Source organism: Perissodus microlepis, chromosome 15 (assembly GCF_051167445.1).
Source record: "Perissodus microlepis isolate ML-2025 ecotype Zambia chromosome 15, ASM5116744v1, whole genome shotgun sequence".
Classification (NCBI taxonomy): domain Eukaryota; kingdom Metazoa; phylum Chordata; class Actinopteri; order Cichliformes; family Cichlidae; genus Perissodus; species Perissodus microlepis.
Genome location: NC_140475.1, coordinates 21,419,944 through 21,492,032, shown reverse-complemented (window position 1 = coordinate 21,492,032; position 72,089 = coordinate 21,419,944).

Genomic DNA, 72,089 nt, shown 5'->3' with positions numbered 1-72,089 from the left:
GACTCAGGAAGTATACTTCTAAAATGTCTTTGTTTGTTGAGTGAGGTCATGCACTGAGGTCAAGACACACATAAGTCTGCCTGTGCACACATACACAGTATATAGACTTGTTTTGCTTGTAAACGGCATGTTCATGTTCTGTTCTGAAGTGCAGTAAGTGAAATAACAGGAAGCATCTGGCGGTGGCGGAGGAACAGAGGAAGGAACTGTTCTTTTTTGAATGTGTCCAAGCTTGGGATTACTGGAACTGATGCACGTTATCTATCTGCTTTGACGCATGACGTCCGTCATCAACTACGTTATAAATACGACTGCTCGTTTATTGTTCTGGGGAGATCGAGACTGATGTTTTGCAGAGCTCATCTCCACCACACGCGTGTGTAAATAAAATCATTGTTTTGACGCACAATGGATCTGCAGTCGTTTGTCTCTTACCTCAAATACGAAATCAGGACAATTGTTTTAACCTTTTTAACTGAACGTTAATGTTACTCTGTCAAAAGCCTATTGTCTAAATTACCGAGCTAACACAGCTACGTAAACAGAGCAAACATGAGAGGCCCCGACTGTAGATGCCAATAATGCAGTGCAATGGAATAAACTCCCGATCGAACTCCGCTTCACGAAAGTTATAAACTGCCTCCAGAACCCAGTTAAGGTACAAAAATCTATTCAACAAAAGTAGCGATGCAGCGAAGTCTTTTGTCGCTCAGCCGAGCTGTCTTCGTTGCTGTGTGGAGCAGCCTGTGTCAGTCACCTCTTTACACATCACTCACTCACCCGGGCATGCACTGCGGGCTCATGAGGAAACGCAGCTTTTGGCAAACCACGTTATTTGCACCTTTCCGAATACCGTATTCGGTTCTGCTCCACCGCGAGTAGAAAGGTATGATATCATTTATTTTAAGAAATCAAAGCATTATTCTGATTATTAAGCTTAAACATTACAAGGGTTAAAAACAAGCAAAAGATATTTACAATAAGCAGACCTCAGTAGAAGAAAGTGACTTACCAAAAATGCAAGACAGAAAGGCCAAGTCAAACATTACAAGATGTAAAAAACTAATCAAAAATATTGTCACGGTTTGCCAGGGAAAGCCGTGGGGATGTTGGAGAAAGGACCCAAATGCTGGACTTAGTGCAGTGAACAGTGTTTATTTACAGTGAAGTAAATGTAACACACAATAAATCTCCAGCGCGCTCCCTTAACTCCTGTGTCGTGCCTTCTCCCAAGTGTCTGTGCTCCATGCTCTCTGCTCTCGTGTCTCTGCACACGCCCTGCGTCCTGCCGTCCTGTGTTCCGCTCTCCTCCCGAGGAAAAACAACAGACGCAGCCGTCAGGACACCAAACTCCAGCAGGCATACACTTAACAACACTAGAAACAGTAACATGGAGTCAACTCAATACCGCGCCGGTGGGAGCTTCCCCATGCTCTTAAATAGCTCCCCTGACGAGCTTCAACAGCAGCAGGTGCGTGGCATAGTCTTCAGGTGTGACCAGTTCCCTAGCAGGGCCACTACCAACAGGCCTGAAGGTGCCCATCAGGATCCAACCGCAAGCACAAGCAGACACCTGCCGATACATACAAACGTGGCAACAGACAGCAACACAGTGCAGCAAAAACACATAATAATTGAGTCCACACTGCTCAAAGAGTCAAGAAAGTGACATACCAACACTGCAAGACAGAAAGGACAACTTAAACATTACAGGGTGTAAAAACAAGTCAAAGATATTCACAATAAGCAGACCTCAGTGCAAGAAAATACCTTAACAACACTGCAAGACAGAAAGGACAACTTAAACACTACAAGGTGTAAAAACAAGTCAAAGATATTCACAATAAGCAGACCTCAGTGCAAGAAAATACCTTAACAACACTGCAAGACAGAAAGGACAACTTAAACACTACAAGGTGTAAAAACAAGTCAAAGATATTCACAATAAGCAGACCTCAGTGCAAGAAAATACCTTAACAACACTGTAATAAATAAAGGACAACTTAAACACTACAGGGTGTATAGACAAGCATATGATATTCACAATAAGCAGACCTCAGAGCAAGAAAATACCTTGCAAACACTGCAAGACAGAAAGGAAAACTTAAACACTACAGGGTGTAAAAACAAGCATATGATATTCACAATAAGCAGACCTCAGTGCAAGAAAATACCTTAACAACACTGCAAGACAGAAAGGAAAACTTAAACACTACAGGGTGCAAAAACAAGCATATGATATTCACAATAAGCAGACCTCAGTGCAAGAAAATACCTTACGAACACTGCAAGACAGAAAGGACAACTTAAACACTACAGGGTGTAAAAACAAGCATATGATATTCACAATAAGCAGACCTCAGTGCAACAAAATTCCTTACCAACACTGTAATAAATAAAGGACAACTTAAACATTACAGGGTGTAAAAACAAGCATATGATATTCACAATAAGCAGACCTCAGTGCAAGAAAATACCTTAACAACACTGCAAGACAGAAAGGAAAACTTAAACACTACAGGGTGCAAAAACAAGTCAAAGATATTCACAATAAACAGACCTCAGTGTAAGAAAATACCTTACCAATACTGTAATAAATAAAGGACAACTTAAACACTACGGGGTGTAAAAACAAGCATATGATATTCACAATAAACAGACCTCAGTGCAAGAAAATACCTTACCAACAATGAAATAAATAAAGGACAACTTAAACATTACAGGGTGTAAAAACAAGCACATGATATTCACAATAAGCAGACCAGAGTGCAAGAAAATACCTTACCAACACTGTAATAAATAAAGGACAAGTTAAACACTACAGGCTGTAAAACCAAGCATATAATATTCACAATAAGCAGTCACAAGACCTCAAGGACCTACTAGGGGCATAGGGCTGTAAAAGTTCAATGATGTACGCTGGTGCTTGTTCTTGAAGAGCCTTAAATGTCAGAACCAGAATCTTAAAGTGGACTCTGAATTCAATGGGGAGCCAGTGTAGCTGTATAAGCAATGGTGTTACATGAGAGTATTTCGATGTTTTTGTCAGAAGCCTTGCTGCGGCATTTTGGACAATCTGCAGACGCTCCAAGGAGTTTTTGTTTAGACATGTAAACAGTGAATTACAGTAGTCCAATCGTGATGAAATGAATGCATGAATAACAATCTCCAGTTCAGTATGAGATACTATGGGGCTCAATTTAGAAATGTTTCTTAAATGATAGAAACAGGACCGAACCAGAGATTTGACGTGGACATCCAGGGTAAGAGCAGAATCAAAGGTTACCCCTAGGTTCCTGATAGACGATTTCACAAATGTTGAAAGAGGACCAAGAGCATTCATTATGTTAGGTACATGTCTGTCTGGAGCACATAGAAGGACTTCAGTCTTTTCTTCATTAAGTTGGAGGAAGTTGTCAGCCATCCAACCTTTGATGGTTTCTAAGCACACAATTAGAATCTGCAGCTTAGAAACATCTTCAGGTTTAAAAGATATATATAGCTGGATGTCGTCTGCGTAGCAGTGGTAGCAAATGTCCTCAAAGGGGCTCAAGATATGCTGGAGAGGAAGTAGATATATTAAAAACAATAAGGGCCCCAGCACAGAACCTTGTTGCATTGATTATTTTTTCCAGCTCTGATAGTGAGACGGGTAAAAAGCTTTCTAAAACGACAGGCCGAGCTGGCGTAGGAACTGACAATGCAGATGCTGATGGGGACAATTTTTTCCTTACATTACTAATTTTTTCTAGAAAAAAAAGAAAGAAATGTTTCGCAGTCTTCATTAGAAGAAATAATGGCAGCAGGTGGAGCAGGAGTAATAATATCAGTAATAGTGTCAAATAATACCATAGGATAGGACAACTTAAACACTACAAGGTGTAAAAACAAGCATATGATATTCACAATAAGCAGACCAGAGTGCAAGAAAATACCTTACCAACACTGTAATAAATAAAGGACAACTTAAACATTAGAGGGTGTAAAAACAAGAATATGATATTCACAATAAGCAGACCTCAGTGCAACAAAATAACTTAACAACACTGTAATAAATAAAGGACAACTTAAACATTACAGGGTGTAAAAAGAAGGATATGATATTCACAATAAGCAGACCTCAGTGCAAGAAAATACCTTAACAACACTGCAAGACAGAAAGGACAACTTAAACACTACAAGGTGTAAAAACAACTCAAAGATATTCACAATAAGCAGACCTCAGTGCAAGAAAATACCTTAACAACACTGCAAGACAGAAAGGACAACTTAAACACTACAAGGTGTAAAAACAAGTCAAAGATATTCACAATAAGCAGACCTCAGTGCAAGAAAATACCTTAACAACACTGCAAGACAGAAAGGACAACTTAAACACTACAAGGTGTAAAAACAAGTCAAAGATATTCACAATAAGCAGACCTCAGTGCAACAAAATACCTTAACAACACTGTAATAAATAAAGGACAACTTAAACATTACAGGGTGTAAAAACAAGCATATGATATTCACAATAAGCAGACCCCAGTGCAAAAAAATACGTTACCAACACTGCAAGACAGAAAGGACAACTTAAACACTACAGGGTGTAAAAACAAGAATATGATATTCACAATAAGCAGACCCCAGTGCAAGAAAAAACCTTACCAACACTGCAAGACAGAAAGGACAACTTAAACACTACAAGGTGTAAAAACAAGTCAAAGATATTCACAATAAGCAGACCTCAGTGCAAGAAAATACCTTAACAACACTGCAAGACAGAAAGGACAACTTAAACACTACAAGGTGTAAAAACAAGTCAAAGATATTCACAATAAGCAGACCTCAGTGCAAGAAAATACCTTAACAACACTGCAAGACAGAAAGGACAACTTAAACACTACAAGGTGTAAAAAAAAGTCAAAGATATTCACAATAAGCAGACCTCAGTGCAAGAAAATACCTTGCAAACACTGCAAGACAGAAAGGACAACTTAAACACTACAGTGTGCAAAAAAAAGCATATGATATTCACAATAAGAAGACCTCAGTGCAAGAAAATACCTGACCAACACTGTAATAAATAAAGGACAACTTAAACATTATAAGGTGTAAAAACAAGCACATGATATTCACAATAAGCAGACCAGAGTGCAAGAAAATACCTTACCAACACTGTAATAAATAAAGGACAACTTAAACACTACAGGCTGTAAAAACAAGCATATGATATTCACAATAAGCAGACGTCAGTGCAAGAAAATACCTTACCAACACTGCAAGACAGAAAGGACAACTTAAACACTACAAGGTGTAAAAACAAGTCAAAGATATTCACAATAAGCAGACCTCAGTGCAAGAAAATACCTTACCAACACTGCAAGACAGAAAGGACAACTTAAACACTACAAGGTGTAAAAACAAGTCAAAGATATTCACAATAAGCAGACCTCAGTGCAAGAAAATACCTTAACAACACTGCAAGACAGAAAGGACAACTTAAACACTACAAGGTGTAAAAACAAGTCAAAGATATTCACAATAAGCAGACCTCAGTGCAAGAAAATACCTTAACAACACTGTAATAAATAAAGGACAACTTAAACACTACAGGGTGTATAGACAAGCATATGATATTCACAATAAGCAGACCTCAGAGCAAGAAAATACCTTGCAAACACTGCAAGACAGAAAGGAAAACTTAAACACTACAGGGTGTAAAGACAAGCATATGATATTCACAATAAGCAGACCTCAGTGCAAGAAAATACCTTGCAAACACTGCAAGACAGAAAGGAAAACTTAAACACTACAGTGTGCAAAAACAAGCATATGATATTCACAATAAGCAGACCTCAGTGAAAGAAAATACCTGACCAACACTGTAATAAATAAAGGACAACTTAAACACTACAAGGTGTAAAAACAAGAATATGATATTCACAATAAGCAGACCTCAGTGAAAGAAAATACCTGACCAACACTGTAATAAATCAAGGACATCTTAAACATTATAGGGTGTTAAAACAAGCATATGATATTCACAATAAGCAGACCTCAGTGCAAGAAAATTCCTTACCAACAATGAAATAAATAAAGGACAACTTAAACATTATAAGGTGTAAAAACAAGCACATGATATTCACAATAAGTAGACCAGAGTTCAAGAAAATACCTTACCAACACTGCAAGAGAGAAAGGACAACTTAAACATTACAAGGTGTAAAAACAAGTCAAAGATATTCACAATAAGCAGACCTCAGTGCAAGAAAATACCATGCCATCATTGCAAGACAGAAAGGAAAAGTTAAACACTACAGGGTGCAAAAACAAGCATATGATATTCACAATAAGCAGACCTCAATGCAAGAAAAAACCTTAACAACACTGCAAGACAGAAAGGAAAAGTTAAACACTACAGGGTGCAAAAACAAGCACATGATATTCACAATAAGGAGACCTCAGTGCAAGAAAATACCTTAACAACACTGCAAGAGAGAAAGGACAACTTAAACATTAAAAGGTGTAAAAACAAGTCAAAGATATTCACAATAAGCAGACCTCAGTGCAAGAAAATACCTTAACAACACTGCAAGAGAGAAAGGAAAAGTTAAACACTACAGGGTGAAAAAACAAGCATATGATATTCACAATAAGCAGACCTCAGTGCAAGAAAATACCTTAACAACACTGCAAGACAGAAAGGAAAACTTAAACACTACAGGGTGTAAAAACAAGCATATGATATTCACAATAAGCAGACCTCAGTGCAAGAAAATACCTTAACAACACTGCAAGACAGAAAGGAAAACTTAAACACTACAGTGTGCAAAAACAAGCATATGATATTCACAATAAGTAGACCTCAGTGCAAGAAAATTCCTTACAAACACTGTAATAAATAAAGGACAACTTAAACACTACAGGGTGTAAAAACAAGCATATGATATTCACAATAAGCAGACCTCAGTGCAAGAAAATACCTTAACAACACTGCAAGACAGAAAGGAAAAGTTAAACACTACAGGGTGCAAAAACAAGCATATGATATTCACAATAAGCAGACCTCAGTGCAAGAAAATTCCTTACCAACACTGTAATAAATAAAGGACAACTTAAACACTACAGGGTGTAAAAACAAGCATATGATATTCACAATAAGCAGACCTCAGTGCAAGAAAATACCTTAACAACACTGCAAGACAGAAAGGAAAAGTTAAACACTACAGGGTGTAAAGACAAGCATATGATATTCACAATAAGCAGACCTCAGTGCAAGAAAATACCTTAACAACACTGTAATAAATAAAGGACAACTTAAACACTACAGGGTGTAAAAACAAGCATATGATATTCTCAATAAGCAGACCTCAGTGCAAGAAAATACCTTAACAACACTGCAAGACAGAAAGGAAAACTTAAACACTACAGGGTGTAAAGACAAGCATATGATATTCACAATAAGCAGATCCTCAGTGTAAGAAAATACCTTGCCAACACTGCAAGACAGAAAGGAAAACTTAAACACTACAGGGTGTAAAGACAAGCATATGATATTCACAATAAGCAGATCCTCAGTGCAAGAAAATTCCTTACCAACACTGTAATAAATAAAGGACAACTTAAACACTACAGGGTGTAAAAATAAGCATATGATATTCACAATAAGCAGACCTCAGTGCAACAAAATACCTTGCCAACACTGCAAGACAGAAAGGAAAACTTAAACACTACAGGGGGTAAAGACAAGCATATGATATTCACAATAAGCAGATCTCAGTACAAGAAAAAACCTTAACAACACTGCAAGACAGAAAGGAAAAGGTAAACACTACAGTGTGCAAAAACAAGCATATGATATTCACAATAAGCAGACCTCAGTGCAAGAAAATACCTTAACAACACTGCAAGACAGAAAGGAAAAGTTAAACACTACAGGGTGCAAAAACAAGCATATGATATTCACAATAAGCAGACCTCAGTGCAAGAAAATACCTTAACAACACTGCAAGACAGAAAGGACAACTTAAACATTATAAGGTGTAAAAACAAGTCAAAGACATTCACAATAAGCAGACCTCAGTGCAAGAAAATTCCTTACCAACACTGTAATAAATAAAGGACAACTTAAACACTACAGGGTGTAAAAACAAGCATATGATATTCACAATAAGCAGACCTCAGTGCAAGAAAATACCTTAACAACACTGCAAGAGAGAAAGGAAAATTTAAACACTACAGGGTGCAAAAACAAGCATATGATATTCACAATAAGCATACCTCAGTGCAAAAAAAAAACCTTGCCAAAACTGCAAGACAGAAAGGAAAAGTTAAACACTACAGGGTGCAAAAACAAGCATATGATATTCACAATAAGCAGACCTCAGTGCAAGAAAATACCTTAACAACACTGCAAGACAGAAAGGACAACTTAAACATTATAAGGTGTAAAAACAAGTCAAAGACATTCACAATAAGCAGACCTCAGTGCAAGAAAATTCCTTACCAACACTGTAATAAATAAAGGACAACTTAAACACTACAGGGTGTAAAAACAAGCATATGATATTCACAATAAGCAGACCTCAGTGCAAGAAAATACCTTAACAACACTGCAAGAGAGAAAGGAAAATTTAAACACTACAGGGTGCAAAAACAAGCATATGATATTCACAATAAGCATACCTCAGTGCAAAAAAAAAACCTTGCCAAAACTGCAAGACAGAAAGGAAAAGTTAAACACTACAGGGTGCAAAAACAAGCATATGATATTCACAATAAGCAGACCTCAGTGCAAGAAAATACCTTAACAACACTGCAAGACAGAAAGGAAAAGTTAAACACTACAGGGTGTAAAAACAAGCATATGATATTCACAATAAGCAGACCTCAGTGCAAGAAAATACCTTGCAAACACTGCAAGACAGAAAGGAAAACTTAAACACTACAGTGTGCAAAAACAAGCAAATGATATTCACAATAAGCAGACCTCAGTGCAAGAAAATACCTTAACAACACTGCAAGACAGAAAGGAAAACTTAAACACTAAAGGGTGCAAAAACAAGGATATGATATTCACAATAAGATGACCTCAGTGCAAGAAAATACCTTAACAACACTGCAAGACAGAAAGGACAACTTAAACATTACAAGGTGTAAAAACAAGTCAAAGATATTCAGAATAAGCAGACCTCAGTGCAAGAAAATACCTTAACAACACTGCAAGACAGAAAGGAAAAGTTAAACACTACAGTGTGCAAAAACAAGCATATGATATTCACAATAAGCAGACCTCAGTGCAAGAAAATACCTTAACAACACTGCAAGAGAGAAAGGAAAAGTTAAACACTACAGGGTGTAAAAACAAGCATATGATATTCACAATAAGCAGACCTCAGTGCAAGAAAATACCTTAACAACACTGCAAGACAGAAAGGAAAACTTAAACACTACAGGGTGTAAAGACAAGCATATGATATTCACAATAAGCAGACCTCAGTGCAAGAAAATACCTTAACAACACTGCAAGAGAGAAAGGAAAAGTTAAACACTACAGGGTGTAAAAACAAGCATATGATATTCACAATAAGCAGACCTCAGTGCAAGAAAATACCTTACCAACAATGAAATAAATAAAGGACAACTTAAACAGTATAAGGTGTAAAAACAAGCACATGATATTCACAATAAGCAGACCAGAGTGCAAGAAAATACCTTACCAACACTGTAATAAATAAAGGACAACTTAAACACTACAGGGGGTAAAGACAAGCATATGATATTCACAATAAGCAGATCTCAGTGCAAGAAAATACCTTAACAACACTGCAAGACAGAAAGGAAAAGGTAAACACTACAGTGTGCAAAAACAAGCATATGATATTCACAATAAGCAGACCTCAGTGCAAGAAAATACCTTAACAACACTGCAAGACAGAAAGGACAACTTAAACATTATAAGGTGTAAAAACAAGTCAAAGACATTCACAATAAGCAGACCTCAGTGCAAGAAAATTCCTTACCAACACTGTAATAAATAAAGGACAACTTAAACACTACAGGCTGTAAAAACAAGCATATGATATTCACAATAAGCAGACCTCAGTGCAAGAAAATACCTTAACAACACTGCAAGAGAGAAAGGAAAATTTAAACACTACAGGGTGCAAAAACAAGCATATGATATTCACAATAAGCATACCTCAGTGCAAAAAAAAAACCTTGCCAAAACTGCAAGACAGAAAGGAAAAGTTAAACACTACAGGGTGCAAAAACAAGCATATGATATTCACAATAAGCAGACCTCAGTGCAAGAAAATACCTTAACAACACTGCAAGACAGAAAGGAAAAGTTAAACACTACAGGGTGCAAAAACAAGCATATGATATTCACAATAAGCAGACCTCAGTGCAAGAAAATTCCTTACCAACACTGTAATAAATAAAGGACAACTTAAACACTACAGGGTGTAAAAACAAGCATATGATATTCACAATAAGCAGACCTCAGTGCAAGAAAATACCTTGCAAACACTGCAAGACAGAAAGGAAAACTTAAACACTACAGTGTGCAAAAACAAGCAAATGATATTCACAATAAGCAGACCTCAGTGCAAGAAAATACCTTAACAACACTGCAAGACAGAAAGGAAAACTTAAACACTAAAAGGTGCAAAAACAAGGATATGATATTCACAATAAGCAGACCTCAGTGCAAGAAAATACCTTAACAACACTGCAAGACAGAAAGGACAACTTAAACATTACAAGGTGTAAAAACAAGTCAAAGATATTCAGAATAAGCAGACCTCAGTGCAAGAAAATACCTTAACAACACTGCAAGACAGAAAGGAAAAGTTAAACACTACAGTGTGCAAAAACAAGCATATGATATTCACAATAAGCAGACCTCAGTGCAAGAAAATACCTTAACAACACTGCAAGAGAGAAAGGAAAAGTTAAACACTACAGGGTGTAAAAACAAGCATATGATATTCACAATAAGCAGACCTCAGTGCAAGAAAATACCTTAACAACACTGCAAGACAGAAAGGAAAACTTAAACACTACAGGGTGTAAAGACAAGCATATGATATTCACAATAAGCAGACCTCAGTGCAAGAAAATACCTTAACAACACTGCAAGAGAGAAAGGAAAAGTTAAACACTACAGGGTGTAAAAACAAGCATATGATATTCACAATAAGCAGACCTCAGTGCAAGAAAATACCTTACCAACAATGAAATAAATAAAGGACAACTTAAACAGTATAAGGTGTAAAAACAAGCACATGATATTCACAATAAGCAGACCAGAGTGCAAGAAAATACCTTACCAACACTGTAATAAATAAAGGATAACTTAAACACTACAGGGTGTAAAAACAAGCATATGATATTCACAATAAGCAGACCTCAGTGCAAGAAAATACCTTAACAACACTGCAAGAGAGAAAGGAAAATTTAAACACTACAGGGTGCAAAAACAAGCATATGCTATTCACAATAAGCATACCTCAGTGCAAGAAAATACCTTAGCAACACTGCAAGAGAGAAAGGAAAATTTAAACACTACAGGGTGTAAAAACAAGCATATCATATTCTCAATAAGCAGACTTCAGTGCAAGAAAATATCTTGCCAACACTGCAAGGCAGAAAGGAAAACTTAAACACTACAGGGTGTAAAGACAAGCATATGATATTCACAATAAGCAGATCCTCAGTGTAAGAAAATACCTTGCCAACACTGCAAGACAGAAAGGAAAACTTAAACACTACAGGGTGTAAAGACAAGCATATGATATTCACAATAAGCAGATCCTCAGTGCAAGAAAATTCCTTACCAACACTGTAATAAATAAAGGACAACTTAAACACTACAGGGTGTAAAAATAAGCATATGATATTCACAATAAGCAGACCTCAGTGCAACAAAATACCTTGCCAACACTGCAAGACAGAAAGGAAAACTTAAACACTACAGGGGGTAAAGACAAGCATATGATATTCACAATAAGCAGATCTCAGTGCAAGAAAATACCTTAACAACACTGCAAGACAGAAAGGAAAAGGTAAACACTACAGTGTGCAAAAACAAGCATATGATATTCACAATAAGCAGACCTCAGTGCAAGAAAATACCTTAACAACACTGCAAGACAGAAAGGAAAAGTTAAACACTACAGGGTGCAAAAACAAGCATATGATATTCACAATAAGCAGACCTCAGTGCAAGAAAATACCTTAACAACACTGCAAGAGAGAAAGGAAAAGTTAAACATTATAAGGTGTAAAAACAAGTCAAAGACATTCACAATAAGCAGACCTCAGTGCAAGAAAATGCCTTACCAACACTGTAATAAATAAAGGACAACTTAAACACTACAGGGTGTAAAAACAAGCATATGATATTCACAATAAGCAGACCTCAGTGCAAGAAAATACCTTAACAACACTGCAAGACAGAAAGGAAAAGTTAAACACTACAGGGTGCAAAAACAAGCATATGATATTCACAATAAGCAGACCTCAGTGCAAGAAAATACCTTAACAACACTGCAAGACAGAAAGGAAAACTTAAACACTACAGGGTGTAAAAACAAGCATATGATATTCACAATAAGCAGACCTCAGTGCAAGAAAATACCTTAACAACACTGCAAGACAGAAAGGAAAACTTAAACACTACAGTGTGCAAAAACAAGCATATGATATTCACAATAAGCAGACCTCAGTGCAAGAAAATTCCTTACCAACACTGTAATAAATAAAGGACAACTTAAACACTACAGGGTGTAAAAACAAGCATATGATATTCACAATAAGCAGACCTCAGTGCAAGAAAATACCTTAACAACACTGCAAGACAGAAAGGAAAAGTTAAACACTACAGGGTGCAAAAACAAGCATATGATATTCACAATAAGCAGACCTCAGTGAGAGAAAATTCCTTACCAACACTGTAATAAATAAAGGACAACTTAAACACTACAGGGCGTAAAAACAAGCATATGATATTCACAATAAGCAGACCTCAGTGCAAGAAAATACCTTAACAACACTGCAAGACAGAAAGGAAAACTTAAACACTAAAGGGTGCAAAAACAAGGATATGATATTCACAATAAGCAGACCTCAGTGCAAGAAAATACCTTAACAACACTGCAAGACAGAAAGGACAACTTAAACATTACAAGGTGTAAAAACAAGTCAAAGATATTCAGAATAAGCAGACCTCAGTGCAAGAAAGTACCTTAACAACACTGCAAGACAGAAAGGAAAAGTTAAACACTACAGTGTGCAAAAACAAGCATATGATATTCACAATAAGCAGACCTCAGTGCAAGAAAATACCTTAACAACACTGCAAGACAGAAAGGAAAAGTTAAACACTACAGTGTGCAAAAACAAGCATATGATATTCACAATAAGCAGACCTCAGTGCAAGAAAATACCTTAACAACACTGCAAGACAGAAAGGAAAACTTAAAAGCTACAGGGTGTAAAGACAAGCATATGATATTCACAATAAGCAGACCTCAGTGCAAGAAAATACCTTAACAACACTGCAAGAGAGAAAGGAAAAGTTAAACACTACAGGGTGTAAAAACAAGCATATGATATTCACAATAAGCAGACCTCAGTGCAAGAAAATACCTTAACAACACTGCAAGACAGAAAGGACAACTTAAACATTACAAGGTGTAAAAACAAGTCAAAGATATTTAGAATAAGCAGACCTCAGTGCAAGAAAATACCTTAACAACACTGCAAGACAGAAAGGAAAAGTTAAAAACTACAGGGTGTAAAGACAAGCATATGATATTCACAATAAGCAGACCTCAGTGCAAGAAAATACCTTAACAACACTGCAAGACAGAAAGGAAAAGTTAAAGACTACAGGGTGTAAAGACAAGCATATGATATTCACAATAAGCAGACCTCAGTGCAAGAAAATTCCTTACCAACACTGTAATAAATAAAGGACAACTTAAACACTACAGGGTGTAAAAACAAGCATATGATATTCACAATAAGCAGACCTCAGTGCAAGAAAATACCTTGCAAACACTGCAAGACAGAAAGGCAAACTTAAACACTAAAGGGTGCAAAAACAAGGATATGATATTCACAATAAGCAGACCTCAGTGCAAGAAAATACCTTAACAACACTGCAAGACAGAAAGGACAACTTAAACATTACAAGGTGTAAAAACAAGTCAAAGATATTCAGAATAAGCAGACCTCAGTGCAAGAAAATACCTTAACAACACTGCAAGACAGAAAGGAAAAGTTAAACACTACAGTGTGCAAAAACAAGCATATGATATTCACAATAAGCAGACCTCAGTGCAAGAAAATACCTTAACAACACTGCAAGAGAGAAAGGAAAAGTTAAACACTACAGGGTGTAAAAACAAGCATATGATATTCACAATAAGCAGACCTCAGTGCAAGAAAATACCTTACCAACAATGAAATAAATAAAGGACAACTTAAACAGTATAAGGTGTAAAAACAAGCACATGATATTCACAATAAGCAGACCAGAGTGCAAGAAAATACCTTAACAACACTGTAATAAATAAAGGACAACTTAAACACTACAGGGTGTAAAAACAAGCATATGATATTCACAATAAGCAGACCTCAGTGCAAGAAAATACCTTAACAACACTGCAAGACAGAAAGGAAAACTTAAACACTACAGGGTGTAAAGACAAGCATATGATATTCACAATAAGCAGACCTCAGTGCAAGAAAATACCTTAACAACACTGCAAGACAGAAAGGAAAACTTAAACACTACAGTGTGCAAAAACAAGCATATGATATTCACAATAAGCAGACCTCAGTGCAAGAAAATACCTTAACAACACTGCAAGACAGAAAGGAAAAGTTAAACACTAAAGGGTGCAAAAACAAGGATATGATATTCACAATAAGCAGACCTCAGTGCAAGAAAATACCTTAACAACACTGCAAGACAGAAAGGACAACTTAAACACTACAGGGTGTAAAAACAAGCATATGATATTCACAATAAGCAGACCTCAGTGCAAGAAAATACCTTAACAACACTGCAAGACAGAAAGGACAACTTAAACATTACAAGGTGTAAAAACAAGTCAAAGATATTTAGAATAAGCAGACCTCAGTGCAAGAAAATACCTTAACAACACTGCAAGACAGAAAGGAAAAGTTAAAAACTACAGGGTGTAAAGACAAGCATATGATATTCACAATAAGCAGACCTCAGTGCAAGAAAATACCTTAACAACACTGCAAGACAGAAAGGAAAAGTTAAAGACTACAGGGTGTAAAGACAAGCATATGATATTCACAATAAGCAGACCTCAGTGCAAGAAAATTCCTTACCAACACTGTAATAAATAAAGGACAACTTAAACACTACAGGGTGTAAAAACAAGCATATGATATTCACAATAAGCAGACCTCAGTGCAAGAAAATACCTTGCAAACACTGCAAGACAGAAAGGAAAACTTAAACACTAAAGGGTGCAAAAACAAGGATATGATATTCACAATAAGCAGACCTCAGTGCAAGAAAATACCTTAACAACACTGCAAGACAGAAAGGACAACTTAAACATTACAGGGTGTAAAAACAAGTCAAATATATTCAGAATAAGCAGACCTCAGTGCAAGAAAATACCTTAACAACACTGCAAGACAGAAAGGAAAAGTTAAACACTACAGTGTGCAAAAACAAGCATATGATATCCACAATAAGCAGACCTCAGTGCAAGAAAATACCTTAACAACACTGCAAGAGAGAAAGGAAAAGTTAAACACTACAGGGTGTAAAAACAAGCATATGATATTCACAATAAGCAGACCTCAGTGCAAGAAAATACCTTAACAACACTGCAAGACAGAAAGGAAAACTTAAACACTACAGGGTGTAAAGACAAGCATATGATATTCACAATAAGCAGACCTCAGTGCAAGAAAATACCTTAACAACACTGCAAGAGAGAAAGGAAAAGTTAAACACTACAGGGTGTAAAAACAAGCATATGATATTCACAATAAGCAGACCTCAGTGCAAGAAAATACCTTACCAACAATGAAATAAATAAAGGACAACTTAAACAGTATAAGGTGTAAAAACAAGCACATGATATTCACAATAAGCAGACCAGAGTGCAAGAAAATACCTTACCAACACTGTAATAAATAAAGGACAACTTAAACACTACAGGGTGTAAAAACAAGCATATGATATTCACAATAAGAAGACCTCAGTGCAAGAAAATACCTTAACAACACTGCAAGACAGAAAGGACAACTTAAACATTACAAGGTGTAAAAACAAGTCAAAGATATTTAGAATAAGCAGACCCTCAGTGCAAGAAAATACCTTAACAACACTGCAAGACAGAAAGGAAAAGTTAAACACTACAGGGTGTAAAGACAAGCATATGATATTCACAATAAGCAGACCTCAGTGCAAGAAAATACCTTAACAACACTGCAAGACAGAAAGGAAAACTTAAACACTACAGGGTGTAAAGACAAGCATATGATATTCACAATAAGCAGACCTCAGTGCAAGAAAATTCCTTACCAACACTGTAATAAATAAAGGACAACTTAAAAACTACAGGGTGTAAAAACAAGCATATGATATTCACAATAAGCAGACCTCAGTGCAAGAAAATACCTTACCAACAATGAAATAAATAAAGGACAACTTAAACAGTATAAGGTGTAAAAACAAGCATATGATATTCACAATAAGCAGACCTCAGTGCAAGAAAATACCTTAACAACACTGCAAGACAGAAAGGAAAAGTTAAACACTAAAGGGTGCAAAAACAAGGATATGATATTCACAATAAGCAGACCTCAGTGCAAGAAAATACCTTAACAACACTGCAAGACAGAAAGGACAACTTAAACATTACAAGGTGTAAAAACAAGTCAAAGATATTTAGAATAAGCAGACCTCAGTGCAAGAAAATACCTTAACAACACTGCAAGACAGAAAGGAAAAGTTAAACACTACAGTGTGCAAAAACAAGCATATGATATTCACAATAAGCAGACCTCAGTGCAAGAAAATTCCTTAACAACACTGCAAGACAGAAAGGAAAAGTTAAACACTACAGGGTGTAAAGACAAGCATATGATATTCACAATAAGCAGACCTCAGTGCAAGAAAATACCTTAACAACACTGCAAGACAGAAAGGAAAACTTAAACACTACAGTGTGCAAAAACAAGCATATGATATTCACAATAAGCAGACCTCAGTGCAAGAAAATACCTTAACAACACTGCAAGACAGAAAGGAAAAGTTAAACACTAAAGGGTGCAAAAACAAGGATATGATATTCACAATAAGCAGACCTCAGTGCAAGAAAATACCTTAACAACACTGCAAGACAGAAAGGACAACTTAAACATTACAAGGTGTAAAAACAAGTCAAAGATATTTAGAATAAGCAGACCTCAGTGCAAGAAAATACCTTAACAACACTGCAAGACAGAAAGGAAAAGTTAAACACTACAGTGTGCAAAAACAAGCATATGATATTCACAATAAGCAGACCTCAGTGCAAGAAAATACCTTAACAACACTGCAAGACAGAAAGGAAAAGTTAAACACTACAAGGTGTAAAGACAAGCATATGATATTCACAATAAGCAGACCTCAGTGCAAGAAAATACCTTAACAACACTGCAAGACAGAAAGGAAAACTTAAACACTACAGGGTGTAAAGACAAGCATATGATATTCACAATAAGCAGACCTCAGTGCAAGAAAATACCTTAACAACACTGCAAGACAGAAAGGAAAACTTAAACACTACAGGGTGTAAAGACAAGCATATGATATTCACAATAAGCAGACCTCAGTGCAAGAAAATACCGTAACAACACTGCAAGACAGAAAGGAAAACTTAAACACTACAGTGTGCAAAAACAAGCATATGATATTCACAATAAGCAGACCTCAGTGCAAGAAAATACCTTAACAACACTGCAAGACAGAAAGGAAAAGTTAAACACTAAAGGGTGCAAAAACAAGGATATGATATTCACAATAAGCAGACCTCAGTGCAAGAAAATACCTTAACAACACTGCAAGACAGAAAGGACAACTTAAACATTACAAGGTGTAAAAACAAGTCAAAGATATTTAGAATAAGCAGACCTCAGTGCAAGAAAATACCTTAACAACACTGCAAGACAGAAAGGAAAAGTTAAACACTACAGTGTGCAAAAACAAGCATATGATATTCACAATAAGCAGACCTCAGTGCAAGAAAATACCTTAACAACACTGCAAGACAGAAAGGAAAAGTTAAACACTACAGGGTGTAAAGACAAGCATATGATATTCACAATAAGCAGACCTCAGTGCAAGAAAATACCTTGCCAACACTGCAAGACAGAAAGGAAAACTTAAACACTACAGGGTGTAAAGACAAGCATATGATATTCACAATAAGCAGACCTCAGTGCAAGAAAATACCTTAGCAACACTGCAAGACAGAAAGGAAAACTTAAACACTACAGTGTGCAAAAACAAGCATATGATATTCACAATAAGCAGACCTCAGTGCAAGAAAATTCCTTACCAACACTGTAATAAATAAAGGACAACTTAAACACTACAGGGTTTAAAAACAAGCATATGATATTCACAATAAGCAGACCTCAGTGCAAGAAAATACCTTAACAACACTGCAAGACAGAAAGGAAAACTTAAACACTAAAGGGTGCAAAAACAAGGATATGATATTCACAATAAGCAGACCTCAGTGCAAGAAAATACCTTAACAACACTGCAAGACAGAAAGGACAACTTAAACATTACAAGGTGTAAAAACAAGTCAAAGATATTCAGAATAAGCAGACCTCAGTGCAAGAAAGTACCTTAACAACACTGCAAGACAGAAAGGAAAAGTTAAACACTACAGTGTGCAAAAACAAGCATATGATATTCACAATAAGCAGACCTCAGTGCAAGAAAATACCTTAACAACACTGCAAGACAGAAAGGAAAAGTTAAACACTACAGGGTGTAAAGACAAGCATATGATATTCACAATAAGCAGACCTCAGTGCAAGAAAATACCTTAACAACACTGCAAGACAGAAAGGAAAACTTAAACACTACAGGGTGTAAAGACAAGCATATGATATTCACAATAAGCAGACCTCAGTGCAAGAAAATACCTTAACAACACTGCAAGAGAGAAAGGAAAAGTTAAACACTACAGGGTGTAAAAACAAGCATATGATATTCACAATAAGCAGACCTCAGTGCAAGAAAATACCTTACCAACAATGAAATAAATAAAGGACAACTTAAACAGTATAAGGTGTAAAAACAAGCATATGATATTCACAATAAGCAGACCTCAGTGCAAGAAAATACCTTAACAACACTGCAAGACAGAAAGGAAAAGTTAAACACTACAGGGTGTAAAGACAAGCATATGATATTCACAATAAGCAGACCTCAGTGCAAGAAAATTCCTTACCAACACTGTAATAAATAAAGGACAACTTAAACACTACAGGGTGTAAAAACAAGGATATGATATTCACAATAAGCAGACCTCAGTGCAAGAAAATACCTTAACAACACTGCAAGACAGAAAGGACAACTTAAACATTACAAGGTGTAAAAACAAGTCAAAGATATTCAGAATAAGCAGACCTCAGTGCAAGAAAAATACCTTAACAACACTGCAAGACAGAAAGGAAAAGTTAAACACTACAGTGTGCAAAAACAAGCATATGATATTCACAATAAGCAGACCTCAGTGCAAGAAAATACCTTAACAACACTGCAAGAGAGAAAGGAAAAGTTAAACACTACAGGGTGTAAAAACAAGCATATGATATTCACAATAAGCAGACCTCAGTGCAAGAAAATACCTTAACAACACTGCAAGACAGAAAGGAAAACTTAAACACTACAGGGTGTAAAGACAAGCATATGATATTCACAATAAGCAGACCTCAGTGCAAGAAAATACCTTACCAACAATGAAATAAATAAAGGACAACTTAAACAGTATAAGGTGTAAAAACAAGCACATGATATTCACAATAAGCAGACCAGAGTGCAAGAAAATACCTTACCAACACTGTAATAAATAAAGGACAACTTAAACACTACAGGGTGTAAAAACAAGCATATGATATTCAGAATAAGCAGACCCTCAGTGCAAGAAAATACCTTACCAACAATGAAATAAATAAAGGACAACTTAAACAGTATAAGGTGTAAAAACAAGCATATGATATTCACAATAAGCAGACCTCAGTGCAAGAAAATACCTTAACAACACTGCAAGACAGAAAGGACAACTTAAACATTACAAGGTGTAAAAACAAGTCAAAGATATTTAGAATAAGCAGACCCTCAGTGCAAGAAAATACCTTAACAACACTGCAAGACAGAAAGGAAAAGTTAAACACTACAGGGTGTAAAGACAAGCATATGATATTCACAATAAGCAGACCTCAGTGCAAGAAAATACCTTAGCAACACTGCAAGACAGAAAGGAAAAGTTAAACACTACAGGGTGTAAAGACAAGCATATGATATTCACAATAAGCAGACCTCAGTGCAAGAAAATACCTTACCAACAATGAAATAAATAACGGACAACTTAAACAGTATAAGGTGTAAAAACAAGCATATGATATTCACAATAAGCAGACCTCAGTGCAAGAAAATACCTTAACAACACTGCAAGACAGAAAGGAAAAGTTAAACACTAAAGGGTGCAAAAACAAGGATATGATATTCACAATAAGCAGACCTCAGTGCAAGAAAATACCTTACCAACAATGAAATAAATAAAGGACAACTTAAACAGTATAAGGTGTAAAAACAAGCACATGATATTCACAATAAGCAGACCAGAGTGCAAGAAAATACCTTACCAACACTGTAATAAATAAAGGACAACTTAAACACTACAGGGTGTAAAAACAAGCATATGATATTCAGAATAAGCAGACCCTCAGTGCAAGAAAATACCTTACCAACAATGAAATAAATAAAGGACAACTTAAACAGTATAAGGTGTAAAAACAAGCATATGATATTCACAATAAGCAGACCTCAGTGCAAGAAAATACCTTAACAACACTGCAAGACAGAAAGGACAACTTAAACATTACAAGGTGTAAAAACAAGTCAAAGATATTTAGAATAAGCAGACCCTCAGTGCAAGAAAATACCTTAACAACACTGCAAGAGAGAAAGGAAAAGTTAAACACTACAGGGTGTAAAAACAAGCATATGATATTCACAATAAGCAGACCTCAGTGCAAGAAAATACCTTAACAACACTGCAAGACAGAAAGGAAAACTTAAACACTACAGGGTGTAAAGACAAGCATATGATATTCACAATAAGCAGACCTCAGTGCAAGAAAATACCTTACCAACAATGAAATAAATAAAGGACAACTTAAACAGTATAAGGTGTAAAAACAAGCACATGATATTCACAATAAGCAGACCAGAGTGCAAGAAAATACCTTACCAACACTGTAATAAATAAAGGACAACTTAAACACTACAGGGTGTAAAAACAAGCATATGATATTCAGAATAAGCAGACCCTCAGTGCAAGAAAATACCTTACCAACAATGAAATAAATAAAGGACAACTTAAACAGTATAAGGTGTAAAAACAAGCATATGATATTCACAATAAGCAGACCTCAGTGCAAGAAAATACCTTAACAACACTGCAAGAGAGAAAGGAAAAGTTAAACACTACAGGGTGTAAAGACAAGCATATGATATTCACAATAAGCAGACCTCAGTGCAAGAAAATACCTTAACAACACTGCAAGACAGAAAGGAAAAGTTAAACACTACAGGGTGTAAAGACAAGCATATGATATTCACAATAAGCAGACCTCAGTGCAAGAAAATACCTTAGCAACACTGCAAGACAGAAAGGAAAAGTTAAACACTACAGGGTGTAAAGACAAGCATATGATATTCACAATAAGCAGACCTCAGTGCAAGAAAATACCTTACCAACAATGAAATAAATAAAGGACAACTTAAACAGTATAAGGTGTAAAAACAAGCATATGATATTCACAATAAGCAGACCTCAGTGCAAGAAAATACCTTAACAACACTGCAAGAAGGAAAGGAAAAGTTAAACACTAAAGGGTGCAAAAACAAGGATATGATATTCACAATAAGCAGACCTCAGTGCAAGAAAATACCTTACCAACAATGAAATAAATAAAGGACAACTTAAACAGTATAAGGTGTAAAAACAAGCACATGATATTCACAATAAGCAGACCAGAGTGCAAGAAAATACCTTACCAACACTGTAATAAATAAAGGACAACTTAAACACTACAGGGTGTAAAAACAAGCATATGATATTCAGAATAAGCAGACCCTCAGTGCAAGAAAATACCTTACCAACAATGAAATAAATAAAGGACAACTTAAACAGTATAAGGTGTAAAAACAAGCATATGATATTCACAATAAGCAGACCTCAGTGCAAGAAAATACCTTAACAACACTGCAAGACAGAAAGGACAACTTAAACATTACAAGGTGTAAAAACAAGTCAAAGATATTTAGAATAAGCAGACCCTCAGTGCAAGAAAATACCTTAACAACACTGCAAGAGAGAAAGGAAAAGTTAAACACTACAGGGTGTAAAAACAAGCATATGATATTCACAATAAGCAGACCTCAGTGCAAGAAAATACCTTAACAACACTGCAAGACAGAAAGGAAAACTTAAACACTACAGGGTGTAAAGACAAGCATATGATATTCACAATAAGCAGACCTCAGTGCAAGAAAATACCTTACCAACAATGAAATAAATAAAGGACAACTTAAACAGTATAAGGTGTAAAAACAAGCACATGATATTCACAATAAGCAGACCAGAGTGCAAGAAAATACCTTACCAACACTGTAATAAATAAAGGACAACTTAAACACTACAGGGTGTAAAAACAAGCATATGATATTCAGAATAAGCAGACCCTCAGTGCAAGAAAATACCTTAACAACACTGCAAGACAGAAAGGACAACTTAAACATTACAAGGTGTAAAAACAAGTCAAAGATATTCAGAATAAGCAGACCTCAGTGCAAGAAAAATACCTTAACAACACTGCAAGACAGAAAGGAAAAGTTAAACACTACAGTGTGCAAAAACAAGCATATGATATTCACAATAAGCAGACCTCAGTGCAAGAAAATACCTTAACAACACTGCAAGAGAGAAAGGAAAAGTTAAACACTACAGGGTGTAAAAACAAGCATATGATATTCACAATAAGCAGACCTCAGTGCAAGAAAATACCTTAACAACACTGCAAGACAGAAAGGAAAACTTAAACACTACAGGGTGTAAAGACAAGCATATGATATTCACAATAAGCAGACCTCAGTGCAAGAAAATACCTTACCAACAATGAAATAAATAAAGGACAACTTAAACAGTATAAGGTGTAAAAACAAGCACATGATATTCACAATAAGCAGACCAGAGTGCAAGAAAATACCTTACCAACACTGTAATAAATAAAGGACAACTTAAACACTACAGGGTGTAAAAACAAGCATATGATATTCAGAATAAGCAGACCCTCAGTGCAAGAAAATACCTTACCAACAATGAAATAAATAAAGGACAACTTAAACAGTATAAGGTGTAAAAACAAGCATATGATATTCACAATAAGCAGACCTCAGTGCAAGAAAATACCTTAACAACACTGCAAGACAGAAAGGACAACTTAAACATTACAAGGTGTAAAAACAAGTCAAAGATATTTAGAATAAGCAGACCCTCAGTGCAAGAAAATACCTTAACAACACTGCAAGACAGAAAGGAAAAGTTAAACACTACAGGGTGTAAAGACAAGCATATGATATTCACAATAAGCAGACCTCAGTGCAAGAAAATACCTTAGCAACACTGCAAGACAGAAAGGAAAAGTTAAACACTACAGGGTGTAAAGACAAGCATATGATATTCACAATAAGCAGACCTCAGTGCAAGAAAATACCTTACCAACAATGAAATAAATAAAGGACAACTTAAACAGTATAAGGTGTAAAAACAAGCATATGATATTCACAATAAGCAGACCTCAGTGCAAGAAAATACCTTAACAACACTGCAAGACAGAAAGGAAAAGTTAAACACTAAAGGGTGCAAAAACAAGGATATGATATTCACAATAAGCAGACCTCAGTGCAAGAAAATACCTTACCAACAATGAAATAAATAAAGGACAACTTAAACAGTATAAGGTGTAAAAACAAGCACATGATATTCACAATAAGCAGACCAGAGTGCAAGAAAATACCTTACCAACACTGTAATAAATAAAGGACAACTTAAACACTACAGGGTGTAAAAACAAGCATATGATATTCAGAATAAGCAGACCCTCAGTGCAAGAAAATACCTTACCAACAATGAAATAAATAAAGGACAACTTAAACAGTATAAGGTGTAAAAACAAGCATATGATATTCACAATAAGCAGACCTCAGAGCAAGAAAATACCTTAACAACACTGCAAGACAGAAAGGACAACTTAAACATTACAAGGTGTAAAAACAAGTCAAAGATATTTAGAATAAGCAGACCCTCAGTGCAAGAAAATACCTTAACAACACTGCAAGAGAGAAAGGAAAAGTTAAACACTACAGGGTGTAAAAACAAGCATATGATATTCACAATAAGCAGACCTCAGTGCAAGAAAATACCTTAACAACACTGCAAGACAGAAAGGAAAACTTAAACACTACAGGGTGTAAAGACAAGCATATGATATTCACAATAAGCAGACCTCAGTGCAAGAAAATACCTTACCAACAATGAAATAAATAAAGGACAACTTAAACAGTATAAGGTGTAAAAACAAGCACATGATATTCACAATAAGCAGACCAGAGTGCAAGAAAATACCTTACCAACACTGTAATAAATAAAGGACAACTTAAACACTACAGGGTGTAAAAACAAGCATATGATATTCAGAATAAGCAGACCCTCAGTGCAAGAAAATACCTTACCAACAATGAAATAAATAAAGGACAACTTAAACAGTATAAGGTGTAAAAACAAGCATATGATATTCACAATAAGCAGACCTCAGTGCAAGAAAATACCTTAACAACACTGCAAGAGAGAAAGGAAAAGTTAAACACTACAGGGTGTAAAGACAAGCATATGATATTCACAATAAGCAGACCTCAGTGCAAGAAAATACCTTAACAACACTGCAAGACAGAAAGGAAAAGTTAAACACTACAGGGTGTAAAGACAAGCATATGATATTCACAATAAGCAGACCTCAGTGCAAGAAAATACCTTAGCAACACTGCAAGACAGAAAGGAAAAGTTAAACACTACAGGGTGTAAAGACAAGCATATGATATTCACAATAAGCAGACCTCAGTGCAAGAAAATACCTTACCAACAATGAAATAAATAAAGGACAACTTAAACAGTATAAGGTGTAAAAACAAGCATATGATATTCACAATAAGCAGACCTCAGTGCAAGAAAATACCTTAACAACACTGCAAGACAGAAAGGAAAAGTTAAACACTAAAGGGTGCAAAAACAAGGATATGATATTCACAATAAGCAGACCTCAGTGCAAGAAAATACCTTACCAACAATGAAATAAATAAAGGACAACTTAAACAGTATAAGGTGTAAAAACAAGCACATGATATTCACAATAAGCAGACCAGAGTGCAAGAAAATACCTTACCAACACTGTAATAAATAAAGGACAACTTAAACACTACAGGGTGTAAAAACAAGCATATGATATTCAGAATAAGCAGACCCTCAGTGCAAGAAAATACCTTACCAACAATGAAATAAATAAAGGACAACTTAAACAGTATAAGGTGTAAAAACAAGCATATGATATTCACAATAAGCAGACCTCAGTGCAAGAAAATACCTTAACAACACTGCAAGACAGAAAGGACAACTTAAACATTACAAGGTGTAAAAACAAGTCAAAGATATTTAGAATAAGCAGACCCTCAGTGCAAGAAAATACCTTAACAACACTGCAAGAGAGAAAGGAAAAGTTAAACACTACAGGGTGTAAAAACAAGCATATGATATTCACAATAAGCAGACCTCAGTGCAAGAAAATACCTTAACAACACTGCAAGACAGAAAGGAAAACTTAAACACTACAGGGTGTAAAGACAAGCATATGATATTCACAATAAGCAGACCTCAGTGCAAGAAAATACCTTACCAACAATGAAATAAATAAAGGACAACTTAAACAGTATAAGGTGTAAAAACAAGCACATGATATTCACAATAAGCAGACCAGAGTGCAAGAAAATACCTTACCAACACTGTAATAAATAAAGGACAACTTAAACACTACAGGGTGTAAAAACAAGCATATGATATTCAGAATAAGCAGACCCTCAGTGCAAGAAAATACCTTACCAACAATGAAATAAATAAAGGACAACTTAAACAGTATAAGGTGTAAAAACAAGCATATGATATTCACAATAAGCAGACCTCAGTGCAAGAAAATACCTTAACAACACTGCAAGACAGAAAGGACAACTTAAACATTACAAGGTGTAAAAACAAGTCAAAGATATTTAGAATAAGCAGACCCTCAGTGCAAGAAAATACCTTAACAACACTGCAAGACAGAAAGGAAAAGTTAAACACTACAGGGTGTAAAGACAAGCATATGATATTCACAATAAGCAGACCTCAGTGCAAGAAAATACCTTAACAACACTGCAAGACAGAAAGGAAAAGTTAAACACTACAGGGTGTAAAGACAAGCATATGATATTCACAATAAGCAGACCTCAGTGCAAGAAAATACCTTACCAACAATGAAATAAATAAAGGACAACTTAAACAGTATAAGGTGTAAAAACAAGCATATGATATTCACAATAAGCAGACCTCAGTGCAAGAAAATACCTTAACAACACTGCAAGACAGAAAGGAAAAGTTAAACACTAAAGGGTGCAAAAACAAGGATATGATATTCACAATAAGCAGACCTCAGTGCAAGAAAATACCTTACCAACAATGAAATAAATAAAGGACAACTTAAACAGTATAAGGTGTCAAAACAAGCACATGATATTCACAATAAGCAGACCAGAGTGCAAGAAAATACCTTACCAACACTGTAATAAATAAAGGACAACTTAAACACTACAGGGTGTAAAAACAAGCATATGATATTCAGAATAAGCAGACCCTCAGTGCAAGAAAATACCTTACCAACAATGAAATAAATAAAGGACAACTTAAACAGTATAAGGTGTAAAAACAAGCATATGATATTCACAATAAGCAGACCTCAGTGCAAGAAAATACCTTAACAACACTGCAAGACAGAAAGGACAACTTAAACATTACAAGGTGTAAAAACAAGTCAAAGATATTTAGAATAAGCAGACCCTCAGTGCAAGAAAATACCTTAACAACACTGCAAGACAGAAAGGAAAAGTTAAACACTACAGGGTGTAAAGACAAGCATATGATATTCACAATAAGCAGACCTCAGTGCAAGAAAATACCTTAACAACACTGCAAGACAGAAAGGAAAAGTTAAACACTACAGGGTGTAAAGACAAGCATATGATATTCACAATAAGCAGACCTCAGTGCAAGAAAATACCTTACCAACAATGAAATAAATAAAGGACAACTTAAACAGTATAAGGTGTAAAAACAAGCATATGATATTCACAATAAGCAGACCTCAGTGCAAGAAAATACCTTAACAACACTGCAAGACAGAAAGGAAAAGTTAAACACTAAAGGGTGCAAAAACAAGGATATGATATTCACAATAAGCAGACCTCAGTGCAAGAAAATACCTTAACAACACTGCAAGACAGAAAGGACAACTTAAACATTACAAGGTGTAAAAACAAGTCAAAGATATTTAGAATAAGCAGACCTCAGTGCAAGAAAATACCTTAACAACACTGCAAGACAGAAAGGAAAAGTTAAACACTACAGTGTGCAAAAACAAGCATATGATATTCACAATAAGCAGACCTCAGTGCAAGAAAATTCCTTAACAACACTGCAAGACAGAAAGGAAAAGTTAAACACTACAGGGTGTAAAGACAAGCATATGATATTCACAATAAGCAGACCTCAGTGCAAGAAAATACCTTAACAACACTGCAAGACAGAAAGGAAAACTTAAACACTACAGGGTGTAAAGACAAGCATATGATATTCACAATAAGCAGACCTCAGTGCAAGAAAATACCTTAACAACACTGCAAGACAGAAAGGAAAACTTAAACACTACAGTGTGCAAAAACAAGCATATGATATTCACAATAAGCAGACCTCAGTGCAAGAAAATACCTTAACAACACTGCAAGACAGAAAGGAAAAGTTAAACACTAAAGGGTGCAAAAACAAGGATATGATATTCACAATAAGCAGACCTCAGTGCAAGAAAATACCTTAACAACACTGCAAGACAGAAAGGACAACTTAAACATTACAAGGTGTAAAAACAAGTCAAAGATATTTAGAATAAGCAGACCTCAGTGCAAGAAAATACCTTAACAACACTGCAAGACAGAAAGGAAAAGTTAAACACTACAGTGTGCAAAAACAAGCATATGATATTCACAATAAGCAGACCTCAGTGCAAGAAAATACCTTAACAACACTGCAAGACAGAAAGGAAAAGTTAAACACTACAGGGTGTAAAGACAAGCATATGATATTCACAATAAGCAGACCTCAGTGCAAGAAAATACCTTAACAACACTGCAAGACAGAAAGGAAAACTTAAACACTACAGGGTGTAAAGACAAGCATATGATATTCACAATAAGCAGACCTCAGTGCAAGAAAATACCTTAACAACACTGCAAGACAGAAAGGAAAACTTAAACACTACAGGGTGTAAAGACAAGCATATGATATTCACAATAAGCAGACCTCAGTGCAAGAAAATACCGTAACAACACTGCAAGACAGAAAGGAAAACTTAAACACTACAGTGTGCAAAAACAAGCATATGATATTCACAATAAGCAGACCTCAGTGCAAGAAAATACCTTAACAACACTGCAAGACAGAAAGGAAAACTTAAACACTACAGTGTGCAAAAACAAGCATATGATATTCACAATAAGCAGACCTCAGTGCAAGAAAATACCTTAACAACACTGCAAGACAGAAAGGAAAAGTTAAACACTAAAGGGTGCAAAAACAAGGATATGATATTCACAATAAGCAGACCTCAGTGCAAGAAAATACCTTAACAACACTGCAAGACAGAAAGGACAACTTAAACATTACAAGGTGTAAAAACAAGTCAAAGATATTTAGAATAAGCAGACCTCAGTGCAAGAAAATACCTTAACAACACTGCAAGACAGAAAGGAAAAGTTAAACACTACAGTGTGCAAAAACAAGCATATGATATTCACAATAAGCAGACCTCAGTGCAAGAAAATACCTTAACAACACTGCAAGACAGAAAGGAAAAGTTAAACACTACAGGGTGTAAAGACAAGCATATGATATTCACAATAAGCAGACCTCAGTGCAAGAAAATACCTTAACAACACTGCAAGACAGAAAGGAAAACTTAAACACTACAGGGTGTAAAGACAAGCATATGATATTCACAATAAGCAGACCTCAGTGCAAGAAAATACCTTAGCAACACTGCAAGACAGAAAGGAAAACTTAAACACTACAGTGTGCAAAAACAAGCATATGATATTCACAATAAGCAGACCAGAGTGCAAGAAAATACCTTACCAACACTGTAATAAATAAAGGACAACTTAAACACTACAGGGTGTAAAAACAAGCATATGATATTCAGAATAAGCAGACCCTCAGTGCAAGAAAATACCTTAACAACACTGCAAGACAGAAAGGACAACTTAAACATTACAAGGTGTAAAAACAAGTCAAAGATATTCAGAATAAGCAGACCTCAGTGCAAGAAAAATACCTTAACAACACTGCAAGACAGAAAGGAAAAGTTAAACACTACAGTGTGCAAAAACAAGCATATGATATTCACAATAAGCAGACCTCAGTGCAAGAAAATACCTTAACAACACTGCAAGAGAGAAAGGAAAAGTTAAACACTACAGGGTGTAAAAACAAGCATATGATATTCACAATAAGCAGACCTCAGTGCAAGAAAATACCTTAACAACACTGCAAGACAGAAAGGAAAACTTAAACACTACAGGGTGTAAAGACAAGCATATGATATTCACAATAAGCAGACCTCAGTGCAAGAAAATACCTTACCAACAATGAAATAAATAAAGGACAACTTAAACAGTATAAGGTGTAAAAACAAGCACATGATATTCACAATAAGCAGACCAGAGTGCAAGAAAATACCTTACCAACACTGTAATAAATAAAGGACAACTTAAACACTACAGGGTGTAAAAACAAGCATATGATATTCAGAATAAGCAGACCCTCAGTGCAAGAAAATACCTTACCAACAATGAAATAAATAAAGGACAACTTAAACAGTATAAGGTGTAAAAACAAGCATATGATATTCACAATAAGCAGACCTCAGTGCAAGAAAATACCTTAACAACACTGCAAGACAGAAAGGACAACTTAAACATTACAAGGTGTAAAAACAAGTCAAAGATATTTAGAATAAGCAGACCCTCAGTGCAAGAAAATACCTTAACAACACTGCAAGACAGAAAGGAAAAGTTAAACACTACAGGGTGTAAAGACAAGCATATGATATTCACAATAAGCAGACCTCAGTGCAAGAAAATACCTTAGCAACACTGCAAGACAGAAAGGAAAAGTTAAACACTACAGGGTGTAAAGACAAGCATATGATATTCACAATAAGCAGACCTCAGTGCAAGAAAATACCTTACCAACAATGAAATAAATAAAGGACAACTTAAACAGTATAAGGTGTAAAAACAAGCATATGATATTCACAATAAGCAGACCTCAGTGCAAGAAAATACCTTAACAACACTGCAAGACAGAAAGGAAAAGTTAAACACTAAAGGGTGCAAAAACAAGGATATGATATTCACAATAAGCAGACCTCAGTGCAAGAAAATACCTTACCAACAATGAAATAAATAAAGGACAACTTAAACAGTATAAGGTGTAAAAACAAGCACATGATATTCACAATAAGCAGACCAGAGTGCAAGAAAATACCTTACCAACACTGTAATAAATAAAGGACAACTTAAACACTACAGGGTGTAAAAACAAGCATATGATATTCAGAATAAGCAGACCCTCAGTGCAAGAAAATACCTTACCAACAATGAAATAAATAAAGGACAACTTAAACAGTATAAGGTGTAAAAACAAGCATATGATATTCACAATAAGCAGACCTCAGAGCAAGAAAATACCTTAACAACACTGCAAGACAGAAAGGACAACTTAAACATTACAAGGTGTAAAAACAAGTCAAAGATATTTAGAATAAGCAGACCCTCAGTGCAAGAAAATACCTTAACAACACTGCAAGAGAGAAAGGAAAAGTTAAACACTACAGGGTGTAAAAACAAGCATATGATATTCACAATAAGCAGACCTCAGTGCAAGAAAATACCTTAACAACACTGCAAGACAGAAAGGAAAACTTAAACACTACAGGGTGTAAAGACAAGCATATGATATTCACAATAAGCAGACCTCAGTGCAAGAAAATACCTTACCAACAATGAAATAAATAAAGGACAACTTAAACAGTATAAGGTGTAAAAACAAGCACATGATATTCACAATAAGCAGACCAGAGTGCAAGAAAATACCTTACCAACACTGTAATAAATAAAGGACAACTTAAACACTACAGGGTGTAAAAACAAGCATATGATATTCAGAATAAGCAGACCCTCAGTGCAAGAAAATACCTTACCAACAATGAAATAAATAAAGGACAACTTAAACAGTATAAGGTGTAAAAACAAGCATATGATATTCACAATAAGCAGACCTCAGTGCAAGAAAATACCTTAACAACACTGCAAGAGAGAAAGGAAAAGTTAAACACTACAGGGTGTAAAGACAAGCATATGATATTCACAATAAGCAGACCTCAGTGCAAGAAAATACCTTAACAACACTGCAAGACAGAAAGGAAAAGTTAAACACTACAGGGTGTAAAGACAAGCATATGATATTCACAATAAGCAGACCTCAGTGCAAGAAAATACCTTAGCAACACTGCAAGACAGAAAGGAAAAGTTAAACACTACAGGGTGTAAAGACAAGCATATGATATTCACAATAAGCAGACCTCAGTGCAAGAAAATACCTTACCAACAATGAAATAAATAAAGGACAACTTAAACAGTATAAGGTGTAAAAACAAGCATATGATATTCACAATAAGCAGACCTCAGTGCAAGAAAATACCTTAACAACACTGCAAGACAGAAAGGAAAAGTTAAACACTAAAGGGTGCAAAAACAAGGATATGATATTCACAATAAGCAGACCTCAGTGCAAGAAAATACCTTACCAACAATGAAATAAATAAAGGACAACTTAAACAGTATAAGGTGTAAAAACAAGCACATGATATTCACAATAAGCAGACCAGAGTGCAAGAAAATACCTTACCAACACTGTAATAAATAAAGGACAACTTAAACACTACAGGGTGTAAAAACAAGCATATGATATTCAGAATAAGCAGACCCTCAGTGCAAGAAAATACCTTAACAACACTGCAAGACAGAAAGGACAACTTAAACATTACAAGGTGTAAAAACAAGTCAAAGATATTTAGAATAAGCAGACCCTCAGTGCAAGAAAATACCTTACCAACAATGAAATAAATAAAGGACAACTTAAACAGTATAAGGTGTAAAAACAAGCATATGATATTCACAATAAGCAGACCTCAGTGCAAGAAAATACCTTAACAACACTGCAAGACAGAAAGGACAACTTAAACATTACAAGGTGTAAAAACAAGTCAAAGATATTTAGAATAAGCAGACCCTCAGTGCAAGAAAATACCTTAACAACACTGCAAGAGAGAAAGGAAAAGTTAAACACTACAGGGTGTAAAAACAAGCATATGATATTCACAATAAGCAGACCTCAGTGCAAGAAAATACCTTAACAACACTGCAAGACAGAAAGGAAAACTTAAACACTACAGGGTGTAAAGACAAGCATATGATATTCACAATAAGCAGACCTCAGTGCAAGAAAATACCTTACCAACAATGAAATAAATAAAGGACAACTTAAACAGTATAAGGTGTAAAAACAAGCACATGATATTCACAATAAGCAGACCAGAGTGCAAGAAAATACCTTACCAACACTGTAATAAATAAAGGACAACTTAAACACTACAGGGTGTAAAAACAAGCATATGATATTCAGAATAAGCAGACCCTCAGTGCAAGAAAATACCTTACCAACAATGAAATAAATAAAGGACAACTTAAACAGTATAAGGTGTAAAAACAAGCATATGATATTCACAATAAGCAGACCTCAGTGCAAGAAAATACCTTAACAACACTGCAAGACAGAAAGGACAACTTAAACATTACAAGGTGTAAAAACAAGTCAAAGATATTTAGAATAAGCAGACCCTCAGTGCAAGAAAATACCTTAACAACACTGCAAGACAGAAAGGAAAAGTTAAACACTACAGGGTGTAAAGACAAGCATATGATATTCACAATAAGCAGACCTCAGTGCAAGAAAATACCTTAACAACACTGCAAGACAGAAAGGAAAAGTTAAACACTACAGGGTGTAAAGACAAGCATATGATATTCACAATAAGCAGACCTCAGTGCAAGAAAATACCTTACCAACAATGAAATAAATAAAGGACAACTTAAACAGTATAAGGTGTAAAAACAAGCATATGATATTCACAATAAGCAGACCTCAGTGCAAGAAAATACCTTAACAACACTGCAAGACAGAAAGGAAAAGTTAAACACTAAAGGGTGCAAAAACAAGGATATGATATTCACAATAAGCAGACCTCAGTGCAAGAAAATACCTTACCAACAATGAAATAAATAAAGGACAACTTAAACAGTATAAGGTGTCAAAACAAGCACATGATATTCACAATAAGCAGACCAGAGTGCAAGAAAATACCTTACCAACACTGTAATAAATAAAGGACAACTTAAACACTACAGGGTGTAAAAACAAGCATATGATATTCAGAATAAGCAGACCCTCAGTGCAAGAAAATACCTTACCAACAATGAAATAAATAAAGGACAACTTAAACAGTATAAGGTGTAAAAACAAGCATATGATATTCACAATAAGCAGACCTCAGTGCAAGAAAATACCTTAACAACACTGCAAGACAGAAAGGACAACTTAAACATTACAAGGTGTAAAAACAAGTCAAAGATATTTAGAATAAGCAGACCCTCAGTGCAAGAAAATACCTTAACAACACTGCAAGACAGAAAGGAAAAGTTAAACACTACAGGGTGTAAAGACAAGCATATGATATTCACAATAAGCAGACCTCAGTGCAAGAAAATACCTTAACAACACTGCAAGACAGAAAGGAAAAGTTAAACACTACAGGGTGTAAAGACAAGCATATGATATTCACAATAAGCAGACCTCAGTGCAAGAAAATACCTTACCAACAATGAAATAAATAAAGGACAACTTAAACAGTATAAGGTGTAAAAACAAGCATATGATATTCACAATAAGCAGACCTCAGTGCAAGAAAATACCTTAACAACACTGCAAGACAGAAAGGAAAAGTTAAACACTAAAGGGTGCAAAAACAAGGATATGATATTCACAATAAGCAGACCTCAGTGCAAGAAAATACCTTAACAACACTGCAAGACAGAAAGGACAACTTAAACATTACAAGGTGTAAAAACAAGTCAAAGATATTTAGAATAAGCAGACCTCAGTGCAAGAAAATACCTTAACAACACTGCAAGACAGAAAGGAAAAGTTAAACACTACAGTGTGCAAAAACAAGCATATGATATTCACAATAAGCAGACCTCAGTGCAAGAAAATTCCTTAACAACACTGCAAGACAGAAAGGAAAAGTTAAACACTACAGGGTGTAAAGACAAGCATATGATATTCACAATAAGCAGACCTCAGTGCAAGAAAATACCTTAACAACACTGCAAGACAGAAAGGAAAACTTAAACACTACAGGGTGTAAAGACAAGCATATGATATTCACAATAAGCAGACCTCAGTGCAAGAAAATACCTTAACAACACTGCAAGACAGAAAGGAAAACTTAAACACTACAGTGTGCAAAAACAAGCATATGATATTCACAATAAGCAGACCTCAGTGCAAGAAAATACCTTAACAACACTGCAAGACAGAAAGGAAAAGTTAAACACTAAAGGGTGCAAAAACAAGGATATGATATTCACAATAAGCAGACCTCAGTGCAAGAAAATACCTTAACAACACTGCAAGACAGAAAGGACAACTTAAACATTACAAGGTGTAAAAACAAGTCAAAGATATTTAGAATAAGCAGACCTCAGTGCAAGAAAATACCTTAACAACACTGCAAGACAGAAAGGAAAAGTTAAACACTACAGTGTGCAAAAACAAGCATATGATATTCACAATAAGCAGACCTCAGTGCAAGAAAATACCTTAACAACACTGCAAGACAGAAAGGAAAAGTTAAACACTACAGGGTGTAAAGACAAGCATATGATATTCACAATAAGCAGACCTCAGTGCAAGAAAATACCTTAACAACACTGCAAGACAGAAAGGAAAACTTAAACACTACAGGGTGTAAAGACAAGCATATGATATTCACAATAAGCAGACCTCAGTGCAAGAAAATACCTTAACAACACTGCAAGACAGAAAGGAAAACTTAAACACTACAGGGTGTAAAGACAAGCATATGATATTCACAATAAGCAGACCTCAGTGCAAGAAAATACCGTAACAACACTGCAAGACAGAAAGGAAAACTTAAACACTACAGTGTGCAAAAACAAGCATATGATATTCACAATAAGCAGACCTCAGTGCAAGAAAATACCTTAACAACACTGCAAGACAGAAAGGAAAACTTAAACACTACAGTGTGCAAAAACAAGCATATGATATTCACAATAAGCAGACCTCAGTGCAAGAAAATACCTTAACAACACTGCAAGACAGAAAGGAAAAATTAAACACTAAAGGGTGCAAAAACAAGGATATGATATTCACAATAAGCAGACCTCAGTGCAAGAAAATACCTTAACAACACTGCAAGACAGAAAGGACAACTTAAACATTACAAGGTGTAAAAACAAGTCAAAGATATTTAGAATAAGCAGACCTCAGTGCAAGAAAATACCTTAACAACACTGCAAGACAGAAAGGAAAAGTTAAACACTACAGTGTGCAAAAACAAGCATATGATATTCACAATAAGCAGACCTCAGTGCAAGAAAATACCTTAACAACACTGCAAGACAGAAAGGAAAAGTTAAACACTACAGGGTGTAAAGACAAGCATATGATATTCACAATAAGCAGACCTCAGTGCAAGAAAATACCTTAACAACACTGCAAGACAGAAAGGAAAACTTAAACACTACAGGGTGTAAAGACAAGCATATGATATTCACAATAAGCAGACCTCAGTGCAAGAAAATACCTTAGCAACACTGCAAGACAGAAAGGAAAACTTAAACACTACAGTGTGCAAAAACAAGCATATGATATTCACAATAAGCAGACCTCAGTGCAAGAAAATTCCTTACCAACACTGTAATAAATAAAGGACAACTTAAACACTACAGGGTTTAAAAACAAGCATATGATATTCACAATAAGCAGACCTCAGTGCAAGAAAATACCTTAACAACACTGCAAGACAGAAAGGAAAACTTAAACACTAAAGGGTGCAAAAACAAGGATATGATATTCACAATAAGCAGACCTCAGTGCAAGAAAATACCTTAACAACACTGCAAGACAGAAAGGACAACTTAAACATTACAAGGTGTAAAAACAAGTCAAAGATATTCAGAATAAGCAGACCTCAGTGCAAGAAAGTACCTTAACAACACTGCAAGACAGAAAGGAAAAGTTAAACACTACAGTGTGCAAAAACAAGCATATGATATTCACAATAAGCAGACCTCAGTGCAAGAAAATACCTTAACAACACTGCAAGACAGAAAGGAAAAGTTAAACACTACAGGGTGTAAAGACAAGCATATGATATTCACAATAAGCAGACCTCAGTGCAAGAAAATACCTTAACAACACTGCAAGACAGAAAGGAAAACTTAAACACTACAGGGTGTAAAGACAAGCATATGATATTCACAATAAGCAGACCTCAGTGCAAGAAAATACCTTAACAACACTGCAAGAGAGAAAGGAAAAGTTAAACACTACAGGGTGTAAAAACAAGCATATGATATTCACAATAAGCAGACCTCAGTGCAAGAAAATACCTTACCAACAATGAAATAAATAAAGGACAACTTAAACAGTATAAGGTGTAAAAACAAGCATATGATATTCACAATAAGCAGACCTCAGTGCAAGAAAATACCTTAACAACACTGCAAGACAGAAAGGAAAAGTTAAACACTACAGGGTGTAAAGACAAGCATATGATATTCACAATAAGCAGACCTCAGTGCAAGAAAATTCCTTACCAACACTGTAATAAATAAAGGACAACTTAAACACTACAGGGTGTAAAAACAAGGATATGATATTCACAATAAGCAGACCTCAGTGCAAGAAAATACCTTAACAACACTGCAAGACAGAAAGGAAAAGTTAAACACTAAAGGGTGCAAAAACAAGGATATGATATTCACAATAAGCAGACCTCAGTGCAAGAAAATACCTTAACAACACTGCAAGACAGAAAGGACAACTTAAACATTACAAGGTGTAAAAACAAGTCAAAGATATTTAGAATAAGCAGACCTCAGTGCAAGAAAATACCTTAACAACACTGCAAGACAGAAAGGAAAAGTTAAACACTACAGTGTGCAAAAACAAGCATATGATATTCACAATAAGCAGACCTCAGTGCAAGAAAATTCCTTAACAACACTGCAAGACAGAAAGGAAAAGTTAAACACTACAGGGTGTAAAGACAAGCATATGATATTCACAATAAGCAGACCTCAGTGCAAGAAAATACCTTAACAACACTGCAAGACAGAAAGGAAAACTTAAACACTACAGTGTGCAAAAACAAGCATATGATATTCACAATAAGCAGACCTCAGTGCAAGAAAATACCTTAACAACACTGCAAGACAGAAAGGAAAAGTTAAACACTAAAGGGTGCAAAAACAAGGATATGATATTCACAATAAGCAGACCTCAGTGCAAGAAAATACCTTAACAACACTGCAAGACAGAAAGGACAACTTAAACATTACAAGGTGTAAAAACAAGTAAAAGATATTTAGAATAAGCAGACCTCAGTGCAAGAAAATACCTTAACAACACTGCAAGACAGAAAGGAAAAGTTAAACACTACAGTGTGCAAAAACAAGCATATGATATTCACAATAAGCAGACCTCAGTGCAAGAAAATACCTTAACAACACTGCAAGACAGAAAGGAAAAGTTAAACACTACAGGGTGTAAAGACAAGCATATGATATTCACAATAAGCAGACCTCAGTGCAAGAAAATACCTTAACAACACTGCAAGACAGAAAGGAAAACTTAAACACTACAGGGTGTAAAGACAAGCATATGATATTCACAATAAGCAGACCTCAGTGCAAGAAAATACCTTAACAACACTGCAAGACAGAAAGGAAAACTTAAACACTACAGTGTGCAAAAACAAGCATATGATATTCACAATAAGCAGACCTCAGTGCAAGAAAATACCTTAACAACACTGCAAGACAGAAAGGAAAAGTTAAACACTAAAGGGTGCAAAAACAAGGATATGATATTCACAATAAGCAGACCTCAGTGCAAGAAAATACCTTAACAACACTGCAAGACAGAAAGGACAACTTAAACATTACAAGGTGTAAAAACAAGTCAAAGATATTTAGAATAAGCAGACCTCAGTGCAAGAAAATACCTTAACAACACTGCAAGACAGAAAGGAAAAGTTAAACACTACAGTGTGCAAAAACAAGCATATGATATTCACAATAAGCAGACCTCAGTGCAAGAAAATACCTTAACAACACTGCAAGACAGAAAGGAAAAGTTAAACACTACAGGGTGTAAAGACAAGCATATGATATTCACAATAAGCAGACCTCAGTGCAAGAAAATACCTTAACAACACTGCAAGACAGAAAGGAAAACTTAAACACTACAGGGTGTAAAGACAAGCATATGATATTCACAATAAGCAGACCTCAGTGCAAGAAAATACCTTAGCAACACTGCAAGACAGAAAGGAAAACTTAAACACTACAGTGTGCAAAAACAAGCATATGATATTCACAATAAGCAGACCTCAGTGCAAGAAAATTCCTTACCAACACTGTAATAAATAAAGGACAACTTAAACACTACAGGGTTTAAAAACAAGCATATGATATTCACAATAAGCAGACCTCAGTGCAAGAAAATACCTTAACAACACTGCAAGACAGAAAGGAAAACTTAAACACTAAAGGGTGCAAAAACAAGGATATGATATTCACAATAAGCAGACCTCAGTGCAAGAAAATACCTTAACAACACTGCAAGACAGAAAGGACAACTTAAACATTACAAGGTGTAAAAACAAGTCAAAGATATTCAGAATAAGCAGACCTCAGTGCAAGAAAGTACCTTAACAACACTGCAAGACAGAAAGGAAAAGTTAAACACTACAGTGTGCAAAAACAAGCATATGATATTCACAATAAGCAGACCTCAGTGCAAGAAAATACCTTAACAACACTGCAAGACAGAATGGAAAAGTTAAACACTACAGGGTGTAAAGACAAGCATATGATATTCACAATAAGCAGACCTCAGTGCAAGAAAATACCTTAACAACACTGCAAGACAGAAAGGAAAACTTAAACACTACAGGGTGTAAAGACAAGCATATGATATTCACAATAAGCAGACCTCAGTGCAAGAAAATACCTTAACAACACTGCAAGAGAGAAAGGAAAAGTTAAACACTACAGGGTGTAAAAACAAGCATATGATATTCACAATAAGCAGACCTCAGTGCAAGAAAATACCTTACCAACAATGAAATAAATAAAGGACAACTTAAACAGTATAAGGTGTAAAAACAAGCATATGATATTCACAATAAGCAGACCTCAGTGCAAGAAAATACCTTAACAACACTGCAAGACAGAAAGGAAAAGTTAAACACTACAGGGTGTAAAGACAAGCATATGATATTCACAATAAGCAGACCTCAGTGCAAGAAAATTCCTTACCAACACTGTAATAAATAAAGGACAACTTAAACACTACAGGGTGTAAAAACAAGGATATGATATTCACAATAAGCAGACCTCAGTGCAAGAAAATACCTTAACAACACTGCAAGACAGAAAGGACAACTTAAACATTACAAGGTGTAAAAACAAGTCAAAGATATTCAGAATAAGCAGACCTCAGTGCAAGAAAAATACCTTAACAACACTGCAAGACAGAAAGGAAAAGTTAAACACTACAGTGTGCAAAAACAAGCATATGATATTCACAATAAGCAGACCTCAGTGCAAGAAAATACCTTAACAACACTGCAAGAGAGAAAGGAAAAGTTAAACACTACAGGGTGTAAAAACAAGCATATGATATTCACAATAAGCAGACCTCAGTGCAAGAAAATACCTTAACAACACTGCAAGACAGAAAGGAAAACTTAAACACTACAGGGTGTAAAGACAAGCATATGATATTCACAATAAGCAGACCTCAGTGCAAGAAAATACCTTACCAACAATGAAATAAATAAAGGACAACTTAAACAGTATAAGGTGTAAAAACAAGCACATGATATTCACAATAAGCAGACCAGAGTGCAAGAAAATACCTTACCAACACTGTAATAAATAAAGGACAACTTAAACACTACAGGGTGTAAAAACAAGCATATGATATTCAGAATAAGCAGACCCTCAGTGCAAGAAAATACCTTACCAACAATGAAATAAATAAAGGACAACTTAAACAGTATAAGGTGTAAAAACAAGCATATGATATTCACAATAAGCAGACCTCAGTGCAAGAAAATACCTTAACAACACTGCAAGACAGAAAGGACAACTTAAACATTACAAGGTGTAAAAACAAGTCAAAGATATTTAGAATAAGCAGACCCTCAGTGCAAGAAAATACCTTAACAACACTGCAAGACAGAAAGGAAAAGTTAAACACTACAGGGTGTAAAGACAAGCATATGATATTCACAATAAGCAGACCTCAGTGCAAGAAAATTCCTTACCAACACTGTAATAAATAAAGGACAACTTAAACACTACAGGGTGTAAAAACAAGCATATGATATTCACAATAAGCAGACCTCAGTGCAAGAAAATACCTTGCAAACACTGCAAGACAGAAAGGAAAACTTAAACACTACAGTGTGCAAAAACAAGCATATGATATTCACAATAAGCAGACCTCAGTGCAAGAAAATACCTTAACAACACTGCAAGACAGAAAGGAAAAGTTAAACACTAAAGGGTGCAAAAACAAGGATATGATATTCACAATAAGCAGACCTCAGTGCAAGAAAATACCTTAACAACACTGCAAGACAGAAAGGACAACTTAAACATTACAAGGTGTAAAAACAAGTCAAAGATATTTAGAATAAGCAGACCTCAGTGCAAGAAAATACCTTAACAACACTGCAAGACAGAAAGGACAACTTAAACATTACAAGGTGTAAAAACAAGTAAAAGATATTTAGAATAAGCAGACCTCAGTGCAAGAAAATACCTTAACAACACTGCAAGACAGAAAGGAAAAGTTAAACACTACAGTGTGCAAAAACAAGCATATGATATTCACAATAAGCAGACCTCAGTGCAAGAAAATACCTTAACAACACTGCAAGACAGAAAGGAAAAGTTAAACACTACAGGGTGTAAAGACAAGCATATGATATTCACAATAAGCAGACCTCAGTGCAAGAAAATACCTTAACAACACTGCAAGACAGAAAGGAAAACTTAAACACTACAGGGTGTAAAGACAAGCATATGATATTCACAATAAGCAGACCTCAGTGCAAGAAAATACCTTAACAACACTGCAAGACAGAAAGGAAAACTTAAACACTACAGTGTGCAAAAACAAGCATATGATATTCACAATAAGCAGACCTCAGTGCAAGAAAATACCTTAACAACACTGCAAGACAGAAAGGAAAAGTTAAACACTAAAGGGTGCAAAAACAAGGATATGATATTCACAATAAGCAGACCTCAGTGCAAGAAAATACCTTAACAACACTGCAAGACAGAAAGGACAACTTAAACATTACAAGGTGTAAAAACAAGTCAAAGATATTTAGAATAAGCAGACCTCAGTGCAAGAAAATACCTTAACAACACTGCAAGACAGAAAGGAAAAGTTAAACACTACAGTGTGCAAAAACAAGCATATGATATTCACAATAAGCAGACCTCAGTGCAAGAAAATACCTTAACAACACTGCAAGACAGAAAGGAAAAGTTAAACACTACAGGGTGTAAAGACAAGCATATGATATTCACAATAAGCAGACCTCAGTGCAAGAAAATACCTTAACAACACTGCAAGACAGAAAGGAAAACTTAAACACTACAGGGTGTAAAGACAAGCATATGATATTCACAATAAGCAGACCTCAGTGCAAGAAAATACCTTAGCAACACTGCAAGACAGAAAGGAAAACTTAAACACTACAGTGTGCAAAAACAAGCATATGATATTCACAATAAGCAGACCTCAGTGCAAGAAAATTCCTTACCAACACTGTAATAAATAAAGGACAACTTAAACACTACAGGGTTTAAAAACAAGCATATGATATTCACAATAAGCAGACCTCAGTGCAAGAAAATACCTTAACAACACTGCAAGACAGAAAGGAAAACTTAAACACTAAAGGGTGCAAAAACAAGGATATGATATTCACAATAAGCAGACCTCAGTGCAAGAAAATACCTTAACAACACTGCAAGACAGAAAGGACAACTTAAACATTACAAGGTGTAAAAACAAGTCAAAGATATTCAGAATAAGCAGACCTCAGTGCAAGAAAGTACCTTAACAACACTGCAAGACAGAAAGGAAAAGTTAAACACTACAGTGTGCAAAAACAAGCATATGATATTCACAATAAGCAGACCTCAGTGCAAGAAAATACCTTAACAACACTGCAAGACAGAATGGAAAAGTTAAACACTACAGGGTGTAAAGACAAGCATATGATATTCACAATAAGCAGACCTCAGTGCAAGAAAATACCTTAACAACACTGCAAGACAGAAAGGAAAACTTAAACACTACAGGGTGTAAAGACAAGCATATGATATTCACAATAAGCAGACCTCAGTGCAAGAAAATACCTTAACAACACTGCAAGAGAGAAAGGAAAAGTTAAACACTACAGGGTGTAAAAACAAGCATATGATATTCACAATAAGCAGACCTCAGTGCAAGAAAATACCTTACCAACAATGAAATAAATAAAGGACAACTTAAACAGTATAAGGTGTAAAAACAAGCATATGATATTCACAATAAGCAGACCTCAGTGCAAGAAAATACCTTAACAACACTGCAAGACAGAAAGGAAAAGTTAAACACTACAGGGTGTAAAGACAAGCATATGATATTCACAATAAGCAGACCTCAGTGCAAGAAAATTCCTTACCAACACTGTAATAAATAAAGGACAACTTAAACACTACAGGGTGTAAAAACAAGGATATGATATTCACAATAAGCAGACCTCAGTGCAAGAAAATACCTTAACAACACTGCAAGACAGAAAGGACAACTTAAACATTACAAGGTGTAAAAACAAGTCAAAGATATTCAGAATAAGCAGACCTCAGTGCAAGAAAAATACCTTAACAACACTGCAAGACAGAAAGGAAAAGTTAAACACTACAGTGTGCAAAAACAAGCATATGATATTCACAATAAGCAGACCTCAGTGCAAGAAAATACCTTAACAACACTGCAAGAGAGAAAGGAAAAGTTAAACACTACAGGGTGTAAAAACAAGCATATGATATTCACAATAAGCAGACCTCAGTGCAAGAAAATACCTTAACAACACTGCAAGACAGAAAGGAAAACTTAAACACTACAGGGTGTAAAGACAAGCATATGATATTCACAATAAGCAGACCTCAGTGCAAGAAAATACCTTACCAACAATGAAATAAATAAAGGACAACTTAAACAGTATAAGGTGTAAAAACAAGCACATGATATTCACAATAAGCAGACCAGAGTGCAAGAAAATACCTTACCAACACTGTAATAAATAAAGGACAACTTAAACACTACAGGGTGTAAAAACAAGCATATGATATTCAGAATAAGCAGACCCTCAGTGCAAGAAAATACCTTACCAACAATGAAATAAATAAAGGACAACTTAAACAGTATAAGGTGTAAAAACAAGCATATGATATTCACAATAAGCAGACCTCAGTGCAAGAAAATACCTTAACAACACTGCAAGACAGAAAGGACAACTTAAACATTACAAGGTGTAAAAACAAGTCAAAGATATTTAGAATAAGCAGACCCTCAGTGCAAGAAAATACCTTAACAACACTGCAAGACAGAAAGGAAAAGTTAAACACTACAGGGTGTAAAGACAAGCATATGATATTCACAATAAGCAGACCTCAGTGCAAGAAAATTCCTTACCAACACTGTAATAAATAAAGGACAACTTAAACACTACAGGGTGTAAAAACAAGCATATGATATTCACAATAAGCAGACCTCAGTGCAAGAAAATACCTTGCAAACACTGCAAGACAGAAAGGAAAACTTAAACACTACAGTGTGCAAAAACAAGCATATGATATTCACAATAAGCAGACCTCAGTGCAAGAAAATACCTTAACAACACTGCAAGACAGAAAGGAAAAGTTAAACACTAAAGGGTGCAAAAACAAGGATATGATATTCACAATAAGCAGACCTCAGTGCAAGAAAATACCTTAACAACACTGCAAGACAGAAAGGACAACTTAAACATTACAAGGTGTAAAAACAAGTCAAAGATATTTAGAATAAGCAGACCTCAGTGCAAGAAAATACCTTAACAACACTGCAAGACAGAAAGGAAAAGCTAAACACTACAGTGTGCAAAAACAAGCATATGATATTCACAATAAGCAGACCTCAGTGCAAGAAAATACCTTAACAACACTGCAAGACAGAAAGGAAAACTTAAACACTACAGGGTGTAAAAACAAGCATATGATATTCACAATAAGCAGACCTCAGTGCAAGAAAATACCTTAACAACACTGCAAGACAGAAAGGAAAAGTTAAACACTACAGGGTGCAAAAACAAGCATATGATATTCACAATAAGCAGACCTCAGTGCAAGAAAATACCTTAACAACACTGCAAGAGAGAAAGGAAAATTTAAACACTACAGGGTGCAAAAACAAGCATATGATATTCACAATAAAGATACCTCAGTGCAAGAAAATACCTTAACAACACTGCAAGAGAGAAAGGAAAATTTAAACACTACAGGGTGTAAAAACAAGCATATGATATTCACAATAAGCAGACCTCAGTGCAAGAAAATACCTTAACAACACTGCAAGACAGAAAGGAAAAGTTAAACACTACAGGGTGTAAAGACAAGCATATGATATTCACAATAAGCAGACCTCAGTGCAAGAAAATACCTTAACAACACTGCAAGAGAGAAAGGAAAATTTAAACACTACAGGGTGTAAAAACAAGCATATGATATTCACAATAAGCAGACCTCAGTGCAAGAAAATACCTTAACAACACTGCAAGAGAGAAAGGAAAATTTAAACACTACAGGGTGTAAAAACAAGCATATGATATTCACAATAAGCAGACCTCAGTGCAAGAAAATACCTTAACAACACTGCAAGAGAGAAAGGAAAATTTAAACACTACAGGGTGCAAAAACAAGCATATGATATTCACAATAAGCATACCTCAGTGCAAGAAAATACCTTAACAACACTGCAAGAGAGAAAGGAAAATTTAAACACTACAGGGTGTAAAAACAAGCATATGATATTCACAATAAGCAGACCTCAGTGCAAGAAAATACCTTAACAACACTGCAAGACAGAAAGGAAAAGTTAAACACTACAGGGTGTAAAGACAAGCATATGATATTCACAATAAGCAGACCTCAGTGCAAGAAAATACCTTAACAACACTGCAAGAGAGAAAGGAAAATTTAAACACTACAGGGTGTAAAGACAAGCATATGATATTCACAATAAGCAGACCTCAGTGTAATAAAGTGTCTTAACAACACTGCAAGAGAGAAAGGAAAATTTAAACACTACAGGGTGCAAAAACAAGCATATGATATTCACAATAAGCATACCTCAGTGCAAGAAAATACCTTAACAACACTGCAAGAGAGAAAGGAAACTTAAACACTACAGGGTGTAAAAACAAGCATATGATATTCACAATAAGCAGACCTCAGTGCAAGAAAATACCTTAACAACACTGCAAGACAGAAAGGAAAAGTTAAACACTACAGGGTGTAAAGACAAGCATATGATATTCACAATAAGCAGACCTCAGTGCAAGAAAATACCTTAACAACACTGCAAGAGAGAAAGGAAAATTTAAACACTACAGGGTGTAAAAACAAGCATATGATATTCACAATAAACATACCTCAGTGCAAGAAAATACCTTAACAACACTGCAAGACAGAAAGGAAAACTTAAACACTACAGGGTGTAAAGACAAGCATATGATATTCACAATAAGCAGACCTCAGTGCAAGAAAATACCTTAACAACACTGCAAGAGAGAAAGGAAAAGTTAAACACTACAGGGTGTAAAAACAAGCAAATGATATTCACAATAAGCAGACCTCAGTGCAAGAAAATACCTTACCAACAATGAAATAAATAAAGGACAACTTAAACAGTATAAGGTGTAAAAACAAGCACATGATATTCACAATAAGCAGACCAGAGTGCAAGAAAATACCTTACCAACAATGAAATAAATAAAGGACAACTTAAACAGTATAAGGTGTAAAAACAAGCATATGATATTCACAATAAGCAGACCTCAGTGCAAGAAAATACCTTACCAACACTGTAATAAATAAAGGACAACTTAAACACTACAGGGTGTAAAAACAAGCATATGATATTCACAATAAGCAGACCTCAGTGCAAGAAAATACCTTACCAACAATGAAATAAATAAAGGACAACTTAAACACTACAGGGTGTAAAAACAAGCATATGATATTCACAATTAGGAGACCTCAGTGCAAGAAAATACCTTAACAACACTGCAAGACAGAAAGGACAACTTAAACATTACAAGGTGTAAAAACAAGTCAAAGATATTTAGAATAAGCAGACCCTCAGTGCAAGAAAATACCTTAACAACACTGCAAGACAGAAAGGAAAAGTTAAACACTACAGGGTGTAAAGACAAGCATATGATATTCACAATAAGCAGACCTCAGTGCAAGAAAATTCCTTACCAACACTGTAATAAATAAAGGACAACTTAAACACTACAGGGTGTAAAAACAAGCATATGATATTCACAATAAGCAGACCTCAGTGCAAGAAAATACCTTGCAAACACTGCAAGACAGAAAGGAAAACTTAAACACTACAGTGTGCAAAAACAAGCATATGATATTCACAATAAGCAGACCTCAGTGCAAGAAAATACCTTAACAACACTGCAAGACAGAAAGGAAAAGTTAAACACTAAAGGGTGCAAAAACAAGGATATGATATTCACAATAAGCAGACCTCAGTGCAAGAAAATACCTTAACAACACTGCAAGACAGAAAGGACAACTTAAACATTACAAGGTGTAAAAACAAGTCAAAGATATTCAGAATAAGCAGACCTCAGTGCAAGAAAATACCTTAACAACACTGCAAGACAGAAAGGAAAACTTAAACACTACAGGGTGTAAAGACAAGCATATGATATTCACAATAAGCAGACCTCAGTGCAAGAAAATACCTTAACAACACTGCAAGAAAGAAAGGAAAACTTAAACACTACAGTGTGCAAAAACGAGCATATGATATTCACAATAAGCAGACCTCAGTGCAAGAAAATTCCTTACCAACACTGTAATAAATAAAGGACAACTTAAACACTACAGGGTGTAAAAACAAGCATATGATATTCACAATAAGCAGACCTCAGTGCAAGAAAATACCTTAACAACACTGCAAGACAGAAAGGAAAAGTTAAACACTACAGGGTGCAAAAACAAGCATATGATATTCACAATAAGCAGACCTCAGTGCAAGAAAATTCCTTACCAACACTGTAATAAATAAAGGACAACTTAAACACTACAGGGTGTAAAAACAAGCATATGATATTCACAATAAGCAGACCTCAGTGCAAGAAAATACCTTAACAACACTGCAAGACAGAAAGGAAAACTTAAACACTACAGTGTGCAAAAACAAGCATATGATATTCACAATAAGCAGACCTCAGTGCAAGAAAATACCTTAACAACACTGCAAGACAGAAAGGACAACTTAAACATTACAAGGTGTAAAAACAAGTCAACGATATTCAGAATAAGCAGACCTCAGTGCAAGAAAATACCTTAACAACACTGCAAGACAGAAAGGAAAAGTTAAACACTACAGTGTGCAAAAACAAGCATATGATATTCACAATAAGCAGACCTCAGTGCAAGAAAATACCTTAACAACACTGCAAGAGAGAAAGGAAAAGTTAAACACTACAGGGTGTAAAGACAAGCATATGATATTCACAATAAGCAGACCTCAGTGCAAGAAAATACCTTAACAACACTGCAAGACAGAAAGGAAAACTTAAACACTACAGGGTGTAAAGACAAGCATATGATATTCACAATAAGCAGACCTCAGTGCAAGAAAATACCTTAACAACACTGCAAGAGAGAAAGGAAAATTTAAACACTACAGGGTGTAAAAACAAGCATATGATATTCACAATAAGCAGACCTCAGTGCAAGAAAATACCTTAACAACACTGCAAGAGAGAAAGGAAAATTTAAACACTACAGGGTGCAAAAACAAGCATATGATATTCACAATAAGCATACCTCAGTGCAAGAAAATACCTTAACAACACTGCAAGAGAGAAAGGAAAATTTAAACACTACAGGGTGTAAAAACAAGCATATGATATTCACAATAAGCAGACCTCAGTGCAAGAAAATACCTTAACAACACTGCAAGACAGAAAGGAAAAGTTAAACACTACAGGGTGTAAAGACAAGCATATGATATTCACAATAAGCAGACCTCAGTGCAAGAAAATACCTTAACAACACTGCAAGAGAGAAAGGAAAATTTAAACACTACAGGGTGTAAAGACAAGCATATGATATTCACAATAAGCAGACCTCAGTGTAATAAAGTGTCTTAACAACACTGCAAGAGAGAAAGGAAAATTTAAACACTACAGGGTGCAAAAACAAGCATATGATATTCACAATAAGCATACCTCAGTGCAAGAAAATACCTTAACAACACTGCAAGAGAGAAAGGAAACTTAAACACTACAGGGTGTAAAAACAAGCATATGATATTCACAATAAGCAGACCTCAGTGCAAGAAAATACCTTAACAACACTGCAAGACAGAAAGGAAAAGTTAAACACTACAGGGTGTAAAGACAAGCATATGATATTCACAATAAGCAGACCTCAGTGCAAGAAAATACCTTAACAACACTGCAAGAGAGAAAGGAAAATTTAAACACTACAGGGTGTAAAAACAAGCATATGATATTCACAATAAACATACCTCAGTGCAAGAAAATACCTTAACAACACTGCAAGACAGAAAGGAAAACTTAAACACTACAGGGTGTAAAGACAAGCATATGATATTCACAATAAGCAGACCTCAGTGCAAGAAAATACCTTAACAACACTGCAAGAGAGAAAGGAAAAGTTAAACACTACAGGGTGTAAAAACAAGCATATGATATTCACAATAAGCAGACCTCAGTGCAAGAAAATACCTTACCAACAATGAAATAAATAAAGGACAACTTAAACAGTATAAGGTGTAAAAACAAGCACATGATATTCACAATAAGCAGACCAGAGTGCAAGAAAATACCTTACCAACAATGAAATAAATAAAGGACAACTTAAACAGTATAAGGTGTAAAAACAAGCATATGATATTCACAATAAGCAGACCTCAGTGCAAGAAAATACCTTACCAACACTGTAATAAATAAAGGACAACTTAAACACTACAGGGTGTAAAAACAAGCATATGATATTCACAATAAGCAGACCTCAGTGCAAGAAAATACCTTACCAACAATGAAATAAATAAAGGACAACTTAAACACTACAGGGTGTAAAAACAAGCATATGATATTCACAATTAGGAGACCTCAGTGCAAGAAAATACCTTAACAACACTGCAAGACAGAAAGGACAACTTAAACATTACAAGGTGTAAAAACAAGTCAAAGATATTTAGAATAAGCAGACCCTCAGTGCAAGAAAATACCTTAACAACACTGCAAGACAGAAAGGAAAAGTTAAACACTACAGGGTGTAAAGACAAGCATATGATATTCACAATAAGCAGACCTCAGTGCAAGAAAATTCCTTACCAACACTGTAATAAATAAAGGACAACTTAAACACTACAGGGTGTAAAAACAAGCATATGATATTCACAATAAGCAGACCTCAGTGCAAGAAAATACCTTGCAAACACTGCAAGACAGAAAGGAAAACTTAAACACTACAGTGTGCAAAAACAAGCATATGATATTCACAATAAGCAGACCTCAGTGCAAGAAAATACCTTAACAACACTGCAAGACAGAAAGGAAAAGTTAAACACTAAAGGGTGCAAAAACAAGGATATGATATTCACAATAAGCAGACCTCAGTGCAAGAAAATACCTTAACAACACTGCAAGACAGAAAGGACAACTTAAACATTACAAGGTGTAAAAACAAGTCAAAGATATTCAGAATAAGCAGACCTCAGTGCAAGAAAATACCTTAACAACACTGCAAGACAGAAAGGAAAACTTAAACACTACAGGGTGTAAAAACAAGCATATGATATTCACAATAAGCAGACCTCAGTGCAAGAAAATACCTTACCAACAATGAAATAAATAAAGGACAACTTAAACAGTATAAGGTGTAAAAACAAGCACATGATATTCACAATAAGCAGACCAGAGTGCAAGAAAATACCTTACCAACAATGAAATAAATAAAGGACAACTTAAACAGTATAAGGTGTAAAAACAAGCATATGATATTCACAATAAGCAGACCTCAGTGCAAGAAAATACCTTACCAACACTGTAATAAATAAAGGACAACTTAAACACTACAGGGTGTAAAAACAAGCATATGATATTCACAATAAGCAGACCTCAGTGCAAGAAAATACCTTACCAACAATGAAATAAATAAAGGACAACTTAAACACTACAGGGTGTAAAAACAAGCATATGATATTCACAATTAGGAGACCTCAGTGCAAGAAAATACCTTAACAACACTGCAAGACAGAAAGGACAACTTAAACATTACAAGGTGTAAAAACAAGTCAAAGATATTTAGAATAAGCAGACCCTCAGTGCAAGAAAATACCTTAACAACACTGCAAGACAGAAAGGAAAAGTTAAACACTACAGGGTGTAAAGACAAGCATATGATATTCACAATAAGCAGACCTCAGTGCAAGAAAATTCCTTACCAACACTGTAATAAATAAAGGACAACTTAAACACTACAGGGTGTAAAAACAAGCATATGATATTCACAATAAGCAGACCTCAGTGCAAGAAAATACCTTGCAAACACTGCAAGACAGAAAGGAAAACTTAAACACTACAGTGTGCAAAAACAAGCATATGATATTCACAATAAGCAGACCTCAGTGCAAGAAAATACCTTAACAACACTGCAAGACAGAAAGGAAAAGTTAAACACTAAAGGGTGCAAAAACAAGGATATGATATTCACAATAAGCAGACCTCAGTGCAAGAAAATACCTTAACAACACTGCAAGACAGAAAGGACAACTTAAACATTACAAGGTGTAAAAACAAGTCAAAGATATTCAGAATAAGCAGACCTCAGTGCAAGAAAATACCTTAACAACACTGCAAGACAGAAAGGAAAACTTAAACACTACAGGGTGTAAAGACAAGCATATGATATTCACAATAAGCAGACCTCAGTGCAAGAAAATACCTTAACAACACTGCAAGAAAGAAAGGAAAACTTAAACACTACAGTGTGCAAAAACGAGCATATGATATTCACAATAAGCAGACCTCAGTGCAAGAAAATTCCTTACCAACACTGTAATAAATAAAGGACAACTTAAACACTACAGGGTGTAAAAACAAGCATATGATATTCACAATAAGCAGACCTCAGTGCAAGAAAATACCTTAACAACACTGCAAGACAGAAAGGAAAAGTTAAACACTACAGGGTGCAAAAACAAGCATATGATATTCACAATAAGCAGACCTCAGTGCAAGAAAATTCCTTACCAACACTGTAATAAATAAAGGACAACTTAAACACTACAGGGTGTAAAAACAAGCATATGATATTCACAATAAGCAGACCTCAGTGCAAGAAAATACCTTAACAACACTGCAAGACAGAAAGGAAAACTTAAACACTACAGTGTGCAAAAACAAGCATATGATATTCACAATAAGCAGACCTCAGTGCAAGAAAATACCTTAACAACACTGCAAGACAGAAAGGACAACTTAAACATTACAAGGTGTAAAAACAAGTCAACGATATTCAGAATAAGCAGACCTCAGTGCAAGAAAATACCTTAACAACACTGCAAGACAGAAAGGAAAAGTTAAACACTACAGTGTGCAAAAACAAGCATATGATATTCACAATAAGCAGACCTCAGTGCAAGAAAATACCTTAACAACACTGCAAGAGAGAAAGGAAAAGTTAAACACTACAGGGTGTAAAGACAAGCATATGATATTCACAATAAGCAGACCTCAGTGCAAGAAAATACCTTAACAACACTGCAAGACAGAAAGGAAAACTTAAACACTACAGGGTGTAAAGACAAGCATATGATATTCACAATAAGCAGACCTCAGTGCAAGAAAATACCTTAACAACACTGCAAGAGAGAAAGGAAAAGTTAAACACTACAGGGTGTAAAAACAAGCATATGATATTCACAATAAGCAGACCTCAGTGCAAGAAAATACCTTAACAACACTGCAAGAGAGAAAGGAAAAGTTAAACACTACAGGGTGTAAAAACAAGCATATGATATTCACAATAAGCAGACCTCAGTGCAAGAAAATACCTTACCAACAATGAAATAAATAAAAGACAACTTAAACACTACAAGGTATAAAAACAAGTCAAAGATATTCAGAATAAGCAGACCTCAGTGCAAGAAAATATCTTGCCAACACTGCAAGACAGAAAGGAAAACTTAAACACTACAGTGTGCAAAAACAAGCATATGATATTCACAATAAGCAGACCTCAGTGAAAGAAAATACCTTGCCAACACTGCAAGACAGAAAGGAAAACTTAAACACTACAGGGTGTAAAGACAAGCATATGATATTCACAATAAGCAGATCCTCAGTGCAAGAAAATTCCTTACCAACACTGTAATAAATAAAGGACAACTTAAACACTACAGGGTGTAAAAACAAGCATATGATATTCACAATAAGCAGACCTCAGTGAAAGAAAATACCTTGCCAACACTGCAAGACAGAAAGGAAAACTTAAACACTACAGGGTGTAAAGACAAGCATATGATATTCACAATAAGCAGATCCTCAGTGCAAGAAAATTCCTTACCAACACTGTAATGAATAAAGGACAACTTAAACACTACAGGGTGTAAAAACAAGCATATGATATTCACAATAAGCAGACCTCAGTGCAAGAAAATACCTTGCCAACACTGCAAGACAGAAAGGAAAACTTAAACACTACAGGGTGTAAAGACAAGCATATGATATTCACAATAAGCAGATCTCAGTGCAAGAAAATACCTTAACAACACTGCAAGACAGAAAGGAAAAGTTAAACACTACAGTGTGCAAAAACAAGCATATGATATTCACAATAAGCAGACCTCAGTGCAAGAAAATACCTTAACAACACTGCAAGACAGAAAGAAAAAGTTAAACACTACAGGGTGCAAAAACAAGAATATGATATTCACAATAAGCAGACCTCAGTGCAAGAAAATACCTTAACAACACTGCAAGACAGAAAGGAAAGGTTAAACACTACAGGGTGTAAAGACAAGCATATGATATTCACAATAAGCAGACCTCAGTGCAAGAAAATACCTTAACAACACTGCAAGACAGAAAGGAAAAGTTAAACACTACAGGGTGTAAAGACAAGCATATGATATTCACAATAAGCAGACCTCAGTGCAAGAAAATACCTTAACAACACTGCAAGACAGAAAGGAAAAGTTAAACACTACAGGGTGTAAAGACAAGCATATGATATTCACAATAAGCAGACCTCAGTGCAAGAAAATACCTTAACAACACTGCAAGAGAGAAAGGAAAATTTAAACACTACAGGGTGTAAAAACAAGCATATGATATTCACAATAAGCAGACCTCAGTGCAAGAAAATACCTTAACAACACTGCAAGACAGAAAGGAAAAGTTAAACACTACAGGGTGCAAAAACAAGCATATGATATTCACAATAAGCAGACCTCAGTGCAAGAAAATACCTTAACAACACTGCAAGAGAGAAAGGAAAATTTAAACACTACAGGGTGCAAAAACAAGCATATGATATTCACAATAAAGATACCTCAGTGCAAGAAAATACCTTAACAACACTGCAAGAGAGAAAGGAAAATTTAAACACTACAGGGTGTAAAAACAAGCATATGATATTCACAATAAGCAGACCTCAGTGCAAGAAAATACCTTAACAACACTGCAAGACAGAAAGGAAAAGTTAAACACTACAGGGTGTAAAGACAAGCATATGATATTCACAATAAGCAGACCTCAGTGCAAGAAAATACCTTAACAACACTGCAAGAGAGAAAGGAAAATTTAAACACTACAGGGTGTAAAAACAAGCATATGATATTCACAATAAGCAGACCTCAGTGCAAGAAAATACCTTAACAACACTGCAAGAGAGAAAGGAAAATTTAAACACTACAGGGTGTAAAAACAAGCATATGATATTCACAATAAGCAGACCTCAGTGCAAGAAAATACCTTAACAACACTGCAAGAGAGAAAGGAAAATTTAAACACTACAGGGTGCAAAAACAAGCATATGATATTCACAATAAGCATACCTCAGTGCAAGAAAATACCTTAACAACACTGCAAGAGAGAAAGGAAAATTTAAACACTACAGGGTGTAAAAACAAGCATATGATATTCACAATAAGCAGACCTCAGTGCAAGAAAATACCTTAACAACACTGCAAGAGAGAAAGGAAAATTTAAACACTACAGGGTGTAAAAACAAGCATATGATATTCACAATAAGAAGACCTCAGTGCAAGAAAATACCTTAACAACACTGAAAGACAGAAAGGAAAAGTTAAACACTACAGGGTGTAAAGACAAGCATATGATATTCACAATAAGCAGACCTCAGTGCAAGAAAATACCTTAACAACACTGCAAGAGAGAAAGGAAAATTTAAACACTACAGGGTGTAAAAACAAGCATATGATATTCACAATAAGCATACCTCAGTGCAAGAAAATACCTTAACAACACTGCAAGACAGAAAGGAAAACTTAAACACTACAGGGTGTAAAGACAAGCATATGATATTCACAATAAGCAGACCTCAGTGCAAGAAAATACCTTAACAACACTGCAAGAGAGAAAGGAAAAGTTAAACACTACAGGGTGTAAAAACAAGCATATGATATTCACAATAAGCAGACCTCAGTGCAAGAAAATACCTTACCAACAATGAAATAAATAAAGGACAACTTAAACAGTATAAGGTGTAAAAACAAGCACATGATATTCACAATAAGCAGACCAGAGTGCAAGAAAAATACCTTACCAACACTGTAATAAATAAAGGACAACTTAAACACTACAGGGTGTAAAAACAAGCATATGATATTCACAATAAGCAGACCTCAGTGCAAGAAAATACCTTACCAACAATGAAATAAATAAAGGACAACTTAAACAGTATAAGGTGTAAAAACAAGCATATGATATTCACAATTAGGAGACCTCAGTGCAAGAAAATACCTTAACAACACTGCAAGACAGAAAGGACAACTTAAACATTACAAGGTGTAAAAACAAGTCAAAGATATTTAGAATAAGCAGACCCTCAGTGCAAGAAAATACCTTAACAACACTGCAAGACAGAAAGGAAAAGTTAAACACTACAGGGTGTAAAGACAAGAATATGATATTCACAATAAGCAGACCTCAGTGCAAGAAAATACCTTAACAACACTGCAAGACAGAAAGGAAAAGTTAAACACTACAGGGTGTAAAGACAAGCATATGATATTCACAATAAGCAGACCTCAGTGCAAGAAAATTCCTTACCAACACTGTAATAAATAAAGGACAACTTAAACACTACAGGGTGTAAAAACAAGCATATGATATTCACAATAAGCAGACCTCAGTGCAAGAAAATACCTTGCAAACACTGCAAGACAGAAAGGAAAACTTAAACACTACAGTGTGCAAAAACGAGCATATGATATTCACAATAAGCAGACCTCAGTGCAAGAAAATTCCTTACCAACAGTGTAATAAATAAAGGACAACTTAAACACTACAGGGTGTAAAAACAAGCATATGATATTCACAATAAGCAGACCTCAGTGCAAGAAAATACCTTAACAACACTGCAAGACAGAAAGGAAAAGTTAAACACTACAGGGTGCAAAAACAAGCATATGATATTCACAATAAGCAGACCTCAGTGCAAGAAAATTCCTTACCAACACTGTAATAAATAAAGGATAACTTAAACACTACAGGGTGTAAAAACAAGCATATGATATTCACAATAAGCAGACCTCAGTGCAAGAAAATACCTTAACAACACTGCAAGACAGAAAGGAAAACTTAAACACTACAGTGTGCAAAAACAAGCATATGATATTCACAATAAGCAGACCTCAGTGCAAGAAAATACCTTAACAACACTGCAAGACAGAAAGGAAAAGTTAAACACTAAAGGGTGCAAAAACAAGGATATGATATTCACAATAAGCAGACCTCAGTGCAAGAAAATACCTTAACAACACTGCAAGACAGAAAGGACAACTTAAACATTACAAGGTGTAAAAACAAGTCAACGATATTCAGAATAAGCAGACCTCAGTGCAAGAAAATACCTTAACAACACTGCAAGACAGAAAGGAAAAGTTAAACACTACAGTGTGCAAAAACAAGCATATGATATTCACAATAAGCAGACCTCAGTGCAAGAAAATACCTTAACAACACTGCAAGAGAGAAAGGAAAAGTTAAACACTACAGGGTGTAAAGACAAGCATATGATATTCACAATAAGCAGACCTCAGTGCAAGAAAATACCTTAACAACACTGCAAGACAGAAAGGAAAACTTAAACACTACAGGGTGTAAAGACAAGCATATGATATTCACAATAAGCAGACCTCAGTGCAAGAAAATACCTTAACAACACTGCAAGAGAGAAAGGAAAAGTTAAACACTACAGGGTGTAAAAACAAGCATATGATATTCACAATAAGCAGACCTCAGTGCAAGAAAATACCTTACCAACAATGAAATAAATAAAGGACAACTTAAACAGTATAAGGTGTAAAAACAAGCACATGATATTCACAATAAGCAGACCAGAGTGCAAGAAAATACCTTACCAACACTGCAAGACAGAAAGGAAAACTTAAACACTACAGGGTGTAAAAACAAGCATGTGATATTCACAATAAGCAGACCTCAGTGCAAGAAAATACCTTAACAACACTGCAAGACAGAAAGGAAAACTGAAACACTACAGGGTGTAAAGACAAGCATATGATATTCACAATAAGTAGACCTCAGTGTAAGAAAATACCTTAACAACACTGCAAGAGAGAAAGGAAAAGTTAAACACTACAGGGTGCAAAAACAAGCATATGATATTCACAATAAGCAGACCTCAGTGCAAGAAAATACCTTAACAACACTGCAAGACAGAAAGGAAAACTTAAACACTACAGGGTGTAAAGATAAGCATATGATATTCACAATAAGCAGACCTCAGTGCAAGAAAATACCTTAACAACACTGCAAGAGAGAAAGGAAAAGTTAAACACTACAGGGTGTAAAAACAAGCATATGATATTCACAATAAGCAGACCTCAGTGCAAGAAAATACCTTACCAACAATGAAATAAATAAAGGACAACTTAAACACTACAAGGTATAAAAACAAGTCAAAGATATTCAGAATAAGCAGACCTCAGTGCAAGAAAATATCTTGCCAACACTGCAAGACAGAAAGGAAAACTTAAACACTACAGTGTGCAAAAACAAGCATATGATATTCACAATAAGCAGACCTCAGTGAAAGAAAATACCTTGCCAACACTGCAAGACAGAAAGGAAAACTTAAACACTACAGGGTGTAAAGACAAGCATATGATATTCACAATAAGCAGATCTCAGTGCAAGAAAATACCTTAACAACACTGCAAGACAGAAAGGAAAAGTTAAACACTACAGTGTGCAAAAACAAGCATATGATATTCACAATAAGCAGACCTCAGTGCAAGAAAATACCTTGCCAACACTGCAAGACAGAAAGAAAAAGTTAAACACTACAGGGTGCAAAAACAAGAATATGATATTCACAATAAGCAGACCTCAGTGCAAGAAAATACCTTAACAACACTGCAAGACAGAAAGGAAAAGTTAAACACTACAGGGTGTAAAGACAAGCATATGATATTAACAATAAGCAGACCTCAGTGCAAGAAAATACCTTAACAACACTGCAAGACAGAAAGGAAAAGTTAAACACTACAGGGTGTAATAACAAGCATATGATATTCACAATAAGCAGACCTCAGTGCAAGAAAATACCTTAACAACACTGCAAGACAGAAAGGAAAAGTTAAACACTACAGGGTGTAAAGACAAGCATATGATATTCACAATAAGCAGACCTCAGTGCAAGAAAATACCTTAACAACACTGCAAGACAGAAAGGAAAAGTTAAACACTACAGGGTGTAAAGACAAGCATATGATATTCACAATAAGCAGACCTCAGTGCAAGAAAATACCTTAACAACACTGCACGAGAGAACGGAAAATTTAAACACTACAGGGTGCAAAAACAAGCATATGATATTCACAATAAGCATACCTCAGTGCAAGAAAATACCTTAACAACACTGCAAGACAGAAAGGAAAAGTTAAACACTACAGGGTGTAAAGACAAGCATATGATATTCACAATAAGCAGACCTCAGTGCAAGAAAATACCTTAACAACACTGCAAGAGAGAAAGGAAAATTTAAACACTACAGGGTGTAAAAACAAGCATATGATATTCACAATAAGCAGACCTCAGTGCAAGAAAATACCTTAACAACACTGCAAGACAGAAAGGAAAACTTAAACACTACAGGGTGTAAAGACAAGCATATGATATTCACAATAAGCAGACCTCAGTGCAAGAAAATACCTTAACAACACTGCAAGACAGAAAGGAAAACTTAAACACTACAGTGTGCAAAAACGAGCATATGATATTCACAATAAGCAGACCTCAGTGCAAGAAAATTCCTTACCAACACTGTAATAAATAAAGGACAACTTAAACACTACAGGGTGTAAAAACAAGCATATGATATTCACAATAAGCAGACCTCAGTGCAAGAAAATACCTTAAAAACACTGCAAGACAGAAAGGAAAACTTAAACACTACAGTGTGCAAAAACAAGCATATGATATTCACAATAAGCAGACCTCAGTGCAAGAAAATACCTTAACAACACTGCAAGACAGAAAGGAAAAGTTAAACACTAAAGGGTGCAAAAACAAGGATATGATATTCACAATAAGCAGACCTCAGTGCAAGAAAATACCTTAACAACACTGCAAGACAGAAAGGACAACTTAAACATTACAAGGTGTAAAAACAAGTCAACGATATTCAGAATAAGCAGACCCCAGTGCAAGAAAATACCTTAACAACACTGCAAGACAGAAAGGAAAAGTTAAACACTACAGGGTGTAAAGACAAGCATATGATATTCACAATAAGCAGACCTCAGTGCAAGAAAATACCTTAACAACACTGCAAGAGAGAAAGGAAAAGTTAAACACTACAGGGTGTAAAAACAAGCATATGATATTCACAATAAGCAGACCTCAGTGCAAGAAAATACCTTACCAACAATGAAATAAATAAAGGACAACTTAAACAGTATAAGGTGTAAAAACAAGCACATGATATTCACAATAAGCAGACCAGAGTGCAAGAAAATACCTTACCAACACTGCAAGACAGAAAGGAAAACTTAAACACTACAGGGTGTAAAAACAAGCATGTGATATTCACAATAAGCAGACCTCAGTGCAAGAAAATACCTTAACAACACTGCAAGACAGAAAGGAAAACTTAAACACTACAGGGTGTAAAGACAAGCATATGATATTCACAATAAGTAGACCTCAGTGCAAGAAAATACCTTAACAACACTGCAAGAGAGAAAGGAAAAGTTAAACACTACAGGGTGCAAAAACAAGCATATGATATTCACAATAAGCAGACCTCAGTGCAAGAAAATACCTTAACAACACTGCAAGACAGAAAGGAAAACTTAAACACTACAGGGTGTAAAGACAAGCATATGATATTCACAATAAGTAGACCTCAGTGCAAGAAAATACCTTAACAACACTGCAAGAGAGAAAGGAAAAGTTAAACACTACAGGGTGTAAAAACAAGAATATGATATTCACAATAAGCAGACCTCAGTGCAAGAAAATACCTTACCAACAATGAAATAAATAAAGGACAACTTAAACACTACAAGGTATAAAAACAAGTCAAAGATATTCAGAATAAGCAGACCTCAGTGCAAGAAAATATCTTGCCAACACTGCAAGACAGAAAGGAAAACTTAAACACTACAGTGTGCAAAAACAAGCATATGATATTCACAATAAGCAGACCTCAATGAAAGAAAATACCTTGCCAACACTGCAAGACAGAAAGGAAAACTTAAACACTACAGGGTGTAAAGACAAGCATATGATATTCACAATAAGCAGATCCTCAGTGCAAGAAAATTCCTTACCAACACTGTAATAAATAAAGGACAACTTAAACACTACAGGGTGTAAAAACAAGCATATGATATTCACAATAAGCAGACCTCAGTGCAAGAAAATACCTTGCCAACACTGCAAGACAGAAAGGAAAACTTAAACACTACAGGGTGTAAAGACAAGCATATGATATTCACAATAAGCAGATCTCAGTGCAAGAAAATACCTTAACAACACTGCAAGACAGAAAGGAAAAGTTAAACACTACAGTGTGCAAAAACAAGCATATGATATTCACAATAAGCAGACCTCAGTGCAAGAAAATACCTTAACAACACTGCAAGACAGAAAGAAAAAGTTAAACACTACAGGGTGCAAAAACAAGAATATGATATTCACAATAAGCAGACCTCAGTGCAAGAAAATACCTTAACAACACTGCAAGACAGAAAGGAAAAGTTAAACACTACAGGGTGTAAAGACAAGCATATGATATTCACAATAAGCAGACCTCAGTGCAAGAAAATACCTTACCAACACTGCAAGACAGAAAGGAAAAGTTAAGCACTACAGGGTGTAAAGACAAGCATATGATATTCACAATAAGCAGACCTCAGTGCAAGAAAATACCTTAACAACACTGCAAGACAGAAAGGAAAAGTTAAACACTACAGGGTGTAAAGACAAGCATATGATATTCACAATAAGCAGACCTCAGTGCAAGAAAATGCCTTAACAACACTGCAAGAGAGAAAGGAAAATTTAAACACTACAGGGTGTAAAAACAAGCATATGATATTCACAATAAGCAGACCTCAGTGCAAGAAAATACCTTAACAACACTGCAAGACAGAAAGGAAAAGTTAAACACTACAGGGTGTAAAGACAAGCATATGATATTCACAATAAGCAGACCTCAGTGCAAGAAAATACCTTAACAACACTGCAAGAGAGAAAGGAAAATTTAAACACTACAGGGTGCAAAAACAAGCATATGATATTCACAATAAGCATACCTCAGTGCAAGAAAATACCTTAACAACACTGCAAGACAGAAAGGAAAAGTTAAACACTACAGGGTGTAAAGACAAGCATATGATATTCACAATAAGCAGACCTCAGTGCAAGAAAATACCTTAACAACACTGCAAGAGAGAAAGGAAAATTTAAACACTACAGGGTGTAAAAACAAGCATATGATATTCACAATAAGCATACCTCAGTGCAAGAAAATACCTTAACAACACTGCAAGACAGAAAGGAAAAGTTAAACACTACAGGGTGTAAAGACAAGCATATGATATTCACAATAAGCAGACCTCAGTGCAAGAAAATTCATTACCAACACTGTAGTAAATAAAGGACAACTTAAACACTACAGGGTGTAAAAACAAGCATATGATATTCACAATAAGCAGACCTCAGTGCAAGAAAATACCTTAACAACACTGCAAGACAGAAAGGAAAACTTAAACACTACAGGGTGTAAAGACAAGCATATGATATTCACAATAAGCAGACCTCAGTGCAAGAAAATACCTTAACAACACTGCAAGACAGAAAGGAAAAGTTAAACACTACAGTGTGCAAAAACAAGCATATGATATTCACAATAAGCAGACCTCAGTGCAAGAAAATACCTTAACAACACTGCAAGACAGAAAGGACAACTTAAACATTACAAGGTGTAAAAACAAGTCAACGATATTCAGAATAAGCAGACCTCAGTGCAAGAAAATACCTTAACAACACTGCAAGACAGAAAGGAAAAGTTAAACACTACAGTGTGCAAAAACAAGCATATGATATTCACAATAAGCAGACCTCAGTGCAAGAAAATACCTTAACAACACTGCAAGAGAGAAAGGAAAAGTTAAACACTACAGGGTGTAAAGACAAGCATATGATATTCACAATAAGCATACCTCAGTGCAAGAAAATACCTTAACAACACTGCAAGACAGAAAGGAAAACTTAAACACTACAGGGTGTAAAGACAAGCATATGATATTCACAATAAGCAGACCTCAGTGCAAGAAAATACCTTAACAACACTGCAAGAGAGAAAGGAAAAGTTAAACACTACAGGGTGTAAAAACAAGCATATGATATTCAGAATAAGCAGACCTCAGTGCAAGAAAATACCTTACCAACAATGAAATAAATAAAGGACAACTTAAACAGTATAAGGTGTAAAAACAAGCACATGATATTCACAATAAGCAGACCAGAGTGCAAGAAAATACCTTACCAACACTGCAAGACAGAAAGGAAAACTTAAACACTACAGGGTGTAAAAACAAGCATGTGATATTCACAATAAGCAGACCTCAGTGCAAGAAAATACCTTAACAACACTGCAAGACAGAAAGGAAAACTTAAACACTACAGGGTGTAAAGACAAGCATATGATATTCACAATAAGTAGACCTCAGTGCAAGAAAATACCTTAACAACACTGCAAGAGAGAAAGGAAAAGTTAAACACTACAGGGTGCAAAAACAAGCATATGATATTCACAATAAGCAGACCTCAGTGCAAGAAAATACCTTAACAACACTGCAAGACAGAAAGGAAAACTTAAACACTACAGGGTGTAAAGACAAGCATATGATATTCACAATAAGCAGACCTCAGTGCAAGAAAATACCTTACCAACAATGAAATAAATAAAGGACAACTTAAACACTACAAGGTATAAAAACAAGTCAAAGATATTCAGAATAAGCAGACCTCAGTGCAAGAAAATATCTTGCCAACACTGCAAGACAGAAAGGAAAACTTAAACACTACAGTGTGCAAAAACAAGCATATGATATTCACAATAAGCAGACCTCAGTGAAAGAAAAAACCTTGCCAACACTGCAAGACAGAAAGGAAAACTTAAACACTACAGGGTGTAAAGACAAGCATATGATATTCACAATAAGCAGATCCTCAGTGCAAGAAAATTCCTTACCAACACTGTAATAAATAAAGGACAACTTAAACACTACAGGGTGTAAAAACAAGCATATGATATTCACAATAAGCAGACCTCAGTGCAAGAAAATACCTTGCCAACACTGCAAGACAGAAAGGAAATCTTAAACACTACAGGGTGTAAAGACAAGCATATGATATTCACAATAAGCAGATCTCAGTGCAAGAAAATACCTTAACAACACTGCAAGACAGAAAGGAAAAGTTAAACACTAAAGTGTGCAAAAACAAGCATATGATATTCACAATAAGCAGACCTTAGTGCAAGAAAATACCTTAACAACACTGCAAGACAGAAAGAAAAAGTTAAACACTACAGGGTGCAAAAACAAGAATATGATATTCACAATAAGCAGACCTCAGTGCAAGAAAATACCTTAACAACACTGCAAGACAGAAAGGAAAAGTTAAACACTACAGGGTGTAAAGACAAGCATATGATATTCACAATAAGCAGACCTCAGTGCAAGAAAATACCTTAACAACACTGCAAGACAGAAAGGAAAAGTTAAGCACTACAGGGTGTAAAGACAAGCATATGATATTCACAATAAGCAGACCTCAGTGCAAGAAAATACCTTAACAACACTGCAAGACAGAAAGGAAAAGTTAAACACTACAGGGTGTAAAGACAAGCATATGATATTCACAATAAGCAGACCTCAGTGCAAGAAAATGCCTTAACAACACTGCAAGAGAGAAAGGAAAATTTAAACACTACAGGGTGTAAAAACAAGCATATGATATTCACAATAAGCAGACCTCAGTGCAAGAAAATACCTTAACAACACTGCAAGACAGAAAGGAAAAGTTAAACACTACAGGGTGTAAAGACAAGCATATGATATTCACAATAAGCAGACCTCAGTGCAAGAAAATACCTTAACAACACTGCAAGAGAGAAAGGAAAATTTAAACACTACAGGGTGCAAAAACAAGCATATGATATTCACAATAAGCAGACCTCAGTGCAAGAAAATACCTTAACAACACTGCAAGACAGAAAGGAAAAGTTAAACACTACAGGGTGTAAAGACAAGCATATGATATTCACAATAAGCAGACCTCAGTGCAAGAAAATACCTTAACAACACTGCAAGAGAGAAAGGAAAATTTAAACACTACAGGGTGTAAAAACAAGCATATGATATTCACAATAAGCATACCTCAGTGCAAGAAAATACCTTAACAACACTGCAAGACAGAAAGGAAAAGTTAAACACTACAGGGTGTAAAGACAAGCATATGTTATTCACAATAAGCAGACCTCAGTGCAAGAAAATTCATTACCAACACTGTAGTAAATAAAGGACAACTTAAACACTACAGGGTGTAAAAACAAGCATATGATATTCACAATAAGCAGACCTCAGTGCAAGAAAATACCTTAACAACACTGCAAGACAGCAAGGAAAAGTTAAACACTACAGGGTGTAAAGACAAGCATATGATATTCACAATAAGCAGACCTCAGTTCAAGAAAATACCTTAACAACACTGCAAGACAGAAAGGAAAAGTTAAACACTACAGTGTGCAAAAACAAGCATATGATATTCACAATAAGCAGACCTCAGTGCAAGAAAATACCTTAACAACAATGTAATAGATAAAGGACAACTTAAACACTACAGGGTGTAAAAACAAGCATATGATATTCACAATAAGCAGACCTGAGTGAAAGAAAATACCTTACCAACACTGTAGTAAATAAAGGACAACTTAAACACTACAGGGTGTAAAAACAAGCATATGATATTCACAATAAGCAGACCTCAGTGCAAGAAAATACCTTAACAACACTGCAAGACAGAAAGGAAAAGTTAAACACTACAGGGTGTAAAGACAAGCATATGATATTCACAATAAGCAGACCTCAGTGCAAGAAAATGCCTTAACAACACTGCAAGAGAGAAAGGAAAATTTAAACACTACAGGGTGTAAAAACAAGCATATGATATTCACAATAAGCAGACCTCAGTGCAAGAAAATACCTTAACAACACTGCAAGAGAGAAAGGAAAATTTAAACACTACAGGGTGCAAAAACAAGCATATGATATTCACAATAAGCATACCTCAGTGCAAGAAAATACCTTAACAACACTGCAAGACAGAAAGGAAAAGTTAAACACTACAGGGTGTAAAGACAAGCATATGATATTCACAATAAGCAGACCTCAGTGCAAGAAAATACCTTAACAACACTGCAAGAGAGAAAGGAAAATTTAAACACTACAGGGTGTAAAAACAAGCATATGATATTCACAATAAGCATACCTCAGTGCAAGAAAATACCTTAACAACACTGCAAGACAGAAAGGAAAAGTTAAACACTACAGGGTGTAAAGACAAGCATATGATATTCACAATAAGCAGACCTCAGTGCAAGAAAATTCATTACCAACACTGTAGTAAATAAAGGACAACTTAAACACTACAGGGTGTAAAAACAAGCATATGATATTCACAATAAGCAGACCTCAGTGCAAGAAAATACCTTAACAACACTGCAAGACAGAAAGGAAAACTTAAACACTACAGGGTGTAAAGACAAGCATATGATATTCACAATAAGCAGACCTCAGTGCAAGAAAATACCTTAACAACACTGCAAGACAGAAAGGAAAAGTTAAACACTACAGTGTGCAAAAACAAGCATATGATATTCACAATAAGCAGACCTCAGTGCAAGAAAATACCTTAACAACACTGCAAGACAGAAAGGACAACTTAAACATTACAAGGTGTAAAAACAAGTCAACGATATTCAGAATAAGCAGACCTCAGTGCAAGAAAATACCTTAACAACACTGCAAGACAGAAAGGAAAAGTTAAACACTACAGTGTGCAAAAACAAGCATATGATATTCACAATAAGCAGACCTCAGTGCAAGAAAATACCTTAACAACACTGCAAGAGAGAAAGGAAAAGTTAAACACTACAGGGTGTAAAGACAAGCATATGATATTCACAATAAGCATACCTCAGTGCAAGAAAATACCTTAACAACACTGCAAGACAGAAAGGAAAACTTAAACACTACAGGGTGTAAAGACAAGCATATGATATTCACAATAAGCAGACCTCAGTGCAAGAAAATACCTTAACAACACTGCAAGAGAGAAAGGAAAAGTTAAACACTACAGGGTGTAAAAACAAGCATATGATATTCAGAATAAGCAGAACTCAGTGCAAGAAAATACCTTACCAACAATGAAATAAATAAAGGACAACTTAAACAGTATAAGGTGTAAAAACAAGCACATGATATTCACAATAAGCAGACCAGAGTGCAAGAAAATACCTTACCAACACTGCAAGACAGAAAGGAAAACTTAAACACTACAGGGTGTAAAAACAAGCATGTGATATTCACAATAAGCAGACCTCAGTGCAAGAAAATACCTTAACAACACTGCAAGACAGAAAGGAAAACTTAAACACTACAGGGTGTAAAGACAAGCATATGATATTCACAATAAGTAGACCTCAGTGCAAGAAAATACCTTAACAACACTGCAAGAGAGAAAGGAAAAGTTAAACACTACAGGGTGCAAAAACAAGCATATGATATTCACAATAAGCAGACCTCAGTGCAAGAAAATACCTTAACAACACTGCAAGACAGAAAGGAAAACTTAAACACTACAGGGTGTAAAGACAAGCATATGATATTCACAATAAGCAGACCTCAGTGCAAGAAAATACCTTACCAACAATGAAATAAATAAAGGACAACTTAAACACTACAAGGTATAAAAACAAGTCAAAGATATTCAGAATAAGCAGACCTCAGTGCAAGAAAATATCTTGCCAACACTGCAAGACAGAAAGGAAAACTTAAACACTACAGTGTGCAAAAACAAGCATATGATATTCACAATAAGCAGACCTCAGTGAAAGAAAAAACCTTGCCAACACTGCAAGACAGAAAGGAAAACTTAAACACTACAGGGTGTAAAGACAAGCATATGATATTCACAATAAGCAGATCTCAGTGCAAGAAAATTCCTTACCAACACTGTAATAAATAAAGGACAACTTAAACACTACAGGGTGTAAAAACAAGCATATGATATTCACAATAAGCAGACCTCAGTGCAAGAAAATACCTTGCCAACACTGCAAGACAGAAAGGAAATCTTAAACACTACAGGGTGTAAAGACAAGCATATGATATTCACAATAAGCAGATCTCAGTGCAAGAAAATACCTTAACAACACTGCAAGACAGAAAGGAAAAGTTAAACACTAAAGTGTGCAAAAACAAGCATATGATATTCACAATAAGCAGACCTTAGTGCAAGAAAATACCTTAACAACACTGCAAGACAGAAAGAAAAAGTTAAACACTACAGGGTGCAAAAACAAGAATATGATATTCACAATAAGCAGACCTCAGTGCAAGAAAATACCTTAACAACACTGCAAGACAGAAAGGAAAAGTTAAACACTACAGGGTGTAAAGACAAGCATATGATATTCACAATAAGCAGACCTCAGTGCAAGAAAATACCTTAACAACACTGCAAGACAGAAAGGAAAAGTTAAGCACTACAGGGTGTAAAGACAAGCATATGATATTCACAATAAGCAGACCTCAGTGCAAGAAAATACCTTAACAACACTGCAAGACAGAAAGGAAAAGTTAAACACTACAGGGTGTAAAGACAAGCATATGATATTCACAATAAGCAGACCTCAGTGCAAGAAAATGCCTTAACAACACTGCAAGAGAGAAAGGAAAATTTAAACACTACAGGGTGTAAAAACAAGCATATGATATTCACAATAAGCAGACCTCAGTGCAAGAAAATACCTTAACAACACTGCAAGACAGAAAGGAAAAGTTAAACACTACAGGGTGTAAAGACAAGCATATGATATTCACAATAAGCAGACCTCAGTGCAAGAAAATACCTTAACAACACTGCAAGAGAGAAAGGAAAATTTAAACACTACAGGGTGCAAAAACAAGCATATGATATTCACAATAAGCAGACCTCAGTGCAAGAAAATACCTTAACAACACTGCAAGACAGAAAGGAAAAGTTAAACACTACAGGGTGTAAAGACAAGCATATGATATTCACAATAAGCAGACCTCAGTGCAAGAAAATACCTTAACAACACTGCAAGAGAGAAAGGAAAATTTAAACACTACAGGGTGTAAAAACAAGCATATGATATTCACAATAAGCATACCTCAGTGCAAGAAAATACCTTAACAACACTGCAAGACAGAAAGGAAAAGTTAAACACTACAGGGTGTAAAGACAAGCATATGTTATTCACAATAAGCAGACCTCAGTGCAAGAAAATTCATTACCAACACTGTAGTAAATAAAGGACAACTTAAACACTACAGGGTGTAAAAACAAGCATATGATATTCACAATAAGCAGACCTCAGTGCAAGAAAATACCTTAACAACACTGCAAGACAGCAAGGAAAAGTTAAACACTACAGGGTGTAAAGACAAGCATATGATATTCACAATAAGCAGACCTCAGTTCAAGAAAATACCTTAACAACACTGCAAGACAGAAAGGAAAAGTTAAACACTACAGTGTGCAAAAACAAGCATATGATATTCACAATAAGCAGACCTCAGTGCAAGAAAATACCTTAACAACAATGTAATAGATAAAGGACAACTTAAACACTACAGGGTGTAAAAACAAGCATATGATATTCACAATAAGCAGACCTGAGTGAAAGAAAATACCTTACCAACACTGTAGTAAATAAAGGACAACTTAAACACTACAGGGTGTAAAAACAAGCATATGATATTCACAATAAGCAGACCTCAGTGCAAGAAAATACCTTGCCAACACTGCAAGACAGAAAGGAAAACTTAAACACTACAGTGTGCTAAAACAAGCATATGATATTCACAATAAGCAGACCTCAGTGCAAGAAAATACCTTAACAACACTGCAAGACAGAAAGGAAAAGTTAAACACTACAGGATGCAAAAACAAGCATATGATATTCACAATAAGCAGACCTCAGTGCAAGAAAATACCTTGCCAACACTGCAAGACAGAAAGGAAAACTTAAACACTACAGTGTGCTAAAACAAGCATATGATATTCACAATAAGCAGACCTCAGTGCAAGAAAATACCTTAACAACACTGCAAGACAGAAAGGAAAAGTTAAACACTACAGGGTGTAAAGACAAGCATATGATATTCACAATAAGCAGACCTCAGTGCAAGAAAATACCTTAACAAGACTGCAAGACAGAAAGGAAAAGTTAAACACTACAGGGTGTAAAGACAAGCATATGATATTCACAATAAGCAGACCTCAGTGCAAGAAAATACCTTAACAACACTGCAAGACAGAAAGGAAAAGTTAAACACTACAGGGTGTAAAGACAAGCATATGATATTCACAATAAGCAGACCTCAGTGCAAGAAAATACCTTACCAACACTGCAAGACAGAAAGGAAAAGTTAAACACTACAGGGTGTAAAGACAAGCATATGATATTCACAATAAGCAGACCTCAGTGCAAGAAAATACCTTAACAAGACTGCAAGACAGAAAGGAAAAGTTAAACACTACAGGGTGTAAAGACAAGCATATGATATTCACAATAAGCAGACCTCAGTGCAAGAAAATACCTTAACAACACTGCAAGACAGAAAGGAAAACTTAAACACTACAGGGTGTAAAGACAAGCATATGATATTCACAATAAGCAGACCTCAGTGCAAGAAAATACCTTAACAACACTGCAAGAGAGAAAGGAAAATTTAAACACTACAGGGTGCAAAAACAAGCATATGATATTCACAATAAGCATACCTCAGTGCAAGAAAATACCTTAACAACACTGCAAGAGAGAAAGGAAAAGTTAAACACTACAGGGTGTAAAAACAAGCATATGATATTCACAATAAGCAGACCTCAGTGCAAGAAAATACCTTAACAACACTGCAAGAGAGAAAGGAAAAGTTAAACACTACAGGGTGTAAAGACAAGCATATGATATTCACAATAAGCAGACCTCAGTGCAAGAAAATACCTTGACAACACTGCAAGAGAGAAAGGAAAATTTAAACACTACAGGGTGCAAAAACAAGCATATGATATTCACAATAAGCATACCTCAGTGCAAGAAAATACCTTAACAACACTGCAAGACAGAAAGGAAAAGTTAAACACTACAGGGTGTAAAGACAAGCATATGATATTCACAATAAGCAGACCTCAGTGCAAGAAAATTCATTACCAACACTGTAGTAAATAAAGGACAACTTAAACACTACAGGGTGTAAAAACAAGCATATGATATTCACAATAAGCAGACCTCAGTGCAAGAAAATACCTTAACAACACTGCAAGACAGAAAGGAAAACTTAAACACTACAGGGTGTAAAGACAAGCATATGATATTCACAATAAGCAGACCTCAGTTCAAGAAAATACCTTAACAACACTGCAAGACAGAAAGGAAAAGTTAAACACTACAGTGTGCAAAAACAAGCATATGATATTCACAATAAGCAGACCTCAGTGCAAGAAAATACCTTAACAACACTGCAAGAACGAAA